Below are 72,089 nucleotides of genomic sequence, written 5' to 3' on the forward strand. Positions count from 1 at the left end.
ACCAAGTGCTGCGTAGAGTTAATCTACTAAAAAATCATCGTAATGAGGATGTGTGTGTTCTTGGATATCACTGCGTTATAAAATATTGTAACAATTATTCTTTATTTCAGCGGTATTTTGCTCTATTCCACACAGACGTCTCCATACAGATTTGAAACATTAAAAAGTGTTAACAGTGAAACCGGATTCTATCATTCTCTGTCTTTTGCTTGTGCCTTTGTACCACATCTGCACATGCTCGGTGGGGTTATTAACGGGTGAGGCGAGGTCGGTTTAAGGGATGGCCAGGTTCCCCTCCTGTCGCCATCCTGTCAGCCATCCTGTCAGCCACCCCCTCCTGTTTAACCACCCGCCTTGAGGGAATATGAATACCTCAGCTGTCTGCGTGTAGAGTTAATAATGTAAATCTGAACGGACTTTTTCGAAAAGTTTGCGAATCCTGTACCTGAGGCGGAACTTTCTAGCTCATGGGATATGGGAAGCCGTCTAAAAACCACATCCAGGCTCGCTGGCTCAGCGACCCTCTTCGGTAATCCACAGAGCGGATTCGATCTAGAGTAGCCAAAGCTACTCTTCCCGAAAGCGACACTCTAAACACACACGACTGTGTCACTTTGTGGCATTAATACAGAAAGTATAGCTAATTTCATTACTATTAGAAATCAATTATGTGATCCGCTGTACCGTACCTTCCTTGTTGCTTTCGTCATCTGTTCGTCGTCTCTGATGAGAGTTGTCTGAGTGAAACAGGTAGCGTCATTATTCGTGCTAAGTAGACCACAAATGTTGATAAGCAGTTGGTGTTTCGCATTCGCTGCAGTTGTTCTCAGGCATCAACAAGGATTTTGAAGTTCATTACAATGAAATGATCATAGCCTGCTGTTTGACTGTACGAGTATTCACATGGTGTAACAGCTGATGGACCGGTTCACTTACCCTATCCACCGGTCTCCTGTAAAGGTGGCATATAATCTCAATTGAAAGACTAATATATAGAAATATGAGGAGTAGAAAATATATCTGCGGAGAGAGGACGTGCATAGGATATGGTCAACATTTTCATACCTTTCTGAAAATTATTACATTGACAAAGGGCGAATAGACTCTGTGTCGCGAGTGTTGTGGCTAACTTCCGGTCAGTTTGCTACAGTGTGCTATAGATGCTGCAGAACGGCACACATTCAGTTGTATTGCGTCGCCACAATTTCGAGAAGGCTCTGCTATCTTACGGCTTATCGGTCACAAATTTCCTGAAAAGTTTTACTGCAGTGTGTAATCAGCAGGAAATCTCATTAAATCTGTTTACATGTTTGATGAAAGACATGTCAGGATGCAGAATTTTAGTTCAGTTGTCATGCTCAGTTTGTGATGTAACTGAAGTAACAACTTGCAATTAGGAAGAGGAGAGGTGAAAAACCAGCTTCAGTTTTCGTTTGTGAGCAAAACGGATGTGTTGAGGTTGTTATCCCATATGTCAAATATATTTGGATTCGAGGCTACAGTGTTACATAGTGGTCTCCCCAAACTCGTGCAGGCCTCTTCACTTCTGCGTCACTGCCGTACTGCAGCCTACATTCTTTTCCACCTGCTGACTATAGTGAAACTTTGGTGTGCCTCTACCACTTTTATACTCTGTACTTCCCTCCATTACTAAATCAACTATTCCATCGTGCTTGAGCATGTGTCTTATTGCCCTGTCCCTTCTTTTAGTCAAGGTACGCATTTTTAGCTTATAGCTTTAGCTTTATAGCTCTTTATATTTACCAGAATAGCAGCTCTACTTGGTAGTGGTGATTGGCGTCATCGGAGTACAGCATTCCGACACAGGCTGTGCGTTCGCTGCCTGTGGGCGGGTGGGAGAGCGGCGCCTGCTGCCATTCGTCAGCCTAGCGGCCAATGGCGGGACCCTCCGTGCTGACGTCACAGCCACCCACGCGGCTGTCCTGGCGCTGAAAGCAGATACCGATTAGAATCACCGACACGGCTTTCGCACCTGAGTAGCTCTAGTATCTAATTTTACGCCGAGACAAGGCATATCGACAACAGCCTAAGGACCAATCTCCGCCCATGTACTTGTCTACTTGTGGAAAGAAATATGGAATGAGAATTAACATTTAACGTCACCTGGATGTCATTAGAGATGGAGCACAGATAAAGGCAGAAGTGGTTTCAGATTTAAGAAAGCGTCACAGCATCGAGTCAGACTGATGTAAGGAAGACAAGAAGAAATCCCGATAGTTGGGCAGTAATTTGAGCAGCAGTACTTCCAGATATGAGGCGAGTATTTTAACCTATAGACAAACTGTCTGCTAGTGATATACAAGCACGTCAATCTAGCGCTTTGAAAATCATTTAGACTGCGGCATCTCGAGAATACACGTCGGACGAACTTCAAGTAAACTGCTTGTCTCCATATGTGTTATCCGCAATAGAAGACCTTCAGTAGTTCATCAGAATTAAATTATTTCTGCTTGAAAGTGAAGTGCAACCACCCATTCGGGAACATCTTGCAGTAGAAAAGAAAACATAAAAAAGATCCCAAATTGCAAACATTTTGATGTAATAAGCCAAAAGACACTTAACATTTCAATACAGGTCTAAGAATTTTTACTTTTATGAATGGTTCAAGCTAAAAGTTTTGAAACAGAAGGTGTTGAGGAATGTCATCTGTATTCAAATGGTGCTGGAATAAGTGAACTTATAATAAAAAATGAACATCTAGTAAGCCTTGAAAAATGTAGAAAATGGAAAAATCTATAATACAGCTATAAAATTCCAGGTACTCTTTGGAGACTTATCCGTTTTAGAGCTCGAATTAACGTAAATAGAACTAATGAAAACCGAAGACTAACCTTCTGAGAGCGAAAGGACGGAAATGTAGCTACCTCAAACTTCCTGGCAGATTAAAACTGTGTGCTGGGCCGAGACTCTAACTCGGGACTTTTGCCTTTGCCGGCCGCGGTGGTCTAGCGGTTGTAGGCGCTCAGTCCGGAACCGCGAGGCTGCTACGGTCGCAGGTTCGAATCCTGCCTCGGGCATTGATGTGTATGATGTCCCTAGGTTAGTTAGGTTTAAGTAGTTCTAAGTTCTAGGGGACTGATGACCACAGATGTTCAGTCCCATAGTGCTCAGAGCCATTTGAACCAACCTTTGCCTTTCGCGGGTAAGTGCTCTACCAACTGAGCTACCCAAGTACGACTTACGCCCCGTCCGCACATCTTTACTTCTGCCAATATCCTTTCTTTCAGGAGTGCTAGTTCTGCAAGGTTCGCAGGAGGGCTTCTGTAAAGTTTGGATGGTAGGAGACGAGGTACTGGCAGAAGTAAAGCTGTGCGGACGGGGCGTGAGTCTTGCTTGGGTGGCTCAGTTGGTAGAGCACTTGCCCGAGAAAGGCAAAGGTCCCGAGTTCGAGTCTCCGTCCGGCACACAGTTTTGATCTGCCAGGAAATTTCATATCAGCGCACACTCCGCTACAGAGTGAAAATCTCATTATGTAGCTACCTGTTAGAAAGGCTCAGTACTAGCTTTAGGTCTCTGTGTAAATGCGACGGTTGCTCAAACTTTTAGTACCAGCTCTGAAAAATAAAGTTACGTAGTTAATTTTTTGTGTATTTTCAGTTGCACGCATGCGGTCAGAGCACACGGTGAAGTCTGCGCTCCATGCTAAATGGACCTGAACGAAATGAGCCGCGTCATTGATGAAGCGCAGTATCGTGAGATAATTGATTTCTGATGTCGCCGAGAACGAGTTACTGCATCAGTGGACTAATGCTACGGCTTCTTATTTTGGCTCTTGTAGCGGCGTGCTAGGTTTCTGTGGTACGGGTACCTCAGAGTGCACAGACAGCCTATACCTGTCAGCAAACAAAAACTTTAAGAAAAAATTGAAGTATTTTAAGACGCACCTGATTACTTTCACACTGCAGGAGTATTTGAAACGTCATGTGGCTCTGATGAAGCGTATTTAGGTGAAACAAAATAATGGTAAAACGCGAACGGCTAACGCGCTTAAAACAAAAGTGTGAAATGTGCTGCAATGAATCATCAGCAGGACTGCGGATAGGCTTCCAGGTTTGAGGCTTCCCGCCAGCAAACATCGACCAGGAAGCCACCTCTGCGTGGCGAGAGTAGCACTTTTCTCTGTTTCGTTACCTATCTAGTAGCGATGGCCCATTAATAATCGCTGGAAAACTTTGACCGAATAGCCATATTTCTTCAGAATACTTGTCAAATAACATGGGCACCGGAAGATCCGGAAAAAGGTACCAAGAGAGTGGTCGAAACGACGACTGTAAAAGAAGAACGAAGAGGATTATGACACGGCCTAACAGCCTAGAAGATTTTATCTCCAATGACAACGGGCACGAAACCCCGCAGACTTACACAAAACAAAATGATTGTTAGTTGCGTGGCATTATACTTCATATGTGATAATTTAGGTCTGCGGCAGGTGCTTAGATGGATTCGGAGGATTTCCTTCCGCATCTCACGTGTCTTGTGAGGCCATTTGCGAATACGTGAAACACAAACGGTGACTATACTACATCTCGTGAAAGCTCTTTGGCCTTGTCGCAGGGTCCGCTTATTTATGTTAGACTTTTAATATCGACGCACTCTCAAGAGCACTTGTGGCACACTGTGGTTAATTATTTTAGAGTTTAACTGACAATGATCTGTCGAACAGTTCTTCAGCAGACTGATGGTCACAAAGCTGGTAGTCATTTAGTGTGGCTGTAGTTTCCTAGCTAAGACATACGGCACAACGTAATAGGCATTATGTGAACGCCACCACAAGATATCCAACTGCAATTGCTTGAAGTTGAGAGTGGATCTGGGAATCTGACTTGTTTACACGACCTCACCAACCGCAGGTTTTTTTTTTCCAGGACCTGTAGGTGGCAGATTAGCAGCTTATGAGCTTGTCTAGACGTATGAGTGTAAGCAGCACTCGCGAGAGAGAGAGAGAGAGAGAGAGAGAGAGAGACAGACAGAGTTTGATATGAAAGACTCCTGTCGGCATACAGTCCGGAATACAAGCTTCAGAGTCAAACATTTTATCAAGACGACTGCAGAGGGTTTCTGCCCCTGCACCAGCAAGTACGATAACGGTGAGCGAGTGTGTGTTGCCTGGACGCAGGGCCGTGCGTTTACGCAGCAGCAGTAATCGCTTCATCTCTTGCACACACTCTTTTTTGTCTTGCTTCTATTATCAACCGCAACGTCAGATCAGCGTCTCTCGTGCCTTTACCTTTTCTGAAGCCAAACTGATCGTTACCTAACATATCCTCAATTTTCTTTTCCATTTTTCTGTATGTTATTCTTGTCAGCGACTTGGGTGCATGAACTGCGAAGCTGATTGTCCGATAATTATCGCGCTTGACAGTTCCTGTAGTATTCGAAATTGTGTGGATTATATTTTTTCCGTGAGTCATATGGTGTACCGCCAGACTCATATTCTACACACCAACGTAAATACTCTTTTTTGTGCCACTTCCCCTAATGATTTTAGAAATTCTGATATCCTGTTATCTATGCGTTATGCTTTATCTCACCTTTAGGTCACCCAAAGCTTTTTAATCCTGATACTGGATCCCCAAGCTCTTCTAAATCGACTCCAGTTTTTTCTTCTACCACATCATCAGACAAATCTTCCCCCTCAAAAAGGCCTTCAATGTGCTCTTTCTACCTATCAGCTTTCTCCTCTGCATTTAACAGTGGACTTCCGTTGCACTCTTGATGTTACCGCCCTTGCTTTTAATTTTACCAAAAGTTATTTCGATTTTCCTATATGTTTAGTCAGTCCTCCGCCGATAATTTATTTTTCGATTTCATCACTTTTTTATTTAACCAATTCGTCTTAGCTTCCTTGCGCTTCCTGTTTATTTCATTCCTCACATACTTCTTTCTGTATTTCTGATTTTCCCTTAACATTTTTGTACTTCCTTGTTTCATCAATCAACTGAAGCATATCTTCTGTTACCTTTTGTTTCTTCGCAATTTCCTTTTTGTACCTATGCTTTTCTTTCCAACTTCTATGAATGTCCGATTAAGAAACGACGATTCCTCTTCGACTGTAATGGCTAGTGAGCTCTTTCTTACCGCAGTATCTATAGGCTTAGAGATCTTCAAGCGTATCTCTTCATTCCTTAGTGCTTCCGTATCCCACTTCTTTGCATATTGATTCTCCCTTATTAATCTCTTTAGTTTTGGTTTGGTTTTGTCTTGCTTTAGGGCGCAGAAAACCACTAGCGTCATATGCGCCCAAGACAAAACTATAGAACACGAAGACAAAGAGGAGTTGAAAAACAACTATATGTCATTTCCTATTGACATAATAGAACACAGCCAAAAACAGGCATGTTGGAAAAGGGCTAAAAAATACACCGTACTGAGACGAGGTCCAAAAATAAAAGTTAAATGGCCTTCATCATATCGCTTTGGTGGATAAAAAGTAAAACGCGGTCGACAGCCCGTGCATCAGTTGTTACAACAGCTTGTAACACAGACGGCAAACCCAAGCTACAACATAAAAAGTTTAAAAATGAACATTCCATCAGGAAATGGTTGACAGTTTAAACTTGTACGCAATGTGTACAAAGTGGTGGGGTAGCGCCACTTAGCAAATGACGATGGCTAAAAAGGCAGTGCCCAATACTCAGCCTTAAAGTGACTCCTCCCTGCGGCAGGGCCGAAAGGAGGTCATCCAAGCCACTGGGCTTAATAAGCCAGACCTTATTCCCATGAAGCGATGCCAAAGGGACATCACATCCTGACAGACGGCAACGCAGAAATAATCGGAGGGAATAAAGAAAATCGTGGGCTTTGGTATGACGACTGCAGCCTTGGCAGCAGCGCCAGCAGCCTCGTTTCCTGGCAGCCCGACGTGACCAGGAACCCACAGAAGCAACACACTGGCTCCGCCAAGAGTGAGCAAGTGACAGTTTTCCTGGACCCACTGCACTAAGGGATGGGCGGTGTACAGGGAACGTAAGATTTTGAAGAGCGCTGAGTGAGTCTGAGCAGGGGACACACTGAAAAAGCTATGTCGCCGAATGTATTCTGTGACCTGATACAGGATGAAGACCTCGGCTGTAAATACTGAGCAGTTTGCCAGAAGCCAATATAGAAAGACAAATGTGTCAATGATGAAGGCACACCTGACCCCACAGTCAGGACAAGAGCCATCAGTGTATACAAAGGTACTATCGCTAAGTTCCATACGAAGAATTTGAAACTGAAGGCGATAGACCGAGGCTCGAGTAGTGTCTTTAGGAAGCGAATCAAGGCCAAACTTAACACTGGCCACTTCATGAAGCCGAGGGAGTGAAGTGTTCACACACACTGGGTAAGTGGGTAGTGTGGAGCTAAGCAGCCGTATCAAGTGCAGTAAATAGACTCCCAGAGGTAAGAGGGTTGGGTTGTTTGGGGAAGGAGACCAGACAGCGAGGTCATCGGTCTCATCGGGTTAGGGAAGGAGGGGGAAGGAATTCGGCCGTGCCCTTTGAAAGGAAACATCCCAGCATTTGCCTGGAGCGATTTAGGGAAATCACGGAAAACCTAAATCATGATGGCCAGATACGGGATTAAACCGTCGTCCTCCCGAATGCGAGTTCAGTGTCTACCAGAGGTAAGAGAGAAGAGGGATGTGCCCCATACCGGCGATCAAAGGAATTGTCAAAGAAGGAGGCTTTGCAGACGAATGGCATGCATACCTGCTGAGGAGAAAGTCACAGCAGTACGACAGTGGTAGTTCAGCAGCTTCAGCATACAGACTCTCGACCAGACTAGTGTAAAAGGGGCCAGAGGCAAAACAGGTACCGCGATGGTGGATAGTGTAGAGACAATGTAAGAGGGATGAGGTGCAGACGCATAAACAAAGCACCCATCGTCAAGTTCCGAATCGACAAGGGCCAGTACACACTGAGGAGGGTGGTTCGACCAGCACCCCAGGACGTACCATTAAGGACATGTAGGACACTGAGGAACTGAGTCCAGTGGGCTGCCAGGTAAGACACAGGGTGAGACCAACAGAGATTCCTATCGAGCACGAGCCCCAGGAATTTCGTAGTTCCAACGAACATAAAGACAGCAAGACCCAAAAGTAAAGATGGTGGGAGAAACCATTGGCACTGCCAGAAATTCATACAGACAGTTTCATCAGTGGAAAAGCGAAAGGCACTGTCGATGCTCCAGGAGTAAAGACGATCAAGACATTGCTGAAGACGCCGCTCAGTAGGACAGGTCCATGGAGAACTACAATAGATGGCAAAATCGTCAACAAAAGGGAAGCCAGGAGACAGGTCATTATAGGGTTAATGGCGATAGCAAAGAGGATGACGCTCAGGACAGAACCTTGAGGCACACTGTTTTCCTCGATTAAGGTATCCGACAAATCAGAGCCCAAAAAGACCTTGAAAACTCGGTCTTTTAAAAATGCCTGAAGGAAACAGGGCACACGGCCATGGCAAGAGTGAGGAGGACACCAGATCTCCAGCAGGTGTTGTACGCCTTCTACAAATTGGGAAACACCGCCACAGTCTGGGATTTCTGCAGAAAGCCATTAATGACATGGGTGGACAGAGTAACGAGAACACTGCACTCAACATCCATGCTGTGCATTTGTCAGTAAATTGCTAGACTTGAGCCACCATAGCTGCTGGCATGAATCATAGGTTCCATCACCTTGCAAATGCAGCTGGTAAGAGAGATGGGGCGGTAGCTAGAAGAAAGGTTTTTGGTCCTTACTGGGCTTAGGTATGGGTATGACAGTGGTTTCACGACAGCGTCTGGCAAATGTTCCCTCTGCCCAGATGCGGTTGAATGTGTTAAACAGATAGTGCTTGCTCACAAAAGAAAGGTGCTGCAACATCTGAATGTGGATGGAATCTGGCCCTGGAGTGGAGAATCGGGGTGAACTGAGAGCATGATCTAGCTCCCTCATAGTGAAGGCGGCATTGTAGCACGATTTGGAGAAGAGAAGGATATAGCTCGAACCTCTGCCGTTCGTTTCCGATGGAGGAAGACAGGGTGATAGTGGGAAAAGCTCTAAAATTCCTCAAAATGGCCGCCCAAGGCGTTGGAGATAGCAATAGGGTCCATGACGACATAATCAGCTACTGTCAGGCCGGAAATTGGGGAATGGATGTTGGTCCCAAAGAGGCGTCGGATGCTGGCCCACACAACAGAGGAAAGGGTGGAACTGTTAATAGACCTAGAGAATGAAATCCAGCTAGCTCTTTTGCTATCCCGAAGAAAGCGACGACACTTTTCATGCATCTGTTTATAATGAATGCAGTTTGCCATCATGAATGGTGGTTAAAATGCAGAGATCACGGCTCCGCATCGTGGCACGCCTTAGACCACCAAGGGACTGTGACACCTCGTGGTGAAGATGTAATACAGGGAATGGAACATCCTGCAGAAGTAAGGATAACGTTTGTGAAATATTCCACCTGCTCATCACAACTGGGAATCTTGTTCTTCGAAGGTCGCCAGGGAGGAATACAGCTGCCAGTCCTCCTTAGGAAGCTGCCATTTGGGCGTGCTCACAGATGAGGTAGGAGTCAGCCAACAGATAGCACACGGGAAATGGTCACTCGTGTAGATGTCAGAAAGAACGGACCATTCAAGATGATGGGCAGGCTAGGCAGTGCGCAAGGATAGGTCCAAATGGAAATAGGTGTGCATGAAGTCGGTAAGGAAAGTGGGTGCTCCGGTGTTAAGGCAGAAGAGGATATGTTGGTTAAGGAGGTCAGCCAAGAGGGCAGCTCTCTGACAGGTCCTGGGAGATTATGCACATTAAAGTCACCGAGTAGCAAATGTGGGGGAAGATGCTGCCCAATAAGCTGAAGGAAGTCTGCCCTGGTGACAGCAAGTGATGGAGGGACATAAATAGTACAGAGGGAAAAAGTCAGGTGAGGAAGGTAAAGGCAAACTGCAACATCTTGAAAATTGGTAATTAGGGAGATAGGTTGACTATGAATGTCATCCCGTATGAGCAGTGCGACGCCTCCATGAGATGGAATGCTGACCTCAAGGGGAAGGTCAAAACGAATTGGTATGAAATGTGAAAGCTCAAAACTGTTGTGAGTGCGCAATTTCGTTTCCTGAAGGCAGAGTACAAGGGGATGCTGCAATGGGACTGAAAGCCACAAACATTCCATTGGACTAGAGTCATCATGACGAAGAGAAGTATCAGCTTGCTTCTGCGGTCAGTATTTGGAGTCCAACGCTGGAAAACGGTTGTTGATGTGCACTGGCGACACGGAGACCGGCCGGCTAAGGTATCATGTGGCGACACCATCAAAGGGCGTTTTCCATTTGGTGTAGGGGAAGACCATTTAACTTTGGTGGAGTTTTTCGAGCCTTGCTATAATCACGAATCACGAATCACAAAGACTCTCTCGTCAGTGAATGTACAAATTCACATGCCTAAGATCGACAGTCTCCAACAACTTGAATAGTCCGAAAACTCGTACAGAGAAAACTGAACAAAACATTTAGCTAATTTTAACGGGAAGGACCATTAAAAAATTTCCGCTTACCGTATCTGCGCTCTCCATCTCAGCCAGCAAGTTATCTCTGACTTCTTCATACTGTACCACGTGGAGAATGTAAAACCGGGCCTTAGTTACGTTCGTTACCTGCTCCCTTCGAGTAAGGACTGTCGGCTGCGGGCTGAATCAGAATTCCGAAAATTGATCGTTTCCACAGACCCATTTCCTTGCTCCCTTGGCGGCACCGACGTTCCTTTTTTGAGTCGGCTTTTCCTCCAACTGCCGTGGCTTTTGGCTACACTGATTAGACTTGTAATGGCGGCTTCTGTTGCCACTGCCATTCCCTTTGCGTGTGTGCTGCTCTGCTAGCTACTCCAGCCACTCCGATATTGGGATCTGCCGTCCGCGACTCACGCACATTCCTCTTCACGCTAAATCTCGTCTAGGCAGAGAGAATTAATCTGAATGCCTCCACATAGGTTTTGTCGAAGCCAGTGTGTGATCTTTTATGCACCGATGGCATAGAATTAACGCCTATGTCGATCACCTCAGCACCGTTATTTGGTTGATCAAGATGTTTATTTTATTTCAGAAATTCATGAAAATGGTGTGCGATTAAAACGCATTGCTGCAAGTGGTGGAGCTCTAATAATGCTATCTTCCCTTGGCGTGGACTCCGAATATTCACTCATTTCCCTACCATAGATTCAGTCTGTATCGGATCATGTCGCGCCATTTGAATGAAAATTTGCACACGGGGGGCTCGTTGTCTTTCCGTGTTCTTCCATCCGATAGGGCCGAAAGCGGCTCCATCGCTTGTGGACGCTCAGCATCTCTTTTTAAATTCTCGTTGTGCCATTTTGTAGTAGCCATCTCCTCCGTTTCGACAAATGGTGTCGGCTGAGTCGCCTCCGAAACACCTGCGTCTCGCAACCCGCTGGTCGCGATACTGATTGGCTGACAGTTAAATTCATGACGTCATATACAGTAGCGAATCAGAAGCGCAGCATTGCGACCAGCGGGTCGCAAGACTCTAGTCGAGACGCAAGTAAATAACAGGTGCCATCTTAATTTCAAGGTTTCCGAAGTTGTTGACGTATTCGATGTTTCTCGTAATGAAGCCTGCGATTTTGCGTATTACGAAAGTAATGATCCGCCGTATTAAAGATCTCTCCAAAAAGTGCCATTTTTAATTCGGTCTTTCATTTGTGTATGAGGAAGCTAGTATTATTGAGTGATTACTGATAGATAAATTGTTGGACATTCTACAAATGATTAAATTATGCAGTGCTGGCGTTAGATTCATATTCTCGTACTGGCACTTTCAGTGACCTTAAACAAAACACTTGCGAAGTGGTTTTCCGAAAGGAACTAACAAGGTTTCTAGCAACAGTATAATTCCAGTCTGACTGTATCCCTTAATAAAAGAGATCGAATATATTACAATGTAGTCGCAAATTAGCCAAGAAATTGCATTTAAAGCTGCAGTCACTTTTTGAGCACTTTATCGTACCTTCTTCACCTGGCTGAATTTTATGCACATTTCTCAAATGAGCATTCAAATGCTTCCTTACTGAATATTCTCTATCACATACATAACACGCAACAGAACCAGCCATTCCAACGAAATAACTCACTCTCACAAGGTGCAAGGATTTCCGCTCACATCAAATGTGAATATGAGAATGTATGTAGCAAAGATGTTGCATTCGCTCAGATGTCACCTATGCTTCTGATTAGCTACTGTATAAGACGTCATGAATTTAACTTTCAGCCAATCAGCATCGCGACCAGCGGGTCGCGAGACGGAAGTCTCCGAAACAGACCGTTCCCCTACATTTTTTTTTGCCAGTTCTTTATTCACATTATCGACTGTTTTTACCTTCTTCAAAAGCGTGTTACTACCTTTCTTGACTTTTCCTATTGCAGTTTCGGCCCCGAGTAGCTTAGCCATACTGTTATCTACTGTTTCTGAGACGACCTCGATTTTCCCATGAATTATCTGTAGTATAGCATACAATTCTCTACCCAGCTCAGTCATCTTGTCCCGAAACTGCCTTCTTTACCGCTTCGTCCCTTGTCTGCTTCTACTGTTGCTTCCCTTTCCTGTGCTTTAGCTCTGCCTTTTGTCTCCTTCCTTTTGCGCCTGTAACATCTGCCTAACCCATTGTGGCACGTCCTCCATACTACCAGAAAGTGGAACAGACGTCGGAACGTTTGTCTTGCATTCGCCAAGCTGACTGTTTCCACTCTGCTCGTTTCTCTGTTCTGTTCCGTGAGCATCAGACATGGTAACTCCTCGTACTACCTCCGCTCGGGAGATCTAGCAATAATTCCTTCAGCATTTACTGGACATCAGTCACGCGCAATTATTCTAGTCTCTCACGATCTGGTGCGATTTGTTCTATTCATACTCAGCAAGAAAAGGGGCGTAAACCTACTCTACGCTTCGACAAACAGATGCTAACAAGAAAATACGATCAACAAACTATGTAATCTAAACACACGTGACCTCTTGACACACATTTTCAGTATCCGCAAACGCACACGCAACAATAACCAGAAATATTCCCTCGAGAATACGAATAAAACATAAAAAATATCGCTATCAAAGCTGTCGCTACCGAAAACAAATAAAAGGAAACGGAACAGTGACAGCCGAATCGTCGCTACAACAAAATTACACTCTAAACTGCGTCACAACCAGACTAATGTGCGACGGTAGTGTATCTGAGTTGTGTCAATGTTGAAATGTGTCCTGAACTCTCAGGATTCAATGCTTTTCTATAATCGGTTCAAGACGCGCAGTCTGTTGCATTTTGAGACAGTGTGTTGTGATAATGTCTATCTCTTGTCGGTAGTCCGCTTCTGTGCTGGTGACTAGAGTTTCAGATCTCTCCCTTTGGGCACTAATGGTCTGCGATATGCTGGTCGCTTGCGTACCGCTACGTATGATGGTCATCCGGTTTAATGTATTGGTTATTAGAATCTAAATGTAATTCATCGATCGATTTCATCTATAACACTGTTAAGTGAATACTGCATGTCTCCCATAATGAAGTAATAAAATTACCTAATATATTTTGCTAATTCATGTGTAGGCCCACATGACCTGTTCTACTCGTGTATTTAAAGAGAAATTTCAGTTTGGAACTTTGTGTTTCACAGCTTCTCCGGGAAATACAGATAATCAGCATACCTTCAGGATTTTTCATTTTATCGCGACATCTTAAAAGTTGAGACTCTCTAAATGTGACAGGTAAAAAGACCACAAGAGAAGTGAAGTGGTACATACTTCCCGTCAAATGATCATATTTTACGATTCGTCTAGCGTGCAAGGGAATTATTGTTACGAATTAATAACAAGCAAATTATCCTCTATTTGTGTATGTTTAAAACAAAGTTAATCACTACTATAGTTCAATTCTTTTATCTTGGCGGTTCGCGCATGCCCGCCCAGACGCGGGAGATTGCTTCGTTGCCAGTTGTACGCGCCAAGTGAAGCAGCGCCATAGTATAGTTCGCAAACTTACGTTTAGGGGGGAGCGTTCAGTTTATGAAGTAAAGCCACCACGGCCGCATTAACCCTTTCGCTGCTACAGAGACGTGCTCCCCGCATTCCGCGATGTGCGCGATTTTGTCATCTCTGCACTGCTCACCTGTGCTGACACACGGTGTTAAGACTGCTTTGACACACTTATCATTCGTTTTCACAAAAAAATTTGATTTTTACACATCTTCATGACTGATACCTTCCCCTCATAAATGACTTAATTTTGTTTCGATGTTCAACGCAGTTATTGTGCAGCATTAGATGTAGTAAACCATTGCACGAAATTTTGAAGAGTTTGCAGAGTTAAAAGTCCATAGCGTATACTTTCCGTATGATCGATTTTAGTTGCCACTAGAAATTTCAAAAAAATACATTCAAACGAATAAAATTTATGAAGTAAGATACTTCGATACTGTTTTTAAGTAAAGAAAATATTAAGCTTCCAAACCAGGTTTGAACTCAGAACCTTTCGCTTAGCGGCCACACACATTAACCGTTACGCTAACGGAGCTCGTCATTTAATACAACTCTCGGAGGACTTTAAAATATCACGCAAAATACCAACAAACACTATTGGTATGATTATGAATTACTCACATTTCGTCGAAATACATTAGGAAATAAACAATTACCCCTGTTCTTTATTGCGAAAAAGCAGTTAGTGAGAATGATACAAACACCTTTCCATGCTATCGCCTGAATTAGGAGGCTTATTGCTTGTTTGGTTTAATTAATTCATAGAATATGAAGCAGTTGGTGTAAAGAATGCTTTTTCCAAACTTTCTATAAAGAAAGTCTGCTATCAAGACATTGCTTTTGTTCAATTACTTTATTTATGACTTAACGTTTCTAAAACTGAAGACACTCGTCCGTGCTCTGCACTGCAGTTGAGCTCTGGCAACGTCGTTCTCTGTTCATTGGCTGACTGTGTTTTGTGACGTCAGATGCGCAGGACGAACCTAAACTCGGCCGCCGTCATAAATGACACGCACTTTAGAAAGCAATGAAAAACTTTCCTTTACTAACAAAAAGCGACAGCTATCCCAAGAAGATGTATTCTTGTAAAGGAAAAAATACAACGTAAGACGTACATTCAAGCAGTGACGCTACTCAACACTGAGCAACACCACTGCACTGCTGTGGAATGTAATCTGAAGGCGTCCGTAAAGAGTGGTGCGACAACGTGTTGAACAGAAATTAACTATTCACCTAATGTTGTATCACACTTATTAGTTACGGCTCTGGTCACAGAAAGAATTTCCAGTGACATCGTTCTGTAATACGGTAGGTGACGAAAGATGATTGTCACCATTAGCGGAGGAGACTGCGTCAGCCCGTCGTTATCCCTTAAATCTCTGACGCGAACCACAGGTATGCGGCTGGCCGGCGCCTCCTCTTTGATCCCGCCAGATGATAAGGGAGACGTGAGTCCGCCAGAGGTGAGGACGGGCTCAACGGCCAGAGTAATGAGGGGGACTGCGATCCGGTTCCTGTGACAAATCAGAAAGTCGCTTCAAGGTCGGCTACTGTCTGACTGATGACGTTATGTTACATCGATGGAGGTAATGATACCCGGTACTAACACAGGGCAAAAAGCAAAACAAGCTGAATGTTTGAGTTGAAAAACTGGTGCTATGCATATGTGGAATCTGGTTTGCTATTATTTCTTGCAAATGTAGTGCATTTGTTTACAGAAGTTGCGACGGACCACCCACATGATAGTAAACTGGTGGTTTTCTCAAGAATCTGGCAGACGCGTCTCTTAAGGGGCTCCGGAAAGGCTCAGAATCATGAAAACTTCAATTTTTACTTTTTTGCGTTTTCTGAATCTGCAGACTATTGCCTTTTAATAGACATATAATTTATTCAATTCCGAAGACTACAACTATTTTTAAATTTTTTTTGAAATGTGTTCTACATGGGCGTGACCCACTGTGGCGCTGTTAAACTGCTGTCAAATGGTGGTATTATTAACGTCCGTATTCATCAGGTACATTTTAGTGATGTGAGATAAGGTACGTGTTGTGGATAACCTGTGATGGTTCAATATATATCGCTGTTGAAAAAGTGTATTCACGGAAAAACTCAAAACCCCAATGAAAGTGTAAGTAGTGTTATATGGTCGAGAATCCCCAAGACTGTATTTGTTGGAATAGAAACACTTCACTTTGGTGTGTATGATGCTGTTGCGACTTTCAACGATGGCAACATTGTAAGGTGCAAGGTATTTAGAAATATGGGAATGAAGATAGGTTCTAACATGGTACGAGCGATGCTTGCTTTAGACAAGGAACGCCTTCGAGCTGCAGACAGGGCTGTAAAGAGTCTAGAAATACAAGCAAGAGTAAACAGGAGGAGGAACAAGAGGAAGCTGGAGGAGGAGTTTGCAGAGGATGAAGATATCCATCCTATGGACCTGGAATGCACTAAAAAGTTAATCCAATCTTTGTCGCTCAATTCCCATAACTTTTATTTTCTCATACTAATTACATGTTTTCTAAGGACCTTCCAAACACATTTGTTTCAAACTTTCAGTAAATATTACACAGTACCTTCTGCATAATTTAACACAGCCTTTTTTCAAAAAGGCTGTATATTTTTGAATATATAAATAAAAAATTGCAAAAAATGTTGTGAATTTTCATTACAATTGAAAAAAAATCATCTTTAATAACTGAACTAAAATTTTGTAAAATCCCTGTGTTAAGTTGTAGCCCATATTCCAATAAATAATCTGTAAAAAGTTCAACTTCCTACCTCAAATACTTTGTGAGGAAAGATGTAATTTATAAGCGTTATTTTAACATTGCAAGTATAGGGCGTTCCGGAGCCCCTTAAGAAAAGCCACTATAAACTTTTGAGATGAGACGCTTGTCCAAGGGAGGATAGCAAGAGAAAATCAGTAGTTGGCCAGTGAAACTAAACTTCGGAAATTGCATAGATATCACATCATCGATCATTTTTCTGCCGAAACTATTAAAACATGAAGAGAGAGAATTCAAGTTAACGAATTAAGCAGTAGGCAGCGAACCTCTTTTGGAGTAGTGCGGTGTAGCTGACACGTAATGAAGATACTAGAGAAATAGTTAAACATTATATGTTGTTACATTAGACAGACGTGTCTCACGCTATCGTAAGGAATGAAATAAAATATATCAAATATAACTGGAGACAAAACAGCTGATGTACGAGGTGCATTCAAGTTCTAAGGCCTCCGATTTTTTTTTTCTAATTAACTACTCACCCGAAATCGATGAAACTGGCCTTACTTCTCGGCGTAATCGCCCTGCAGACGTACACGTTTTTCACAACGCTGACGCCATGATTCCATGGCAGCGGCGAAGGCTTCTTTAGGAGTCTGTTTTGACCACTGGAAAATCGCTGAGGCAATAGCAGCACGGCTGGTGAATGTGCGGCCACGGAGAGTGTCTTTCATTGTTGGAAAAAGCCAAAAGTCACTAGGAGCCAGCCCAGGTCAGTAGGGCCAAGAGGAATCACTTCAAAGTTGTTATCACGAATAGCTCGATGTGCGGGTGCGATGTCATGGTGAAACAGCACACGCGCAGCTCTTCCCAGACGTTTCTGTTGCAGTGCAGGAAGGAATTTGTTCTTCAAAACATTTTCGTAGGATGCACCTGTTACCGTAGTGCCCTTTGGAACGCAATGGGTAAGGATTACGCCCTCGCTGTCCCAGAACATGGACACCATTTTTTTAGCACTGGCGGTTACCCGAAATTTTTTTGGTGGCGGTGAATCTGTGTGCTTCCATTGAGCTGACTGGCGCTTTGTTTCTGGATTGAAAAATGGCATCCACGTCTCATCCATTGTCACAACCGACGAAAAGAAAGTCCCATTCATGCTGTCGTTGCGCGTCAACATTGCTTGGCAACATGCCACACGGGCAGCCATGTGGTCGTCCGTCAGCATTCGTGGCACCCACCTGGATGACACTTTTCGCATTTTCAGGTCGTCATGCAGGATTGTGTGCACAGAACCCACAGAAATGCCAACTCTGGAGGCGATCTGTTCAACAGTCATTCGGTGATCCCCCAAAACAATTCTCTCCACTTTCTCGATCATGTCATCAGACCGGCTTGTGGGAGCCCGAGGTTGTTTCGGTTTGTTGTCATACGATGTTCTGCCTTCATTAAACTGTCGCACCCACAAACGCACTTTCGACACATCCATAACTCCATCACCACATGTCTGCTTCAACTGTCGATGAATTTCAATTGGTTTCACACCACGCAAATTCAGGAAACGAATGATTGCACGCTGTTCAAGTAAGGAAAACGTCGCCATTTTAAGTATTTAAAACAGTTCTCATTCTCGCCGCTGGCAGTAAAATTCCATCTGCCATACGGTGCTGCCATCTCTGGGACCTATTGACAATGAATGCGGCCTCATTTTAAAACAATGCGCATGTTTCTATCTCTTTCCAGTCCGGAGAAAAAAAATCGGAGGCCTAAGAACTTGAATGCACCTCGTAAATGTGTCAAAACAGCACGCACTCCGCTGCTCGACTCGCTGCGGCTCACTTCGTTACCGTCGCTCGCGCACGCCAACGCCACTAGCCCAACGCCATGGCTGGACGGAAAGGGAAGCAGATTGCAGCCGCTCTGGAAATTCTCATCCATGCGATGGGGAACAACAACGGCAGCCAAAGCGCAAGCGCACTCAGCAGCAGAGCAAGATTCAGCAGTGCTACAAGTGCCAGCAGCTGGGGCACACTGCGCGTGATTGCAAGGACGCCGTCGCGTGCTTGCAGTGCGCGGCGGCACACGACACCCGCAGTTGCACGAACCCTCGCGGGGTGGCCAGCAGCTGCGCGAACTGCGGCGGGCCACACGCCGCCAACTCGCGTAGCTGCAGCCACCTCGGGGAGTCACGTCGCCAGCCCGCCGCACCACGCGCTGCGGCGGTGTCAAGCGCCACGACGGCCGCCCTGCCCCCCCGCTCCGAGAAGAACTTGTCGCAGTTCATCGTCAGCTCCAGCAGCTGCGTGAGGAGCTGCGAGTTCTGAACAAGAAGATGGTTTCCATCCCCGCGACCGCCACCACCCCTGCGGTGCGCCCGGTTGGGGTGGACGCCGTCACGCAGACGGACCTACCGTCGCGGAAGGGCGTGGCCACTCAGACGGACGTCGCCCCGGAACCTGTAGCAATACAGGAGACCGGGGAGGCGCCCACGGACGTGGCACCGTTCTCCCCTTCCCCAATTCCAGGCGGGAAGGCAACACAGAAGGGGAAGAAAGAAGAGGATGGCAAACTTCGCACGGACACCATACCCTTCCCGGACAGCACGAACATGCCAAACGTGCTGAAGAAGATTAGCCACCATGCTACGGGAAGGGCGCTACAACGCCCAAACGAACCCGTACCTCTTCGCCCAGGTGGAAGGGGAACGGAAGCCGTCGCTCCCACACAGGCCGTGCCTCGGGCAATTCTGCTCGAGTTCGTCACCAAGAAACATCCCACCACCATCAACGCGAACCCGGTCTTTACGCCGCGCGGCTGGGAATACATCCTAGAGGACGCAGTCGTGCGGCTGAGGAACGAGGTTCGCGACGGCGCGAGGAAGCTGTCTGCAGACCTGCAGAAAGCGCTGCAGAACGTCTCTCGCGAGACAAAGAAGACCTAAAACATCAAAGTCTACTAGTATGCCTGCATGCTAGTAGCCAGGACAGTCACCGGACAACAAGAGGACACACCATACAGTGAGGCCACATCACCATCGCATCATCAGGAACAGGAGGAAAGACTGTAATAAGTCAAAACTCCTACACCTCGGGCCAAGGCCAAGTCCCGTCTGTAGAGCGTCAGCGTGTCGAAACAGTAGAGACGTGTTTCGTCCTTTGACAACTTTTGCTTTCCTCTCACGGTACAGTCACAGATTTCCTTTCAAAGTTTTCCTCCGCCCATTCTCTCAATGAATAAATTCCTGAGGACAACTTTTAACGCTCTTACCTTTTCCTCCACTTGCTAAATATTGTTGTTGTTGTTGTTGTTGTCTTCAGTCCTGAGACTGGTTTGATGCAGCTCTCCATGCTACTCTATCCTGTGCAAGCTTCTTCATCTCCCAGTACCTACTGCAACCTACATCCTTCTGAATCTTACTGTATTCATCTCTTGGTCTCCCCCTACGATTTTTACCCTCCACACTGCCCTATAATACTAAATTGGTGATCCCTTGATGCCTCAGAAGATGTCCTACCAACCGATCCCTTCTTCTGGTCAAGTTGTGCCACAAACTTCTCTTCTCCCCAATCCTATTCAATACCTCCTCATTAGTTATGTGATCTATCCATCTAATCTTCAGCATTCTTCTGTAGCACCACATTTCGAAAGCTTCTATTCTCTTCTTGTCCAAACTATTTACCGAGCATGTTTCACTTCCATACATGGCTACACTCCATACAAATACTTTCAGAAATGACTTCCTGACACTTAAATCTATACTCGATGTTAACAAATTTCTCTTCTATTACCGCTTTTATTTAAGGAGTTACTGTAAGTAATCCACAGATGTTCCCCATGTTTCTTCAGGTTGCTTGGTGGTCCTACAGTTTGATCTTTCGTGACTGAAAGGTATCACAGACACTAGCTGCAAGCAGTCACTGATGGAATCAGTGGGGAAAGTTGAAAATTTGTGACCGACCGGGATTCGAATCCGAGTTTCCTTCTTACTTGGTAGCTTTCGAGCCTGGTGTAGGTCTGTATTGAAGTGATCATTTTCCGTCTTGCCTTCATTATATACATAATTGTGTGTGTGTGTGTGTGTGTGTGTGTGTGTGTGTGTGTCATTGTCCCTGATGATGCTAACAATAGTACATTGAGCAACCTAGCGAACCATCACGCGGGATTTTCGTTCCAGAACGATGTTGGCTTTATAGAAGTGGTGTTGACTGCGACCTCTGCTGTCGTTACGTTGGTGATTTGTGATGATCAGCTCAGAAAACGCAAAGCACTGAAGCAATCCATTGCGTTTCGCAGGGCTGCCTTTACCTCACTTAAACACGCTGATGTCACCAAAGTGTTGGTTTTTCTACATTGCTTCATTGCTGATGCTACAAGTAGCTTTCACATTCACTTAAGCAAAAGCATTACCTGTTACATTTCATTTGTCAGCGATAAAGTTCCTTGTGACGTCTCTGTGTAAAGGAAGGAGAAAGACCAAACCTCACTATGTACCACTTTCCGTCTTGTCCCTGTGAAAGTCTGGTGCATCTAATTCAACGGCGAATGTAAACACCTGGAAACAGTTCTGAAGCACCTGCAGCCCTTCAAAGCAACAGACAAAAACATAACTGCGACGTGTCTCCACTTGCACTAGTACAGGACAAAACCCCGAAACGAACAAAATCTTTTATTAAGTTTCTAATCACATCAGCTACCTCAATATTTGATAATTTACCCTCCTCAACATTGGATACATTGCTTGAAAATTTTAATGAACTACACAAACAAGAGAAATAATTTAAGACTAGAAAACAAAAGTGTTGCCAACCTTCTAATCTAGTACGTTTCCGAGTAATGCCTTCTAGTATAGAGCTGTAGCTTTACCCTCTGGTATTAACAGTACTGAGCTAAAGGGAAAATGATGTAACAACAACTGGAATTACGAAGTGTTTTTACAAACATCATTTAGGATTTTACAGACGGGCACATCCTCTGGAGAGTATGATGTTGCCGTCTTAAGTTACAACCGAGAAACTGAAAAAGGAACTGTTGTCGCTGCATTATTACACGTGGCTTGCGATCGTGTAAGCTTCCGATATTACGACAATGACTCAGCTCGTTATGTCTTCGGAGGCCGTCATTCGTGGGATATGCCCGTACAACATAAACAGCGACTCATTTTTACAGACCAGAATTAACAGTAAGAAGTAACTATCTTGAGCATGGCACTGCTGCAAGATGGCACTCAAGTCCATTATCATACACCACTTACATAAGGGACTTAAGAATGTTAGTATCCCCCAACGTTTACACTCCAATTTGAGGTCGACGTTTCTTTTTATGATGGGGGACGAATAGCTTTAGTAACTGAAGAACCACTGACTTGAGCTTGTGTCGATGTTAGATGTCTCTTTTTAAATTGTCCTGCCTGTACTCACAACCAAATAAATCTACAACTGTTGTATATGACAAATGCAAGTAAGCACTCATGTCGCACCGCCACAGATGCTATACAGTACGGATGTCTAAATTTCTACAAGAGTGTTCCAGACAGACAGAGTGACTAGTCTGGAATGTAAAGGGCAAAGTAACTTAGTAATCGCTGTCTTTATAGCTAGATATCAATTTAAGGACGTGCTATTAAGAATGTTTGCTTTTATGTATAGCCTACACCAGTTTACCACAAACAGCTTCATGTTTAGAAGAAAAAATACCATGGTGTACGAGTATTCAAGCAAATTCTTCTTATATCGAAAAAACAACACTAAAACGTATAGCACTGGATCCTATCCGTCCAACAACAAAATTAGTGTTTGGACCCTTTGTGTTCATCTGATGCATTACATTACTGTAGACCAGTACGTAACTCACAGTACAAGTAACTCAGATCCGTAAACGGACAAAAATGTACATGCCTGGAATCGGTGAGAAGGTTAATGTTGTAAGAAATTGTTAGGATTTGGTGACGGGAGCGATTTCATTTTCTTTCCTTTCCTTTTTGTTTCACTTTTCGCACAGCATATCTGATACAGCTTATGCTAATTGAGTGCCAGCCATCATGTAACAAAAATTTTACGTTCTTGTTTCCAAAAACCAGTAAAAGTTGTGTTAAAAGTTGCCTTACGCAAATGGGATAATTATCTCACAGTGAGATGTTGCGGAACAAAGTAAGATAATGACCAGTCAGTGCGAAGCGTACTTAACGGTACAGGTACTGTGGCGAGGTGGGGGAGGGGCGGAGAGAGAGAGTGAGGTGGGGAACTTCGTGCCCCGTATCTACGGTAGGGGTCTGTGACGTCCATGAATATTACAGAAAGATGAAAAAGTCGGGTTTACGTTGTGATCTTGAAAGAACAAAAATATTTCAGCCTTAATGTCTATTGCAACTCTCGGTGAATTAGCCATATATTAACCTAAATGGAATGTTTGTTAGAGTTTAAGACAGTGTGACAGGTCGGGACTCGTATAAAGAACCCCACGTCTCTCCAGCAGCTCTCTTCCAGCTCTGCTGTCCGATCATATCTCACTTATCGACTTCAACTTGCCACTGATTCTCTCTCCACCATCCCTAACTTTACAATTTTAGCCTGTTACCAGTTTTAACTGAAGAATAGCACTTCGAAAAGAATAATAACTATAATACAAATGCAAACTTCACTTAGTAATAAACGAGTACATTTCATCAAACGTTCATTTCTGAACAAAAAGTACCCTTATTAGCCAGAACATTGACGCCACGGACATAATATTGATATAAATCCCACCTGGCGAGGAATGACTGTTAGTGAGACACACGTACGATGCATTTAGTGTCAGTGAGCTTTCTGTTGGTATGTAGAATGAGGAAGCTACGCAATCAGTCTGAGTTTGACCGAAGACAGATGATGACAGCCCGGAGGCTCGGCACGATCATTTCGGCAACAGTACGGCTTGTTGGCAGTTGCATGATCTGATGATTCCCGATACCACCTGCATCAAGCTGATGTGAGCGCGCAAATCCTTCGTCTTCCAGGGGAACAGCCGCTTAACACATGTACTACGGGACGGTGACAAGCTGAAATGCGGGTCCATTATGCTTTGGAGAACATTCACTTGGCCATTCATATTTCCAGGGAGCTCGTGCAAGGCACCATGACAGCCAAGGAGTATCGTATATTGATTGCAAACCGCGTACACTCCTTGATGACGGTCATATTTCCGAGCAGCAGTGGCGTTTTTCAAACAATTTAATGCGCCATGTTACAAGGCCAAGAGTGTGATCTAGTGGTTCGAGGAACACAATGGTAAGTTCCAATTGATGTGCTGGCTCCCCAAATCGCCAGATCTGAAGACGATCGAACACATCTGGGATGTGATTAAAATGGCGTCATAGCTCGTCGCCCCCTTCTTGAGATTTACGGGAATTATGGGACTTGTGTGAGCGGTGACCTACCAAGGCCTCACTGCTTTGATGCCGCATCGCGCCGCCTCTGCTATCCATGCCAAAGGTGGACATATCGGCTATTAGGTAGGTGTCATAATGTTCTAACTAACCAGGGTATGACTGTATGAGAAGGAAACTAAAAATCGAGCATCAGGTGTCTAAAACAATGCCGTCAATCGAAAGATTTCTTTTTAGGCTGTCTTGTTCAATTCATTCGTTCAGCCGCATAGTGCGACACATTTGGTTAGTTCACATAATTTATTTAGTGGCACTAACTCAGTGAATGGTAGTATACAGCTTACCATGTAGTGGATAAGGAGGAGAGGTGTGGTTGTTTATGTACCGCTGTGGAAGACAAGAGAGATTACTCTCCTGGACTGTGGGTGACCAGGACACTGGCGACTCACTGGACCCTCTTGGTAAACACAAGGCGAGCCTGCACCACGTCTCAAACGACCGCCATTTGGGTTCCCCATCTTTCTATCCCTTGCCTGAGTGTGTGTTTTCTTTCCTTTTTTACATATACGCCGTTTTATGTGAGCGTGATAGTGACATATATCCGACAGTCACTGGACGTCGGAGATGTCAAAGTTCTGAACTGAGGGTCGCGTTTTCTGACTCTCCGAGAATTGCTTAATTGCCACGGAACTGCTGATGATTTGCTGTATCGGACAGGTAGGAAGACTCTGTGACACTTGTGCGGAGTGACGCTTTTACGGAGATGGAATGTGCTGACATTTCTACGAGCCCAGCATACTTCAGGAGGTGGACCTCAGTGCAGGGTCATCCAGAAGGCCGGCCGGTGTGGCCGTGCTGTTCTAGGCGCTTCAGTCTGGAACCGCATGACCGCTGCGGTCGCAGGTTTGAAACCTGCCTCGGGCATGGATGTGTGTGATGTCCTTAGGTTAGTTAGGTTTAAGTAGTTCTAAGTTCTAGGGGACTCATGACCACAGATGTTAAGTCCCATAGTGCTCAGAGCCGTTTGTTCCAGAAGTAGGACACACCAGGCTGCCCGCCGCAGCCTGCGATGTACCGCTGTGGAGGTAACTTTCTGCTCTGAGAACTCTCTCTGTTTACTACTTCGCCGACAGAAAACTGTGGCGCGTGGCTTCCCCGCATAGGATTTTAATAGTTTTCACAACAAAACTCCGACTCTAAATATGGCAGAAGACCCAAATACATTCTCTGGTATGTTAAGTGCACCAGCGGTAAGGTGCAATTAGTACCGTAACTGACGATGATGTTACAGAGTTACTAAACACGGTTTTCCAAAATTCGTTCACCAAAGAAGACGAAGTAAAGATTCCTGAACTGGGGTCAAGAAAAGCTGCCAGCATATGTAACTCAGACTTTGATATCCCCGGCGTAGCGAAAGACAAGGCCTCCAGTCCAGTTTGTATACTGGTTCCTTTCAGAGTAAGCTCACAGAAGAACTCCATACTAGGCAGTCGTATAGAACCGATCGATAGTTCAAAAATCCGAACCCAAAGACAAATGTGGCATAGGTCAAACGAATTCTCGAGAAAGGAAATAGGAGTAATGACAGACCCATATCAATTACATCAATTTGCAGTAGGATTTCGGAAAATATACTGTGTTCGAACAGAACGAATTATCTCGAAGAAAGCTATTTATTGACAAATATCGTTGTCGTGAAACACAATTAGCTCTTCATTCTCACGATGTAATGAGTGCTACCGACAGCGGATGTCAAATTGATTCCATGTTTTTTAGGTTTCCAGAAGTCTTGACACCGTTCTTCACAAGCGATTTCTAAAGTGTTTGTCTACGGAGTTGAACGACTGGATTCCTCATTTCCTGTCGGAAACGTCGCAATTCTTAGTAACACGAAAAATCAAGTTAAACAGGACTAATATTTGGCGTTCCCCAAGAAAGTATTATAGACCCTCCGCTGTCCCTGATTTATATAAATGATTTAGGAGACAATCTGAACAGCCCTCTTACATTGTCTGCAGATAATGCTGATCCTCATTTACCATCTTGTGAAGTCATCACATCATCAAAACTAGTTGCGAAATTATTTACACAACTTATCTGGATGATTCGAAAACTGAGTCCACATGACTACTAAAAGGAATCTGCTAAACGTCGGTTACGCGCTAAATAAAAGAAGCCCAAGGACTGTCAATTCAACTAGGTACTTAGGCATAACGATTACGAGTAACTAAAATTGGAACTATCACATAGATAATGCTGTAGGGAGCACGAACGTGATTTCTTTCGCAGAACATTTAGATGATGCAATATCATAACAAAATACGAGAAATCGTACCTCGCACAGAAGGTTTTGTGTGTTCGTTTTCCCGCATTGTGTTCGAGAGTAAAACGCTAGAGAAATAGTTTGAGGGTGGTTTGATGAAACTTCTGCCAGACACTTAATTGTGAATTAGAGAGTAATGATGTAGATGTAGATGTAGATACAGAGTTCAGCATTGCAGATAATCTCTGACTGGCAAGTAGTGTTATGAATTCTGTGTGTTGTAGACGTGGTGTTCAGCGAAGGGAAGTCTTTATTGATTTACGTCGGGCGCTAGTATTTATTGGAATTTATCACGGAAGAAAATGTAAGTTAGTGGCGTTGTGTAAACGATATGAAGAATAAATGCCTAAAAAAGACTTCTCTAAAAATGACACAGTTTTAGCTTGAGGTTGCGGTCTTTGTATTCAAAATGAAGCTAAAAATGATGTTCTAAAACCATTTGTAAGTGCAAAAGATCATGAAAAATGAGAAGAAACTAAAATTTTATCAATTTACATTAAAGAAGGTCTTCAGTCTACGCTATAACTTAGCAACATCACTACCATCACATACACGTGCGGAACAGTACCTGGATGGCATTAGGAGAAAATACACGGGACCTACTCAAGATCCGGCCAATTCTGCAGATATATTCTTCAAAAAAATATTTTACTGTTTAATGATGGCAGCAAATTTTTATATGTAGAGGGAAATAGGGTACCGAACAGAGAATATTGGTGTCTGAGGACAAAAACGTAAAATCTTTGTTATCAAGTTGTTTCTTCTGTTTCCACTCTGAGTGGAACGTTCAAAAGTTCGATCAAATAGTTTTGACAGTTGTTTATACTTAACGTCGATCTTACAAATTCTTGAGAGGAAAGAAACCTAATTCAGCTGTCTACATTTCGCTAGCGAACAAAAAGCGAGTAACATACGAGTTTTTATTTAACTATTAAAACCAACGTGGTTGGAGAGAACCTTGCCTCTGTCATGATTCGAAATTGCTACCGTCCAATCACCTACAAGTTTCTTTCCTGAAACAGATGCTATGGCTTGCAGCTTTCATTTTAATCTATGTTTGTGGATAGAATTTTAGTGTTGCGGTCTTGTTCCTGTCTATGAGAAAAACGGAGAAGACAAATTATCGAGCAGTAAACAATCCCCTCCGCTCTCTAACATGTAAAACAATTGCAAAATGTCTTGAGCACCATATGTGCATGGTGTGAAAAGTGGAAATTTTACCTGAATGAGGGAAAGTAAGAGGTCATCTACATGAGTACGAAAATGAATATAATAATAATAATAATAATAATAATAATAATAATAATAATAATAATAATAATAATAATCCGTTAAATTTCGGTTACACGATAAATCACACAAATTTAAAGACTACCAATTCAGCTAAATAATTCGAAATTGCAGTTACGAAAGCTTAAACAGGAACGATCGCACAGAGAGTGTTCTGGGAAAGGCAAACCAAAGACTATTTTACTGGTACAACACTTCCAGGTTGCGACAGGTCTACTGAAGAGGCTGCCTACACTACGCTTGTCCGTCCCCTGCTACAGTACTGCTATGCGGTGTGGGATGCTTACATGAGTGGACTCACGGAGGACACTGAAAAAATTCAAAGGGCAGCTCGTTTTGTAATATTGCGAAATAGGATAGATACTGTCACGAATACGGTAAGCGGCCTGGGGTAGCAATCATTAAAACAAAGGGGTTTTTAGTAGAGGCGAGACGTTACGAAATTTCTTTCATCAAATTTCAACTTTTAATGGGTAATATTTTACTGTCGTCCATCTACATGCGGAGAACCGATCATCGCAATAAAATAAGAAAAATCAGAGCTCGTACCGAAAGATTTATGAATTACTTTTTCCCTTGCTCTTTTAGGGAATGGGACGGTAGAGGAAGTGTGAAGGTGGTTCGACGAACCGTCTGGAAGGCACTTAAGTCCAAATAATAAGAGTCGTGACGCAGATGTGGCTGTAGGTGAGCAGATACACAGATAGGCTCTTTTCCGCCTTTGGTGTTTGAGGTTCGGTGTTTTGTGCTTAACACTCCGTCTTGTGTCGTTTAAGGGCAAAGTTACTGGTATCAGGGAGAACAATTATTTCCCTTTCAGTAGGAGACGAAAGACTGGACATAAGACTGCTTCCAAGATCAGAAAATCTCACGTAATTGTCACGGACTTGACTATCGAACTTAAATTTCTTCTTTTGTCATTTGTTATTCGACTTCGAACATCCTCTAAAGTCTTGGAATGCCTGAGACGGTATCTTGCCAATGTCAGTGCCGATAACAGGCAAAGATCACCAGATCCTCTATTCCATGGATATCTGCATATACATAGGTAAGATTTGACGGTACCCTTAGCGTTTATTCCCTCTCGCACATGGTCAAGTTATAGAAAGCTCTAAAATAACGTAACGAAAAATTCACAGATCTTGAAAAGATTTTTCGACCTTCAAACGGGCACTGTATATGGTTTTATTTATCATTTAATATACCTTCAATAAGCTACCGTTTTAATAACAATCTGCATTTTCCAAGTAAGGGAGTTTGCGAGATAATTAATAAATCATTTTATGACACCTCCACTGAGCTTATCCGATGTTGCAAAAATATCGCTGGTTTTCACTCGGGGAATTTCATAACATGATCCGTTTCCTCTTCGTCCATACGCTTTCCTTTGAGCTCAGGGGTGGTACAGAATGAGGCCACTCCTGCATCACCGTTGATGTGTTTCTTGTAGACTGGTCCTGCTGATCCACGTCTGAGAGCTTTGAATTTTTCTCCCGGAGAAATGGCGCGGCGATTGTAGCGGCTGCTTATCGACCTAGACGTAATTTTTTCTGCTTTACTTTCCACTTAGATGATAAAAACATTTTATGAAACTGAATATCGACACTATTTCGTGCAATAATTTTTTAAAAAATTGGAAACTTGTAGTAAGTTCATATGGGACCAAACTGCTAAGGTGATCGGTACCTAGGCTTACACACTGCTTAATCTAACTTAACACACACACACACGAGGAAGGACTCGAATCTCCGACGGGGGGGGGGGGGGGGGGGAGCCGCGCGAAATGTTGCAAGGCCTTTTAGACCGCACGGCTAACCCGTGAGGCAATAATTAGAAGATACAGTGATTATACAGGTAAGAATGAAATAATATGCGATTATAGATATTCAAAACGCATAACTTTTTTATTATTATTCAGGCATTCTCTCACCTTTCACTAATTACGGGCATGTTGCTTTTTATGAATATGGTCGAATGTAATTCAGGTTTCTTTTCCAGCGATTATTACACAAAATGTGTTTTATTAAATGTGCAGGGTGCAGAAGATTGTGTGTTATGTATGCCTTATAAATTTTGAATGACGTTTAACACTCGACGGATTCTTGGGAATAGAATATCTGAACGACAGAATGAAACGATATGCATTACATTGTCTACTTGCTTTTACTGGGGCCTTGTGACGCGAACCTTGTTACAACGGTAGTCTTTGAATTCTCCCCAATATCGTATTTTAAAGCGCAGAGAAATCTTCGGATCGTCCGGTGTAGCCTCCCTTGCAGTACTCGTATAATCGTAAGAAAATGTATGTGTTGGCGCTACTGCTGTTTTATGGACTGAATAATATCCGCCATGCTGCTAATCTGTGGTGAAATTAATTCATTACTACTAAACTGCTATTATTACTTTTGTCGCAGAATTGAGAACCATCCCAATACAGGACACCCAACAGCAAACGTTGCCGCCAGTTTAGTCATACTCGTTGGTTGGTAAATATCGCCACCAGCCACACATACTTTTCAAATGCTTAATTTCAATATCATTACCAGTTTCGGGCTACCACACCACTCTTCGGATGGCTAAAATTTCCCATTGCACTGCTGCGACTCGTTTCTATCTTCAGGTGGCTAACATTTTCAATTACACTGATGGGCATGGTAGTCCGTATCTGGTAGTAGTACTGAAATTAAGCATTTTAACTATTAGTGACTGGCTTCGTTCTTCATCAAAATCATTAAAAGCCGCGAAGTTCACAACATCCAATATGGATAAAATGACGTTAACTATAGTTGCCACGTCAAGTGAGCCTCGTTGATACGTAGTTCAAAACTAATCGCTGTGGAGCACTTACCACGCATTAAGAAAAGCTAAAGAAGGAAAACGGCTGTTTCAACTCGATACACAATCGAAACCTCTCATGTCGCGCCTCTCTTTCACCAGTAAAAACTACCGTTTTCAGGGACGATGTGGTGTATCTATCGATAATAACAGCACATTTTATTTGCAGGAAGGCTTTCCTGTCTTCTCGAAATACGTCTATAAAACAGGCAGGACCACATTTACGCAGTACTTCAAGTAATTAATTCTCTCCAGCGTGTCCCCATTGTAGTCCGGCTTTATTCGTGTTAGTGGTGTACCGTACTTCCGCAGCTGTGAAGTGTAAAGGACGTGAGACTTGAAATAATACTGACAACCGGTTCACGTATCCCACATTCTGGGATGAATCGCAAACTCCAGAATGAAACTGCTTCCTATGTCATTCGAGTTATTAAGAATTACTGTGTAGATCTTAAATGGTTTCAGTGGGTAAGACTAATCTTACACTTTCTGGAAGATTAGAACTGTTTGCCGGACCGTGCAAATGCCTTTCCCGGACAAGTGCTTAATCGACCTGTCTTTTTTTTCTATCTGTGTTTCTGTTTTTTCGTCAGTTTTCATCATCAGCAGTTGTGTGGGGATGTAGCAAAATACTTCCATCGGCGAGAACGCCACCCAAGCGCGACTCACGGCCCACCCTCGTGGTTCTGCTTATGCCAGTACTTCCTCTCCTGCCTTGCAAACTTCACAGATAGTCTCCTGAATACTGCGGGGGACTAACACTCCAGGAAGAAACGAAGACCGAAAATCCATTCCGGAAGTAATAATACGATTTATTTGAAGTCGCTATTTTAAAATCATATCAGCTGCTTTATATTTTTCAAGAGAATTTTCTCATTTGCTTGGGCTTCATCACATCATATTTTCTTTCGTTCGCGTGATCAGAAGTTAGCTTCAAAGGTGAACATGAACTATTATATGTGTAAGACCCAAGAGAAGAAAATAATATGGTTGATAACATCATTTACAATGATGAGAACGACTCGCAAAAACTATCTTTGGTGTGCAACGATACTATTGTGTAAGACAAATTTTTCACTGCAGGAGAATTCTGAAATCCAGTTATGATTTAAATTTATTCTCCGTATTTAATAATTGTAAAATACTGTGACCTGGTCGTCGGGCGTCTTTTGAAGAAATGGAATCATTTTTCATTTACTTGAAGTTCACACAAACGAGAACTGCATTACACCATTAATGACTCAACTGAAGTAATCTGTCAGCAAAATACGAAACTTATCTAGTAATGAAATTCTTCTCTACAACAACTAGCACGTCTTCCTCCCTAGCTATGCGGGAACAGCGTGGTGTTACTGCCGATACTTTTACAGTAATTATCTTCTTTTGGTAGTTTAGTGTTAGCAAATGTGAGTAGTTTGCAGGATTTATTGGTGGTTGGAATTTTGCATCGCAGATAATAAAATTCTTGCTAATAACCAGACACTGGCATAATACGAGCAGGAATACAATACGTGGTATTAGACTTGTTTCACTAAATTCCTACTCTAAAGTCAGTATCTCTTTTATAAGCATCATGCCGTTCAACAGAAAAAAAAGACCGGAGTGAAATGTATACTTGGAATGGTTCTAATACAGTCTTTAGTGTAAAAAAAAATAAATAACTGAATAATTTAATGATTCTGTTGAAGTTTGTGTGTCAAGAAATTACATGACGTATGTGTGTATTGCCTTTAATTCTATTTAGCGTTACTACGTCCCACAAAGCAACTGTCGCTTGTGGAATTTGACTAAAAGTGAATGAGTTTTCTAGGCGTCCACGAAGCGATTTGATTATTTGAATCAAAATTCTGCTTTCTGTCTTGTAATGTTCCGACGCCGTACATTGTATCTCATAATGGAGGACTAGTTCCCAAATACTTCCATTTTCGAGTCTTTCTTGTTCGTTATGAAGGATTAGTGTACAGTTCATGAATACATTCACGAAATTTGCAATGTTTTTACGTGTGCAACCTCACGTCGAATGAAACAATTGCAACGAGATATTAGATGCTATTTGCGCCATCGACTCATAATTCCGTATCTGATAAAAAGAACGTTGCCCAAGTCTTTGTGAGAGACACATCACGAAGGTAGACGGGACATGTCATAAGTAACTTCAGAGCATTCATTGGTGTGCGAGATTGTTGCAGGAATGCGGGAACCTTTATCGCTTCATATCTGAGGTTAGTACGTAGAAGGGAGTGGTAGGAACTACAGAAGTGGGGGAGGGGTTGGGTTTTTTTTTTTGTGGTTTTTAGGGCGCAAAACTTCTACGGTCATTAGCGCCCAGCCCGTGACTTAAGACAGTAAAAAACCGAAATTGAAAACCAGCAGCAATGGGAACAAACTCATAAAATTGGAGAAACTAAAAGTAGAAAGAATGCTTAAAAATCCACTACAGACAGGGGGTGAGTGTCCCCCCAAAAAAACTTCAAATGACTGACGTCATTTCACTGTCACTAATAAACTGCAGAACGCGGTCGGCTGAGCGCGTGTCATCTGCTAAAATCGACGATAGATCAGGCGATAGCTGTAGACGGGAGCGTAACTGATTAAAATAGGGGCATTCAATTAAAAGGTGTCTGACCGTCCACGGCTGAGAGCAGTGGGGACAGAGTGGAGGAGGATCACCGCTTAAAAGATGTCTATGGCTAAAAAGACAGTGCCCTATCCGGAGTCTAGCTAAAATTACCTCCTCCCGACGACGCGTTCGGGAGGAAGAGGTCCAAGCGCAAGGAAGGGCTTTCACTTCCCGCAATTTATTACGGGGAAGTGTTGACCAATGCGCATGCCATAAATGAGCAACTTGGCGACATAAACCGCTCCGTAGATCGGTGAAGGGAAGCGACTGGATAGCTGGCCGAGGAAGAGAGACTGCAGCCTTGGCCGCTATATCGGCCGCCTCATTCCCACAGATACCAGCGTGTCCCGGGAGCCAGAGGAACGCCACCGAGACGCCCCCCAGGTGGAGCAAGCGCAGACAGTCCTGAATCCGGTGGACCAGAGGGTGCACAGGGTAAAGAGCTTGGAGACTGAGGAGAGAGCTGAGAGAATCGGAGCAGATAACGTACTGTATCCGCTGATGGCGGCGGATGTAGTGGACAGCCTGGAGAACAGCGTAAAGCTCCGCAGTATAAACCGAACACTGGTCGGGAAGTCGAAAGCGATTTGGGGTGTCGCCAACAATATAGGCACTCCCTACACCTAACGATGTTTTCGAGCCGTCGGTGTAAATAAATGTGGCGTCCGTCATTTGAGCACATAGAGCAGCAAATGCCCGACGATAAACAAGTGTAGGGGTACCATCCTTGGGAAATTGACAAAGGTCACGGAGCAGGCAGATCCGGGGACGGAGCCAAGGCGGTGCTGTACCCCAAGTTGTCAAGAAGGTTTTCGGAAAGCGGCAGGAAAGAGAATGGAGCAATTGACGGAAGCGGACTCCCGGGGGTAGTAGGGAGGAGGAGCGGCCTGCATACCCTACATCGAAGGAGGCGTCGAAAAAAAGGTCATGGGCTGGATTAGCAGGCATGGAAAACAGATGGCTAGCATAACGACTCAGGAGGACTGCTCGCCGATTGGACAGCGGAGGTTCAGCAGTCTCAGCATAAAGGCTTTCCACAGGGCTAGTGTAAAAAGCTCCAGACACTAAACGTAATCCACGGTGGTGGATAGAGTCGAGACGCCGAAGAATAGACGGCCGAGCAGAGGAGTAGACTATGCTTCCGTAATCCAATTTTGAGCGCACTAAGGCGCGATAGAGGCGGAGAAGGACCACTCGGTCCGCTCCCCAGGAGGTACCATTCAGGACACGGAGGGTGTTAAGCGATCGCAGACAGCGAGCCGAAAGATAGGAAACGTGGGAGGACCAGCACAGTTTTCTGTCAAACATAAGACCCAAGAATTTAGCGACGTCTGAAAACGGAAGGTTGACAGGACCTAGATGTAAGGAGGGCGGAAGAAACTCCTTCCGTCGCCAAAAATTGACACAAACGGTCTTACTGGGTGAGAAACGGAAGCCGGTTTCGATGCTCCACGAGTGGAGGCGATCAAGACATACTTGAAGACGTCGTTCAAGAAGGCTGGTCCGTTGAGAGCTGTAGTAGATCGCAAAATCGTCCACAAAGAGGGAGCCCGAGACATCAGGAAGGAGACAATCCATAATTGGATTTATGGCGATGGCAAACAGTACAACACTCAGCACGGATCCCTGGGGTACTCCGTTTTCTTGGGAGAAAGTACGGGAGAGAGTAGTGTTCACCCGCACCCTAAAAGTGCGCTCTGCCATAAATTCGCGAAGAAAAAGGGGCAGCCGGCCTCGAAAGCCCCAAGAGAACAGTGTGCGAAGGATGCCTGTCCTCCAACAGGTATCGTATGCTCTCTCCAGATCAAAAAATATTGCTACCGTTTGGCGTTTCCGGAGAAAATTGTTCATGATATAAGTGGAGAGAGCAACAAGATGGTCAACTGCAGAACGATGCTTCCGAAATCCGCATTGGGCTGGTGTTAAAAGACTGCGGGATTCCAGCCACCAAGCTAAACGGTAATTCACCATACGCTCCAAAACCTTACAGACACTACTCGTGAGAGAAATGGGGCGATAGCTAGAGGGGAGATGTTTGTCCTTTCCAGGTTTCGGAACGGGAACGACAATAGCTTCCCGCCACCGTTTAGGAAAGGTACTGTCGGTCCAAATTCGATTATAAAGGCGAAGGAGGTAACGCAGACTAGGGGTTGGTAAATGCAGCAACATTTGGACATGGATACCATCCGGTCCTGGGGCGGAGGAGCGAGAAGATGAGAGGGCATGTTGGAGTTCCCGCATGGAGAAAACAGTATTGTAGCTTTCGTGATTTTGGGAGGAGAAAGCAAGAGGTCGCACTTCCGCTGCACGTTTCTTCGGGAGAAACGCTGGCGGGTAATTTGAAGAGCTCGAAATCTCAGCAAAGTGCTGACCCAACGAGTTAGAAATTGCGACGGGGTCCACTAAGGTATCATGCGCGACAGTGAGCCCAGAAACCGGGGAGAAACTAGGCGCGCCTGAGAACCGTCGAAGCCGACTCCAAACTTCCGAGGAGGGAGTGAAGGTGTTAAATGAGCTAATAAAGAATTTCCAGCTTGCCTTCTTGCTATCGCGGATGACGCGACGGCATCGCGCACGGAGCTGCTTATAGCGGATACAGTTGGCCAAAGTAGGATGGTGACGGAAAATGCGAAGAGCACGTCGCCGCTCACGTATTGCGTCACGGCATGCCTCGTTCCACCAAGGAACTGGGGGGCGCTGGGGCAATTCGGAGGTGCGTGGTATTGAACGGTCCGCAGCTGTAAGGATAACGTCGGTAATGTGTGTGACCTCATCGTCGACGCTGGGAAAGCGACGGTCATCGAATGTCGCGAGAGATGAAAAAAGTGTCCAATCGGCTTGGGCAAACTTCCAGCGTCGCGGGCGCATATATGGCAGTTGAGGCTGCAGTCTGAGGACACATGGAAAGTGGTCACTCGAATGTGTATCATCAAGGGCGAACCATTCGAAGCGCCGAGCTAGCGGAACAGTACCGACCGCAAGGTCCAAATGAGATAAGGTTGTCGTGGAGGCAGACAAAAATGTGGGGACCCCAGTGTTGAGGCAAACTAGATCCGCTTGGTGGAAGACGTCTAGCAATACGGAGCCACGTGGACAAGGGTGTGGAGATCCCCAAAGCGGGTGGTGGGCATTGAAGTCCCCAACCAGCAAATAGGGGGGTGGAAGCTGACCAAGAAGATGAAGGAGATCAGCTCGTGCCATTGGTGTGGACGATGGAATGTATACAGTACAAAGAGAGAACGTGTATCCGGAAAGTGAAAGACGGACGGCGACAGCTTGGAAGGAAGTGTTTAAGGGGATTGGGTGATAATGGAGAGTATCACGGAGAAGAATCATGAGTCCTCCATGGGCTGGAGAGCCTTCAACAGAGGGGAGATCATATCGGACAGACTGAAAATGAGGGAGAACAAAGCGGTCACGGGGACGCAGCTTTGTTTCCTGAAGACAGAAGATGACCGGCGAGGAGGAGCGTAAGAGGACCGACAATTCATCCCGATTGGCTCGAATGCCGCGGATATTCCAGTGGATAATGGACATGGGGTGAAAGGAGAATGGAGGAATGTGACCAAAGTTGCTGTCAACTCAAAGACTGCTCGGAGCTAGCAACCGACAGCATGGAATGGCATTCAGCCGAAGGCAGAAGATCCTGATCCATAGGTTGGTCAGGAGCAGTCCCTGCCACCAGCGATCGGCCGGTTGACCGGCCACCAGCAGTGCGCCTCGGCGACACAGAAGATGGCCGAGGGCGATTTCCGCCAGGTGGTGCTGTAGAGGGGGCACGCCTTGGCGGAGAAGGAGAGGAACTGGGTTTCTTTGTAGCCTTCTGGGAAGAATGTTGTTTAGATGAAGGAGGAACCGATGGTTGTGAAGCTGCGGTACGTAAAAACTCTTCACGAGTATGCTCTTTTTTCGAAGACTTGGCGTCCGACTTTTGGGCTCGAGATGTAGCAGAACCCGACGAAGGGTGAGCCATAGAGTGGGCAGGCGAAAGTGGTGAGGTTGAACGAGCGATCTTTGCGCTGGCCGATCTGACGACCGTGGTACTAAAGGTGAGGTCGCAAGTCTGCGTGGCCGCCTCCTTTGTTGGCCGAGGAGAAGCAAGGACAGTGCTGTATTTTCCTGTCTGAGGCACGGTGGGCTTGCGACTGGCGAATAATTTTCGAGCAGCAAAGGTCGACACCTTTTCCTTCACCCTTATTTCCTGGATGAGCTTCTCGTCCTTAAAAACGGGGCAATCTCGAGAGGAAGCAGCGTGGTCACCCATACAGTTGATGCAGCGAGGGGATGGAGGTGGACAAGCACCCTCATGGGCATCCTTGCCACACGTAACACATTTGGCTGGATTGGAACAGGACTGGCTGGTGTGATTGAACCGCTGACATCGATAGCAACGCGTAGGGTTTGGGACGTAAGGGCGAACGGAAATTATCTCATAGCCTGCTTTGATTTTCGATGGGAGTTGAACTGTGTCAAATGTCAAGAAGACAGTGCGGGTTGGAATGATGTTCGTGTCAACCCGTTTCATTACTCTATGAACTGCCGTTACGCCCTGGTCAGACAGATAGTGCTGAATTTCTTCGTCAGACAATCCATCGAGGGAGCGTGAATAAACGACTCCACGCGAGGAATTCAAGGTACGGTGCGGTTCCACCCGGACAGGGAAGGTGTGGAGCAGAGAAGTACGCAGCAATTTTTGTGCCTGGAGGGCACTGTGTGTTTCTAACAACAGGGTGCCATTCCGTAATCTGGAACAAGACTTTACAGGACCTGCTATTGCGTCGACTCCTTTCTGAATAATGAAAGGGTTGACCGTGGAGAAGTCGTGACCTTCATCAGACCGAGAAACAACAAGGAACTGTGGCAACGATGGAAGAATCGTCTGTGGCTGAGACTCAGTATACTTACGTTTGTGAGCAGACTTAGTGGAAGGTGAGGAAACCATTGCGGAAGAATCCCCCATGATCACCGGCGTCTCCGATGGCGCGCTCCTCCCTTGTGGGGGCCCTCTCTGAGGGCACTCCCGCCTTAGGTGATTGTTCACACCTCAGGTCACACCTCCCGACAAACGGACGGAGGGACCAATCGGCATTTTCGGAAGGTATCAGCTCGGGTAATCACCCCTCCCTGGGCCTGGCCGTTACCAGGGGGTACGTACGTGTCCTACCTGTCTACCCGGGGCGGGGAATTACGCGTTACCCCGTCACCGGCTACGCACGAAGGGCGTGGGTCGGCCTTCAGACACGCACAGGGAGGAAGAAAGAGAAAGGGAAATGAAGGAAGAGAGGTCTCAAACGCCGCAGCGGAGAAAAGAGAAAGAGAAGAGGTAAGGAAAAGAGAAGGACAAAGGAAGGAAGAAGACAGAGAAGGACAAAGGAAGGAAGAAGACATAAAAGCAAGGAAGGCAAGGAATGCAGTACATGTACGAGCGTCCGTCTCCGGACGTAGGCACAAACCATACTCCCAGATGGGGAGAAAGAGAAGGAAAGAGCCAGAGATGAGGGGAGGAGGGGCGAAGATGGGGATGGGGAAGGATGCGGAATGGGGAAGGATGCGGAATGGGAAGGTATGCAGCCTGGAAAGGAAGGAAGGCCACATTAGCTCGGGGTCCCGTGCTCGCTACGCACATATCCACAAAAGAGTTGTGGACCCCCTGGGGGGGGGGGGGGGGGGGGGTTGGGGGTGGCGGCTACATGGTCCTGCCGACAGTCAGAGTGCTCCAGGTTTCCAGCAACTCCACTGCCGCCGCTGCAGGTAAGACTACAGGAGAGCGGACAGTGCCAGATGCAGCAGGTCTGGTCTTGCATCCCCTCTGTGGTTGTGCCATTTAACATCCTTCGCGATTCTCTAGGGATCTCTAAGTCTTTGTAGAAAAGTACACCGTTTCTGGGAGGCTATTATTATTTGCGGACGTTTGCCCCGATTTATTATAATTTAAGTAGAGGGAGATCGGTTTTTAGCATTGGAGTTTATATTTTAAGTGAATCTTAATTCTTGCTGACGATCAGCGTTTCTCCTATTATCCATTTTTGTCGAATATACCGTGAGGAACGAAATTTTATAGGAGCAGAAGACCTTGAGAATGTTAGGCACTATAATGGCCATACTTATTCTGCTACCTGCTTATATTTTTGATTTGGTTCGATATCCCCAGAAAGCATTCCGTTGAGAATGAGAAGGTTCTGATGACCAGAATCTGCAGCGTGCTCTGTAGTAATACTTGTGTAGGAGTCCTGGTTTGCGATAGGTAAAGTTTTTGGATTCTGGATAAAGAACCTGTTTAAATCTTAAAACAGAAAATTCTTTTACGTTTTCTCCTTAAGTTTCTGATCGAATATAACTATTTTGTAATGCAATGCCCAGTGGGACAGAAGCTTAAGTTAACTCGTTGTAGTAGAACAGCATAGACGAAGTAACTGTTGATTGTGCGCTTAGTTTCGAAGTAGTTTCATCTCTATTATTTTTATCAGGATTCAGTTTAGTGTTGCTTGCTGGAAAAATAGGGCTATTTTATATAAAAAGTAACAGTATCTCGCCATCGAAACTATTTACCTTTGGTGCAAAATATCTAACTTCAACAAACAGCACATAAAGAAAGCGAGTAACGTTCGAATTTTCTTACAAATACAACCGAAAGTCAAGTGAGACATTGACATCGATGAATAATTATTTGGTGAACGAAGAATTATATCCAACTCTCTAATCGACACGTATTATCAAAGACCATATTTGTTAATGGGACACTTGAGGAGTGACCTTGTTGGATTCGCTAGTAGTGGTCCCGGTCACAGGAAAGCAGGAAGCGCTGTCACCACGTCACAGAGATGTAGAGGGTGGTAGTTGTGGTGGGGGAGGGTGGTAGTGACGTCACACACAGGCCGACGGCGGCAATCAGTCTGTTGGAGGAGCTCGCGCCAGCATCATCTCTAGCTGAAGGTTTCCAGCATCGCTGCTGCACACACCGGGGAACCAGCGACGCGACATGAAACAGGTGAGGAATTCAGGCCACGCTATGCAAGGCGCTTAGGTGTTAGTGTCACTCCAGAGAGATGATTCGTTTTGTAGCTTCCACGGCTGCCTACGAAAATACTTTCTTATTAACATTTTCTGTTATCCTCTCTTTCTGTCTGGAATTATCGTTAGTTTGTCGTGGCAGCAGTGAACCACAATTACTGCTTCTAGGGTTAACCAGTGCTTCTGTTATCCGTTCTCGTGAAATGTAAACCCGAACACAATGTACTGCCTCGGCGAAATTTTTTGTGAGTATGGCACCTTGTATTTGTTGGGATGTGTACGTAATGTTATTTTCTACTGCCGTGTATTTTTACTTTATCTTATGGAATCTAACCGCGTTGAGATCCTTGAAAACGAATTCCAGTATAGCAAAAACGTTCCGCTGATAACACTGTTACGGAATCTTCAGATTCAGCAATGCAAAAAATATCAATGTTTCATTACGATACTAGTCGTTGTGAAACGGTTGAACCAAACGGTCCAAAATTATAGGAGGAATTATCTTGTATAGTTGCTTCCTTTGAGAAGTTTGATTTTCCATTCATATTAACTATAGTCTCTGTATCAATCAGTGTTGAGCTACCATGTAAATAGAAGCACAAACTGACAATTGTGTGGCACCTAAAGACTGTATACGAAATGATCATTTCGTTAATTGTCGTCTTTCGACATCAGTTTTGTACAAAACTTCATAGTCTTCAACTAGCTATCAAACATTAGTGATATTTAATTGGTAACATTCTGAGAGATACGTTTAAAAAATAATGCCTTTCTGATCGATTCAAGCTCTTCATATTTCGTAGCCTGGTGTGCCGTACCACTTACTGCTGGTCGGCTGTGTAGTATTAGAGACCAAATAGTTATAGTTTTCGTTAGTTTCAAATCGGTCTTACCTCCGTTACTCAGAAACACCAAATACTTGTCTTACCTTATTTGCAGCTCATGATATGCTGGTATCAATCACACGGATAAGCTACTTAATTCCCCCAATTTATAGCAACCGTATCTGAGTGAAAAGAAAACCTCTTTGCATTTAAGAATGTTGACACCAGTGTTCTGCAATTGTTTAAGTTTTGTGTGATACAGTGTGTCCTTGTTTTTGGTGAATTAATTACAGAAGGTGACGTTGAGAATGCTTCTAGACGCCAAGTTGTTGGCAAACCGTTTCTTAACATTATTCAGCACTATTCTTCCAGATCGTTGCCAACAGAATTCTTGTAATCATTAGTTAGAGAACAATTTTAAGAATGTATCTATGTCTTTGCACAAAGCATTGACGGATCAATGAATTGATTTAATTCGTTGTTATTGCGCGTTCATTTTCAACGGTTAATACTATATGAACTGATCTGAAACTAAGCGTAATAGGTGAAGCAGAAAAGTTTGTGATGTTACCTGCATTGTTACACGCTGTAATTGCTTAATACTTCAGTTGCTACAGTCCATCGCAGTATTGGCCCTGTCTTGATTTAGTAGACTAGTCTGTGATTTATACATATAAATTCATAAATACTTCCACTGCACAATACTACGACTCCTCTTTATGCAAACAACGACCACACTCTTCGCTGAATGATTTTAAAAGCTGTCGTCGTTTATAGTTAATATACTATCGGTGTAGAGAAAGTAAAAACAAAAAACAAAAATAAGCGTATAGTTAATACAGTCAGAACAATATTACATTTTACTTGGTTCTGTATTTCCAATTTAACTTGTTAAGAGAGTCAGAACTCAACCGCTGATGACAAGAATGAGATTTATATAGCTGTCATATGAACATTACGGTTATGAACAGGACTTTTTCTGCACTTATCAAAAAATAGGAGATGGACTATTCATCACGCTGTACCACAGTTTTAAACAATAGATGGATATCCAACAGTCTATTAGTAGTTACATTATCGCTTGCAGAATTACCGTGTTTCCATCAAAAGAAGGCAACTTGACACACTAAGAAAATTGTCCGGCTCTGGAACCAAGAGAGCCCGTAGTATCAAGTCTCTACATGCTTAGCTTTTACATACAGTAAATCCCACTCACGGTTCACTGACTGAGAAGACGAGAGATGCTCTCAGCTTAAGTCTCGAGCTGCTCCAGGGTGAGCTATCTGGACGAATTCATCACGAGACCGACGCAGAACCGCAGCTCATCCTATCCCTACAGTTATGCTGTGCTCTTAAGCAACGATGAAGCTTTTAAATTGAGGAGCGTTTTCATTGCAGCTCATATTTCGCCAAATTAACTCGACTTGGAGACTTCACAGCTCACTAATATTTGAGGTGTTTGCTGAATCTGTGCACTCACCGTTTTGTATATCTCATTCTTCTCGCGGATTATTTAGCACGGCTACCAGAAGCGTCACTGCACGCTTTTATGAACATCCTGTCTCCCTTTGATGCTATCAGCTGTACGTCCTCTGCGTTCTTACCCTGTGTCTCTTAGATTTACATTTTTTACGTGGAATACTCTCTTTGTCTTTAGTTAGCGGTCGTTTTCTGCGAGTTTCATATGAGCCAATCTATTGAAGATAGAATCGTCATAAATCTCACCCTTTTACCGTTAGGAATTGTTTTGAAACTTATTCTTTATTATCCTTAAAACAAGCTGTCGTCATTTAGCGGTATTTTGAAACTCGTGTTTTATTGATATTCTGTTTTTATCCTATATGTTCATTTTTCAATATACTCCTAAGAAATAGTCACATATTAAAAGTACAAACATCACTTGTGAGTTTCCGATATACATTCTTAATTTTTGATTTTACCTTCCCTATGGAAGCTCTAATTTCGATATCGGATTGTGAAGTACTCGTTGCATTTGCATATTTCTTCTTATTTCGTATCAAGAGTGTTTGATTAGTATGATGCGGCACGTACGAGTTTCTCTTGATCTCACAGCAACATTTAATTCTAATTTCTCAGTTATTTTTTGGATATATTCCACCCTTTGTCTTCATCTACATTTTTAACCCCTTAGAGCTCACTCTAGTGTCGTGGGAGCTAATCTCTGACGCCTTATCACATGTTCTATCATCATGTCGCTTCTTCTTGTCAACGTTTTTCGCATTTTCGTTGCCTCGCTGATACCGTGGAGAACCACCTCCTTCCTTACTTTATCAGCCTACGCGAATTTACAGCATTCTTCGAAACCTGCACATCTATAACGCTTCCAATTTCTTCATTTGCTGTTTTGCCACAGTTAGTAATTCACTAACATACAACGCTGCGCTCTAAATGTGCATTCTCAGAATTTTCTCCTTCGGATTAAAGCCAAGTTTTAAATTAGTCTACCTTTTATGGCCAGGAATGTCCTCGTCCGCCGTTGTGTCATACGTCGTGCCTTTTTCTTCCCTGGTAGCATGATTCCTTGACTTCCTGATCTTTGTTCGTCCGTAATTTGGATGTTATATTTAGTAGAAATATTTTTATAGCTACCCCTCCCAAGTCAAAACCTTCGCTTTTTTTCTGTTTACTCTCAATCCAACATGTTTTATCGTTAGTATGTTCATTCACTTTAACACGTAACACAATTACACTCTTTAGAGAAGCTCATTCTATTACCTAGGCTTTTTTCTTATCCAAAATTAAAAATTCCACTTAAATCTATAGGCCTATTAGTCTGACCAAAAATGCTTATCTTCTCTCTGTCTCACTTCCTTCATCCCAAACTACATCTAGAATAAACCTTTAGACATTCTATTGGTTCCCTACAACATTCAGACTTTCAATTTTCCTCGCAATATTCGGTTGTTGGTTTTCAATATTTTCCTGGTTTTCTTAGAATTTCCTGTGGTACATCTTATTCGACTTCTTGAAATTATTCTACTACTTATAATTTCTGAATTGAGATTCCCAAAACAAGTAAAAACTAAATAACAATGGGCGTTTATTTCTAACTTCTGTAAGATTGTGTCTAGCTTACTCATACCTCCTGGCTTTAGTTTTGGGAATTTCTCTGTTGAAAATTTGAGAACATTATAAAGTCTCTGTACAAATCTTTGAAAATATCCCTTTCTTTCAGACATTGCTATGCAGTCATTCAGATGTAACTTTTCTATTCACCATTGACTGCTCCATATAAATAAGGAATAGCTTATATATTACTCTGTAACATAGTGTTCAATATTGTGTTCGGTTTGTGTGTGCTACAGGGTTCTGAACGTTGTCAGTTTGATATAATGTTTTATTATGAATTAGTAGGGAATTATAAGTTTCTAATATAATACATTACAAATACAGTGGCACAGTCAGAAGCTTTTGAAGATCTATTGATCAGTTTAGTTAGTTTATTTCTGTACTAGTTGTTTCACTGGATCTATGATAACTATGCATGATTGACTCTCATGAAAACTGCAACTACCCCAGCAGTTTCCTGCCACTTTACAAATCACAGCTCCCTTGCTGTTTTAGATGAAGAGGTCCAGTGCAGTGCTGACACCGGAGCAGCTCCGCCAGCGCAGTGCAGAGATGCAGGAGCGGCGGCAGGAGCTGCTGAGGAGAGCCACCACCAACAGCCACCGGCTCTGGCTGCAGAAGGTGGCGGACCTACCAGAGGTGGACCAGCTATTTGAGGACTGGACTAAGGAACTGGAGGGGTTCAAGGACTTCGTCCAGAGGCACATCACCGAGGACTCCGATTCTGATTCTGATGAAGACTTCCTGGATGAAGTGCCTCCAGCTGTGGCAGAACAACAGCATAGTGACCATCAGGAGGTTCCTGCCAGGGGGGGATGTGGGGAAGGGGGGCGGCTGTCTTCCCCCAGGACACAAACCATCAGGAAGAGGCTGGGCAAGCGGTGTCGTCGCCTGGTGGCTCTCCTGAGGAGGACGTTGGCAGCATTCACACAGAATAAGTGCCACTAGTGGTTTCTGCAAGAGCCACAGAATGTAAAGAATGACATGTGCACTATGTGTACTATTATTATCTTACTGTTGTGTGTTTCGTCAAGTGGTTAATTTAGCAATTCCTGTTTGTATTTTTCTTAGAGAATAAATCTTTTTCTTTGTAAAAATAGTGATATATTTTCGTTATTTTCTTCGCACAGCACTTCCCTTTCCTAATGCTGACAACTTGCTAAACTATTGTTTTATGTTTGAAACCAAAGTATTGTTACACCAGCTAGTAGTACCATAATTACTGCCACTTTCAAATCTTTGCCTCCCATCACTTGAAATTCCAACTATCTTACGCTCTTCTTCTCCTTGATGTGCTGACAGTAAAAAGATTCAAAGTTAATTCATTGGTTATGAAGAAAATGAAAATTATTACTTCTTTAGTGGTTATAGGATGAACTCTGCTGGATGAATAAATCGACACTCTTTCTGTTCTTATCTGTCTTCAGGGTGATGTCAATGTGTGATATCAGGGTAACAGTGCTGGAACTGTATCTACAGAAACCTTGGTAACAAATGGTAATTTACTTCGTGGAATGTCTCTGCTGCCAGACAAAGTTTTTGAGAGTATACTTCCATGACTTACTTTCTGCATTTACAATGTTGCTGTCTGCAACTGATACCTCTGAACATTCTATGTAGATGAGTTACTAAAATTTTATTGGGTCTTGCAGTATTGTGATTGAAACAATAAGGTAGCATAAGTATGTCATACATATCTCAAAACTATTTTGACACCAAATTCATGTTTTTAATACTTATTAGTAGTAAGCAGATGAAACCAAAATTTAGCTCGACAAAGATTAAAATAGACAAAACAGAATGTTTACATCGTATCTAGGAAGAAACTGAGATGAAAATGCATCGAACAATTTGAAAGACTTCTGCAGCTAGCAAGTGAAAAAAAGCATGCGCGCACACACACACACACACACACACACACACACACACACACACACACACTCTCTCTCTCTCTCTCTCTCTCTCTTACCTATTCAATCTCACTTGTTCACTCTTATGTTCTGTTTATCTTCTCTGAAATGTAAAGGAAACTACTCCATGGTTACAACTGTTGAATGTCACAATAAAGATAAGGCATAGCCATGGTCCCCTCCTGGCTATAAGTGACTCACAGTCACATAAAATCTGAGAGTGGGACAAGTATCACTGCTAGCTGGTGAGTGTTACTGCAGTTCTGGCATGTTCTCAGGCTTACTGTCACGTCTGTTCAAGAGACCACACAGCAAGTCTGTAGCTTCCAAAAAAATAACGGCAACTCATTCCACTCAAACGTATATGACAATATATTATAATTACTCTGTAATTCCATAACCTTGGGCAACAGTGTTCCAGCTGAGTCACATTAGGGTCAATGCTGAAATGGGATTGTTTGGTGATGGAGAACCAATGGATCCTGGGGTTGGTACAAGAATATTTCAAGTGTAACAAATTTCATGTAGTAGCAGACAGCAGTTTGGTAATTGGGACTAGAAGTTTTCAAGTAAGAGCAGCAGTAATATGCTGCCAAAGTACAGAATGATTTAAGGTAATATTTATTTGTGTGTTATGTGACATAGTTCTATCAAATGAGACGTGACAAAGTAGTATCTCAAATAATCTGTTCTCTGACTGTACCAACACCATTTTCGGCATCAAACTTCTTATTGATCATTAACTTGCAACACACTGCCACAACTTTCCCAGAATGTTGAGGATATGATTTGACACTTCATATATTCTCCATGGGAAGTTGAAAGTCACTTTTCAGACTTTACAACAGCTAACAACACTGATGCCAAACAAACAATATAAGAAAATAGGTCAGGAATTAATAATTTACACTAAGGACTGGAACTGTAAGACTTCTCTGGCCAACTACAAATGGCTTTCAATATATCAAAGTTTTTTCTGTTTGCAAGATCTCCAATGGCCTAGTGAGTAACGTAACATCTAAACTACTTGAGGTAAGAGGAATGGCCTTACATGTAACTAAAAAAAAATCTTGCTGAACTTGCAGATTTAAATAGTTAGATTAAAGATGCAAAGGTCATAATTCTATTGCAAATGTTAAACATGTATAAAGAATTTAAAATTACCAGGAAATTAGTTTAATCATTTATGTGACAATCAGTGTAGAAGCATTTGGGGTGGGCACTATTCAGAATTGTGATACAGCCCTTTTGAGTAGTAAAAACTCTTTACTTTTTGATTGTACCTGAATGCAGTGCTGAAAGGAAGTCACCACAGAATATTTATCTTTCACAAAAGACGATGTAATCAGAGAAGTAGCAAATGATGGTGAGTAAGGTCTTGTACCAAGTTCTGATATGTGTAGTGCAGCCAATAGTTGACAGTGTTATCAATATTCAGTCTCAGGAACTGAGTATCGACTACTCTTAATATGTCTTTATCTTTCCGTATTATCCTCTCAGAATCTTGTAATTTTTGTTTTGTGTGAAAGTGAGTCATTTTTACAGAGGGAGACAGACCACTTGATTCAAACTATTCCACAACCTCTCCAAACCGAGTGATATGGGTGCCATGTAATTTAACTTCTTCAGATCCACGCTGGAGCTCATTTCATTGACACACAGTGTCAGAGAATACAAATGCTTTATAAATATTTCATCAGACACACAATTTAGTAACTATTTCCCAACTGCCTTGGAGTATGAGGTTGGAGGTATGGGGAAACATCTTCAAATGGGATGCTGTATTTACAGTGCATTCCACTCATATTATGACTTATGATTGTCCCCACAACATACTTGCATGACTATGCTATTAGATGAGTATAAATAAATCTTATTCACAACAATTTGTAACATATGTACTACAGAACTGTTGCATCACTGCTACCTATACACATGATGTGATTTCACTATTACACCTCCTGATTAAATCTCAGAATACCAAGATTGGGGGGGGGGGTTGAGGATTCCTTATAACCACTTCTTGAAAATATTTTAATCTGGACAGTTATGTCATGTTTTATATTTCAGAGAAAATATTATTTTAATGATTTTCTCTAACAATTTCCATATATGTTTTAAATTCTTCAGTTAAACTTAATCTAAAAATTTAACTCTCAGTAACAGGTATTAGTTTACCCATTGAATGTCATTCAATATTTCCAGGTTCATGCACATATGTTTAGAGTAATAGTCAACAACAGGGAATAATATCTGCATTTTCTATATTTTTTGTGGTGTTTTGAAGTCAGTGGTAAATGCTAGTGAACATGTCTTGATATTGCTGAGAGTGAGGTAAGATGTATTTTCAAGTTCAGGACCCTACTCCCACATTAATAACTCTTTTAAAAAGTATCTTGTTAATATAATTCCAGATCAACTTATGAATTTTGTTTTTTAAATTTTTTAGGTGTGCATATACTACTCCCCCCCCCCTTGATAATGCTTCTTGAAAATACCTCATTATTGTTAGAATTAAGATGATGAGTTGGAGTGTGACATAAACCTGCCACCTTGCGATACACGAGCATTGTTGTTTCCAACTGAGCTATCCCAATATGACCTATGAATTCCATGCACAGCTTCAATTTGATAAATACATTCTCCCGTTTTCCAACCTGTAAGTAGTGCTGGATGTCTCAGCTGATAACAGCATTTTCCACATAAAGTACGGTTCTGGTTTCAAATAGAGTTGTGGCACACCATTTTAATTTTTCAGGAAGTCTCTGACTAATGCACACTGTGCTACGGAGTGAATGATGTATCATGGTTTGCAGCTATAGCCTGTAACAGAAGCAATATAGGTTGCAGAAGAGCCCATCTCATCTGTCACAGACTCCTACTTCAAATCAAACCCTGCAGATTAAAAATTTATAGTTTCAACTCATTTTATTTGCTTTTGATTTATTACTTGATTATGTACAACCAGTATGATTAATTGAAGCTCCATTTTCGGCTAAGGGGAACCACTTTTTAAAATATTCACCAAAGACAGTTTCCAGCAATGATTAGAAAAGGGCAGTCCCTCCCACCAGTAAAACTGAGACATCTGCAAAATGGACTCACTTCCTGCCCTGTCACAGAGACAATTGCACCATTTTAAATAAATCTATTATACGGAAACGATACAGATATATTTGCTATGGAACCTTAAAACTACTTCACCATTCACCAGTATTATGCTTTCAACTATTACTACCACATGGTTCTGGGTTATAAAAGGTTACAGCAGTGTTATACCTTCAATTCTGTATATTTCCTTCGGTTTTAGTAAATGTTGAAAGAAACAAATAATGTCAACTAAGAAAACTTTTGTATGTGTCCAAATGCGTGAAAGTCAAATAATTTTTATGAATTTCTTATATACTGCACACTTTCACATAAGTACACTACAGATACTAGATAACTGTTATTAAGTGGTAATTTTACTATGTTGTGTTGTTTTTCAGTAGTCTGGAATTAAGTTTGAGAGAAACTGAGCCGATTTCTTCCAGCCCTCATCTTTCTGTAAACAGTAATGTGAGCTCCTCATAATCCCATCTGCTGCCCCTTCTTATGATGTCTTTGATCTTGGGTACACTGTTGTCACACACTGTGATACAGTGTGCAGCAGTTCTCATCCAATGTGGTGGTACTGATACTCCGACAGGCAGAAAGTGAGGATGATCAACTTTTATGCAACAATGATAAAAATAATAAAGCAGTAGCAGCTTTAAACATTAATTACACACCACTCAGTCGGGCAGAAATGGGAAGAACTATATAACTGACTTCAAGATAGTATTTTGGCTTAAAGAAGAGCTGCTAAAGAAATCCATGAATGATATGTTAATACTGACTTGAAGTAGGTTTACAACATCTATGTAACACCCAGGAGCCTGATTTTTCAAAGGTATACAAACAAGGTCAGGTCATCTCAGAAAGAAACTATCACACTTGTATTCTGAAAGAGTAAGGGAAGAGAGAGAGCTGCAGGAAGCATGTGGATCAAACGGGAGCCATATTACACTTCACACCTGGATGTAAATCTCTTAGAACCCACGGGATACTTGACAAAAAATGAAGGTGTCACCAAAATAATTCATCAGAAGTTAGGACAGCAGTCAGTTAATGAAAGATCTCCCTTTACACTACAGATACGATTCTCTCACTGTCACACAAATGGACAAATTCAAAATTTCCTGGAATTGTGCTATAAAAACCATTAAAAACCTATTTAATTCAATCTGATATAACAGATCAACACACCTAGGTTCCTTTCCTCATAGGTAACACTACAAGCAACTCCCATAATCTGCAAACCAATGTGAAGATAGCTAACTACAAGGATCTGGTAGCTAAGGAAACACATTGTGACTGTGTTAGTACTGAACACTGGTGTTATATAAAGGGAACCATAAGAGCCGACCGGAACTTAAGCTGTATCCTTCACTCTGTTTAGAGCTATGGAAGAAAGCTGTACTGAATGCCTTAGATGGTTTAACAATAACACATTGCCAAGTGAAATAGTTCATTGGTCAGCAGACTGGCTTTGTACTCTAGAGGCTGGTGGTGAAGTATACATCCAGTAATCCAGTTTTGGTTTTCTGGAATTTTCCTAAATTGCTCCACATAAATGCTGAAATTTTTTCCTGCAATTGGCATAACCAATTTCCTTCATGATCCAATCCTGTCCTGAGATTTGAGCCGTATCTCTACATGACCTGCAGTTGGCTTTAAATCCCTGAACAGAATAGAATAGAATAAGAGAATCTTCATGGAGTCCCTTAGCACTCTACTCCAACTGACTGCAATGACTGCAACTGTCAACATTATTACAGTCAATTATTTTAGTTATTATTAGTTTAGTCAAATATCTTTCAGAAAATGAATCTGATGATTTATGTAGGGTACTGTGTGGTCACAGGAGACACTGTGGTCTGTTCTGTGCGTGACTGCCCTTTGTTAAGCCCACTACCCTCACCCCCTTGGAAATAGGAGATGTACGAGGGACTGCAGTACCGATCAGCTAACGCTGAGTGAGAGTAAGGGACAGTCGAATGAGAACCTGTCAGATGAACAATAGGTAAGTAAACTGTTTATTATTTCCCACAACTGTTAATACGATTATCGCACTGCGAAAAAACACAATGAACGCTTTCATGGAAAAATGATTGTGGTTGCCGAAGGAACCATGATATATCCAGGCATGCAGCTCTTCATCCGAACCAAATGGACTGCCACGAATGTCATTCACCAAGGCTCCAGCAATATGGGAATCACATGGGGAGATATCGGGAATATATGGAGAATGTGTAAGGGATTCCCAGCGAAACATCTGCACTGCAGTCAAAAGAGCCTTGTCTTCATGTGGGCTGGATTTGCCCTGCGACAGAATAATCCCTTCTGGCAACATTCCTTGATGGCGCACTTCAATTTTTGCAAAGTGTACACACACCACTGTGCGTTAGTTGTGATGCCTGCTGCAGCAACGGAAGACCATATTGTATCTGAGAGAGTTTTGTTTTGCTTTGTCTTAAGGTGCAAAAACAGCTAGGGTCATACGACCCATGGCAAAACTAGAGAACACAAACACACAGTGGAGTTAAATGACAATGCTTCAGTCCCAATGGACAGAATAGGAGACAGCTAAAAACAGGCACTGCAAAAATGTTTAAAAAAATCATACAGTAATGGACGTCCAAAACTAAAAATTTTAATGGACATCGCCATATTGCTGTGGCAGATAAAAAGTAGAATGCAGATGACAGCCAGCATGTCAAGTGGTAAAATGGCTGATAAATCAGGCAGTAAACCCAAACCGGAGCATAAATGGTTAAAAAATGGGAATTCCAGCAGGAAGTGGCAGACAGTTAAAATTTGTGTGCAATATGGACAAAGTGGTGGGATTGCACCACTGAGCAAATGATAGCTAAAAGGCAGTGACCAATACACAGACAAAATAAAATAATCTCTTCCCGGTGGGTGACCTGAGAAGAGGTTGTCCATGGCACTGGGAGAGGCTTAATAAGGGAAACTTATTCCTGCAAAGGGAGGACAATTGGCGATGCCAAAGGGACACGACCTCCTGACAGACAGCAATGCAGAGATCATTAGAGGGACTATAGGTACTTGTTTCCTGGCAGACTGACATGACCAGAGACTCACAGAAACACAACATTGGCTCCACCAACAGTGAGCAAGTGAAAGTTTTCCAGGCCCACTGCACTGAGCGATGGGCAGTGTACAGCACACACATACTTCCAACTGCACTGCTTGAGTCTGAGCAGAGGACACAATTGGAAAGGCTGTGTCGCTCTATGTACTCTGTGATCTGATACAAGGCAAAGAGCTCAGGTGTAAATACTGAGGACTGTGCCAGAAGCCAATATAGAAAGACACGGGTGCCAATGACGAAAGCACACCCAAACCCACGGTCATTTCGAGAGCCACCAGTGTACACAAAGTACTTTCTTGAAGTCCTATGTGAAGGTTATAAAATTGGAGGCATTAGACCGAGGCTGGAAGCAAATGAAGGTCAAACTTAGCATAGGCTGCTTCTCGAAGCCAAGGTGGTGAGGGTTCACACCCACTGGGAAAGCTGCAGGTAATGTAAAGATATATCACCGTAGTAATTGGCGAAAGCAGACTCCAGGAGATAACACGAAAGAGGGATGAGCACCATACTGATGACCAAAGGAATCATCAAAGAAGGAGGCATAGGTTAGGTGCCCATGCATCGCAGACAAACAGCATGCATACCTGCTGAGGAGAAACTCACGGCAGTAGGACAGTGGTACTTCTGCAGCTTCAGCATACAGACTCAACCAGTCTGGTGTAAAAGCAGCCCAAGGCCAAACAAATGCCATGATGGTGGGTAGTGTTGTTATGGCGTAGGAGGGATGGGCATGCAAATGCGTAAATAAAGAACCCATAGTCGAGTTTAGAACAACCAAGCACATGGTGCAACCAGAGGGGGGTGGTTCGTTCAGCACCCTGGGAAGTACCAGGGAGCACACGTAGGAGATTGAGGGACCACATACAGCAGGCTGCCAGGTAAGACACATGGACCAAGATAGTTTCCTATCGAGCATGAGCCCCAGAAAAGTCACAGTTTCAATGAGCAGAAGGGTAACAGGTCCAAGATTTAGAGATGGCGGCAGAAACCATTTGCTCCGCTAGCAATTCATACTGACGGTTATATCAGTGGAAAAGAGGAAACCACAGTCGATGCTCCAGGAGTAAAGATGATCAAGACACCACTGAAGACCCTGCTCAGTGAGACAGGTATGGAGAAGCGCAATAGATGGTAAAATCATCAACAAAAAGAGAGCCGAGATGCCCGGTGGGAGACCACAGCTGTCATTGGCCAGGGTCAATGGCGATAACAAAGAGGACGATGCTCAGGATGGAATCCTGAGGCACACCATTTTCCTGGATGTCTATGTCCGACAAGGCAGAACCCACACGCACTCTGAAAACTCGGTCTTGTAAAAATGCCCAAAGAATACAGGGCAGGCGCCCATGGAACCCCATGTGTAAGTAGTACAGAGGATACCAGTTCCACAGTAGGTGTTTTAGGCCTTTTTCAAATCCAAACACACGCCCACAGTCAGGGATTTCCGTTAAAAACCATTCATGATAGGGTGGACAAAGTAACAAGATGGTCAATTGCTGAATGTGGTGCAAGAAATCCACACTATGCATTCATGGGTAAATGGCGAGACATGGGCCACCACACCAGCTGGGCATGATTTATATGCACCATCACCTTGTAAACACAGCTGTTAAAGGAGACAGGCTGGTAGCTAGAAGGAAGGTTTTTGTCCTTACCGGACTAAGGTATGGGTATGACAGCGGCTTCACGCCAGAATCCAGGAAATGTGCCTTCTGCCCAGGTGCAGCTGTATGTGTTAAGCAGAAAGTGCTTGCCTGCAAGAGAAAGGTGCTGCAACATCTGAACGTGGATGGTGTCTGGCCCTCAGGTGGAGGATTAGGATGACCTGAGAGCATGATCTAGCTCCTTCATAGCAAATAAGGTATTGCAGCACTCACAATGCTGAGAAGAGAAGGGTATCCCCCGAACCTCCTCCGCTTGTTTGTGATGGAGGAATGCTGAGAGATAGTGGGAAGAGCTCGAAACTTCGGCAAAATGGCGGTCCAAGGTGTTGGAGAAAGCGAGAGAGTCCACAATGACATTATCAATGACTGTCAGGCCAGTAATTGCGAAATAGATCTTGGTGACTGAGGGCCATCAGAGGTTGGCTTACACGACAAAGGGAGGTGTGGAACTGTTAAAAGAACTAGTGAAGGAAATCCAGCTAGCTCTTTAGCTATCCCAAAGAATGCGATGCGACTTTGCACACATCTGTCTACAATGAACGCAGTTCACATGTGTAGGGTGCCTGTTAAAAATGCGGAGACCTTGTCAATGTGCACAAATTGCATCATGGCATGCCTTAGTCCACCAAGGGACTGGGATATGACATGCTAAAGAGGATGTGTGAGGAATGGAACGTTCGACAGCCATAAGGATAACTTAGGTGAGATAGTCCACCTGATCATCACAACTGGAGAAATCTTATTCTTCTAATGTCGCCAGGGATGGGTAAAGTGGCCAGTCTGCCTTAGCAAGCTGCCATTTGGGCATGCACTCAGGTGGGTTAGGAGTCAACAAATTTATGGCACAGGCAGGGGAAATGGTCGCTGAAGTAGGGGTCAGAAAGAAAGAACCACTCAAGACGGTGGGCAAAGTGGGCAGTGCAAAAGGATGGGTCCAAATGGGAATAGATGTACGAGGAGTGGGAAAGGATAGTAGGTGCTCCAGTGTTAAGGCAGAAGAGGTTAAGTTGGTTAACAAGGTCAACCAAGAGGGTACCTCTAACAGGTCATGGGAGAACGCCAAAGGGAATTATGCGCATTAAAGTCACTAATTAGAAAAAATGGGGGAGGTATCTGCCCAGTAAGCTAAAGGAAGTTGGTCCTGGTGACACTGAATGATGGAAGTACATAAATGGTACAGAGGGAAAAAAGGCTGGGAATATAAAGGTGAACTGCAACACCTAGAAGACAGGTAGTCAGGGAAATGGGTTGACTATGAAAGTCATCCCGTATTAGTAGTGTGATGCCCCCATGAGATGCAATGCTGACCTCAGGGGAAGGGCAAAATGAATTGGTAAGTAATAAGAAAGTTCAAAGTTGTCATGAGGGCTCAACTTCATTTCCTGAAGACAGACTACAAGGGGATGCTGCAATGCTAAAAGCAGCTGTAAATCCTGTTTGCGGGACCAAGGCCATAAACGCTCCATTGGAGGACAGTCATGAGGAGGAATAAATGGAGGGTTGTCAACTCAGTGGCCACCAACTGACAGCCTGTGTGGTATCGCTACTACAGGGCACAGAGGCAGGAGGATCCTGCTCTGAGGTCCACAGAAGCATTGGTTTGCTTGTGCAGTCGGTTCATGGAGGCCAACACTGACAAACGGATGGTGGTGCACACCGGCGAGACAGAGCCCAGCTGGGCTAAGGTACCATCTGGTGACATCGTCGAACAGGATCTTCGAGTTGGTGAAGGAGAAGACTATTTACCTTTAGCAGACTTCTTCAAGCCTTTCCATTTAGAGAAAGACTCAGGTCGTGTTTGGCTGGAAGGATGGAGGAAGTATTTATGGGAGTACTCTTTCTGTCCTTTCCTGCCTACTCGTTGTGTAGATGGCGGCTTTGCCCCTTGAGGCAAGAGTTTGACGGTTTGTTGCACAGCGCGATGGGGGGATGGCGACGCTACACCAGGCAAATTCACAGCCTCAGAGCTGAATTTCAGGTTGCACGTATGCGTGGCAATCACCTGCATAGAGCGAGGGTAACAAGAACAGAACTATAGGTGGCAGACGGGAGAACACAGGGTTTGTGACTAGCCAGTAGCTTGCGAGTGACTGCGTAAGGCACTCTTTCCTTTACCTGGATTTCTTGGACAGCCCACTCATCAAGATGCATGGCACTGTACCGAGAGAAGGAGGCATGGCTGCCATTGCATTTGATACAGCAGGGAGAATAAGACAGACAATCGCCTTTGTGGGCATCCATACCACGTGTTATACATTTCGCTGGGTGTCCTCAAGATGTTCTAGCGTGGTAGAAACGATGACATTGGTAGCAGTGCATATGGTTGGGATTGTATGGCTGGAACAGGGTAGCCTTGAAGAAGCGAGGCAGCAAGCAATTGTTGCTTTTGAGTTCCAAAAGCAAAGTGCCATTCTGTAAATGAGAGCAGGATGTCACAGGGCCAGCAACTGCATCAACCCCTTTGTGAATAATAAACGGATTGACCCTTGTGAAGGGCTGAAATTCGTCAGTATGTGAGACCACAAGGAATCATGGTGCAGTGGGAAGAGTCTTTGAGTGAATAGCCTCATTACGTTTACATTTGGTAGACGTTGCATTGAGAGATGATTTGACTTATCATGAGAAAATCCCCATGATGCCCATGATCTCCCATGGCGCACTCCTTCCAACTGGGCTCCCTTTACAATGGGGGCACACCCACCTTAGGATATGGTGCACACCTCAGGTTACACCTCCAGAAAACCTGACATAGGGACCAATCTGCAATTTGGGATGGTTGCAGCTCAAGAAATCACCTCTTTCTGGTCCTGGCTTGTACCAGAGGTACGTGTGAGCCCTACCTGTCGACCCAGGGCTGGTAATTACCCGTTACCCAGTCACCTCTTATGTGTCAGACACGTGGGCTGGCCTTCAGGAGCGCACATTGAGGATGAAGGAGGATCCTCAAATGCTGAAGCGGAGGAACAAGAGGAGAAGTGAAACAAATAAACGAAAAGGGAGCTGAATACAAGGGTGAGACATTATACGTCAGAAACAGAATGCAGAACATTCCAAAGAATTCCCCAGACATGTTCACCAAGGGAGGGGAAAAAGAATAGCAAGAGGATAGACATGCAGCATGGAACAGAAAATTGCTGCAAGGGCTGGGGCCTCGCGGTAGCCAAGCACAAACTCGCCAAAGAATGGCGAGTTCCCTGGGAGGATCTGAGAGAGTATCTCCAGTCATCCACAAGACTACTAAATCATCTCCCATCAAACGTAGACCTGCAGCACACAGCCAGGATTTTAAGTGGCAACCCATGACAAAAAACCACCCATGGCAAAAACCCACGGATATAGTATCAGCTCAGTGCTTGGCTCAAAGTAAATACATTTCAGAGTTCAAACTTAAATTTGAAATTTGATTCTGTTTCATCAGAATGTGCAGCCACTAACAAGAAAACAAGATGATATTCAGGTTCTACTAGAAAATAAATTAAAAACTACATCATTGTTACGTCAAACAGAACATTGCTTTGATGAGGAAGAACTTGAGATAATGGATTTTCCAAATTATGCACTATTTTTTGTAGAATAACGAATATGGTGGTAGTTGTGTACATGTAATAAAAAGTACACACTTTGAAACAATACATATTCCTGAAGTAATAGTTGAAGGTAAAGATGAAGAGATATCAAAAGTTCAAGTACTAAATGCAGGAATAGCTGTTATTTGTTCACACAGAGCGCTAACTATTGAACAACATTTTAGAACGTTTAGAATCGCTGCTCACCAAACTAATGCATGCTTAGCCTTCTTTCAACCTTCAACTTACAAGCTACCATCGAAATACCATTGTGTGCCACAAAAACATCAGCCTCGACAATTGACCAGGTATTCATTAATGTGCAAATGAATACTCTAACAGAAACACTGGGGAGCACATAGCCAAAAACTTACTCTTCACTTACAAAAATCAACTTAACTCAAGAAACACAAGTAGGTTCTGTGGTGATGAGAATATAAATTACTTTCACCACTGCTTGAACGACGAAAACTGGAAAGAAATATATACCGTAACTGTTGAAATACGGATGACAAATGTAATAGTTTCTTTAATAACTTTACAAATTACTCTTATCGCTGCCCCCCTTCCCCCATAAAAAAAGAAAATATAAAAACAAACTGTAAAAAATAATTTGACCACCAGCTGAATACAATTATTTACAAAAGAAAGAAGTTTATTACACAAAATGTCCAAGCAGAACACATCTCCATAGTTAATATGTATTTCAAGTCCTACAACAAAATCCTCAGCTGGGACATAAAACAGGCAAAAACAATGGCAAATAACAGACAAATTTAGGAAAATCTGAAAACGGAAGCCATGTGAAAAACTGTAGGAAGGAAAAAGCAGTAGAACATCCAGAAGCTAAAACTATTAACTTCTCAGCAAGTTCAGCTGTATTATGAGACCCCAGAAAAATTGCAAATCAATTTAATTCAGACTTCACACTGGTAGCAGAAATCCTGATACAGCAAGACTCACAATGTGCCGTAATGAATCCAGTTCAGATATAGGTCTAGTAAGACTCTCTCTCTACACCCAACTAGTGAGAAGCAAATGCTGGACACTATCAAGGAACTACGATCAAGGAACTCAGATCAAGACACTCCCTTGATATTGGCCGTATAAATTACTTTATTATATAAAAAAATGGCCCCTTCACAGTGAAGCCTCCAGTTGACTTCGGCAACTGCTCGGTCTCTGAGGGAGCATTAAAAAAGAGCCATAGAAAAACCTCTCTACAAACAGGGGATAAAAAAATGCATCCAACTACAGTCCCTGTCACTCGTCTGGGTTTGCGACAAAAACAGAAAATTCTACTTTAAGAGATTAGAAAACTTGGTATAAATAATAACTGTTTCTCAGACTCTTCGCATGGCTTTCATAAAAACAACTCTACTGAGAGTGCTTCTTTGCATTCCTTAGTAAAACTTTAAATTCAATTGGCAAAGAGCTCTCGAAGGCATTTGGTCTCACTAGCCACAACTTCTAGTTAATGAAACTGGAGGGTGTACGTATTAGGGCACCAGCTCATGACTGGTAATATACCTACAAAGCAGAGAGCAAGCAGTTGAACTTGGGAGTCCAAAAAGGGAATAGCATGAAGACCTGTCACTCAAAAAAACTATGTAGTAAGTGCGATGTATTGTAAGATTTCACAGTAGGGACTATTTTGTTTTTGATCTGCCAAATGACCTCGAACCAACTAGCCCTCATCGTAGGTATATTAAATTTGATGAAGTCACGAATGTGTTAGGTAATGGAAAAACTAAACAAGAGTTGCGGAATAAGATCAAAATATGCACCTCAGACACTGAATACTGCTTCTCTTGAAAACAATAAAAATGATAAATACAAAAAAATAACAGTTACTATGAATCTACACACAGTAAAGAGTAAGAATCCATTAGCCCCACCTATAGAGTTTTTCACCAGAAACTGGGAAAACGTAAATGCTACGAAGTTTCTTGGCATATGAATCCAGGAGAATCTGATATGTATCCAAGATGGGTAAGAAACTGAACATTGTTACTACTCAAAAATTCTTGCAAGCTGCACATCAAAGCAAACCAAAAATGTGTACTCGGCCGTAGCAGAGAACTCTACCACGATAGGCGTAAATTTCGGTGGGGAAACTCGAGTGACAGATAAGTTCTCTATTAGTGAACCAGAATTGAAAACCCGTTTATGTACATTTTATTGTAGTAAATAGTGATAACGAAAAATATGCATAGATTGTGTTAAGTGTGAAACAGGAAAACAGACTGCAAAATTCAAGGATCTGTGGACAATATCTCCTCGGAAAATGACTGTACAGTATAGATAAATATTTGTCAGCATAAAGAAGTATGTCATCACACAACACATTTTCATCATGTTATCATATAAAATGTAAGTATCTCCCAACCAGGAAGCTGAAGTTCTAAACTATAGTCAAAAAACACTATGCAAAATGTATTAACTTTTTTAACTTCATTAATTGCTGTAAATGAGCAGGGTATGACGATGTGGCGTAGGATGGTGTGTTTTGTGCAAAAAGAGATGATGTAAACTGATCACACAATGGGGGCTAAGAATGGTGAACATACTATTTATGTTTTGTGTCCTTATTAAGAGTATCCATGAATGTGCCCTTTTTAGGTTCAATTACAGTTTGAGTTTAAGAAGACTAAGTGTAATAGCTTGTATTAACAATTTTCTTACAGCTGTTTGTACGTTTTTTAGTAGATGAACAGTTTACAACAATCAAATTAATCATGTTCTCTCGTCTTATTTTTTCATAATACTGACTTTTCCGATATCAGTTTGTATCTATGCAGAAAAGTTATGAATAGAATCAATAAAACAATACAATTCTGTACAAAACAATGACCAGCTGACCTTTTCAGTTAAAGAGGGGGATGGTCATGGCTTTCCCGGAACTAGGGGTTCCTGTTGTTTCGGTTATGCTGCAGAAGTTTCTCTGGGATGCCATTTCACGTGATCCACACAATCCCAGCGTCTGTCTATAAGCTTTCTATGTTTTCATAGCGCTAAATAAAGACATCCGGACCGTAAATCTGCTTCGGAAGAAAAGGTGCCAGGTGCTTTACCGGCTGTTTTGTAGTCAACGAGTCACTCGTTTACAATCATTCTCCTGAAATGTGAAGCTATTCCCGTCCCTAGCTATAGATGCGTTTTTTTTTTTTTTGGTATGTTTAAATGCGCAACAGCAGAAATTTTTCAGTGAAGGCATTGACCGTCTTATTACACAGTGGGATAAATGAGTTTAGAATGAAATAATGAGCTTACTTGTATGTAACTCTCTCGTTTTCGTATTTATCCCCCGTCTTTCTGCAGTCGACAACTAAGTGAACAAAAATGCAGAGTAGAATTAGTAGAAAAGTGTTATAGTTACAAGAATTAAACAAACCCCTCCTGTCCGTATTATATGCGTAATAGATACACACATCTTCTCAGTAGTGACGGCTAGTGTTTCAGTTTTAATACGTTATTTGGTGCAGTTGGGTTTCACACTGTGGAAGCAAAAGATACGCACACAGTTCCGTCCAAACACGAAAAGATGCAGCTATTTTGCAACCACGTATCAATGACGTTTGAAATTTTTTATATTCCCATTCAGTTTCGTTATCAGTATCTAGTTGCTATGTTTCTACTCTAATAACATGTGAGTTATGTGGCAGTCAGGAACTGTTAGTGAAATCAGAAATTTTGAAATTGCGGAGATCACGGGGTAAGGTTCGCAGATATTACATTACCAAATTATTTCGCTGAAAATTCACTGTGAAAAAAATCTTCGACAAGCAAAATAATAGTATTGTCCATGCAACAAACCGTAGGTCAGTCAAAAAAAAGACATCTTTCACATCTATGTATCGGGCAAAAGTGGAATCGCAGGGAAAACCGCTACCGCTGTGGTAGGGCAGATAAGGTTGCAGCTGTGGAGTGGGGGCGAAGGGGTGAGGAGGAGAGGGTGGGAGGGGGTGAGTTGACGGGGTGACGACGCGCAGCCTCCAGCCTTCAGTCTGCTGCTGAATCTCACGCTGGCAACACCTCCACTATTCTTGTTGTTGTTGTTGTTGTTGTTGTTGTTGCTGCTGCTGCTGAGGAAGACGCAACAGGTGAGGAGCTCTCTTGTGCTGGCGCCTTGTCCTCTGATCTGTACGTGTATGTGAGTGCTTTACCGGCTATTTTGTAGTCAACAAGTCACTCGTAGTTTAGTCATTCTCCCTACCTGTAAATGCGATTTTATATATGGTTCCTTCCAGTTTCTTTTTGCGTAATCGATACCGTGACTGCCACTCCCATCTCAAAATTAATCTTGCAATGTACACTATAAAAGCCAATCTTGCAATTATAGTCACATGTCTGCGATCCAATCGTTATGTACGATGGAAAGCAAAAAATGTTAAGCTTTTACGTGTGAATGTCAACTTTCCTAGCGTGGCAGTGTTAAAATACTGTGACGTTTCGAAGAGTGCCGTGCTGATCTTCTGGCAAATTCACTTCGCCAGAAGATAAGTACTACACTTTTCAGAACGTCGAGATTTTATCACTACCACCCGACTGGAAACCCGAAAGCTTTTCATCAATATTACGTTTCTGTTTTCTTTTCGTTAATACGTTGATCGCCGCAAACAAAGTGATGGATGTTTCATCGGCAAACCACGGCGTCAGCCGTAGTGATCTGCTCTTGCAGACGCCAGTCAATGACTTAAAAATGCGATACATGTCTTTGTGGTTAGGGTGTTATTTTAGGCCTGCAAATATAGTGAGCTAAATGCTGTAGTGACGTGCCACTGAAATCTTGAATTTATCAGTGTGGCGTTCTCTAGCACAATCCATGACGCGACGGAGAGTACTCTGAAAAATAACGAGAAATAATCATTTTCGCCATGTTGTCTTTCCTTGATATGTTTTGTTCGGTGGGTCTCTCAAAACCCTCTTACTCTTGTATTCGAATCTTGAAAAGAATTTTATATGTTATGTTTTGTTTCATTTCGTTTAGCTCCATTTCTTCTGTGTTACGCGTTATAAATTTACTAGCAATGTTTTTTCGTATATAGGCAAGTGTCTCAGCGTTTACTACTTTTGCAAACAGAATGGTTAAGTTTCATCACAAAATCGCTCTCTTACTTTTTTTTTCTTATCACCAGCCTATCCTAGTTAAACTACTGTTTTCTGCAATTAGAAAATTATCTTACTTTTAGTACAATTTATTTCAGTTGTTCTGCTTATGCTGATTTCTTTATTATTAATGTTGCTGCGATTTGTTTAGTATAACATGTATTGTGATTTGGTTTTCTGCATCTCAGCTACATGCATGAACGGTATGGTATTTTAATTTTTTTCTTCTAATGGCCTTCCCGAGCCATTACTTAACATACAACTTTTTACAACAAATTCGGCTCGTCATCATGTAAGTTATTCTAACACATTGCTTGGAAAGGATTACAGTTATTGTGTGCTCGGTGTAAGTCAGATACTATTCCTCATCTCCAGTTTGCCGTCCGTTTTTCCTTGCACGTTTGTAGATATTTGTTTTATTTATTTATCGTCAGTTTTCTCCCTGTAATGTCCAGGCGCGTTTGTCTTTCACATTAAGGCATCTTCAGTCGATTTCATATCGACTACTAACGTTTCACTTTTATAAGCGATACTCATCGATTAAATGACAGTAAACATCGTAATTTTCGCACAGCTATATTATTACTGTTTTTATTTTTCCGACCGAAATAAACGTTTCCTCTCATCTGGTCATAGGTTACAGGTCACACTATCATTTTACTCATACAACATCGAGACATTTTCACGTCACTAACTTTCTGTTTTGCAAAAAAAAAAAAAAAAAACTCTGAGCACTATGGGACTCAACTGCTGTGGTCATAAGTCCCCTAGAACTTAGAACTACTTAAACCTAACTAACCTAAGGACAGCACACAACACCCAGCCATCACGAGGCAGAGAAAATCCCTGACCCCGCCGGGAATCGAACCCGGGCGTGGGAAGCGAGAAAGCTACCGCACGACCACGAGATGCGGGCTCTGTTTTGCAGTTTTCTTACAATTCATAGAATAATTGTTGTGGAACGCCACTAAAGGTCTCCCACTAACTGCAGATCTTTCTTACTAGATCTGTGAGTGGTATCAGTCGCAACTTCGTGTTCACTTAGTGTTTTAGAAACTTTAGAACGTTTCTTATTAGCCATTCAGAATGTTTTGATGCCACTAGCTTTGTCAACATGTACGAATCAGCTGTTACAAACAGTATATCAGCTTTATATATAAAGACATTTAGAGTAAATTAAAGCGCATAATAGATTACGGTGCCAGTTGCTAATACACTTGTTAACACGTAGATACATAATTATCGGAATACTTATTTATATAAATAAATCTGGAAGTACATTGCTTACTACTTACTTGTATGCACATAATTACATACATTCACAGTGTACCATCACTTATGGCTAGTTGAAGCAAGTCTTACGTAAGTCTAATTGTATAAGCGTAACATCCAATTTTATTGACACAAACAGCTACAGTTCATGAACATCACTCTCCATAAATTCTCGCTCTCTCAGCAAAGTTCCTAAAACTTCCTTCAAATTGTGTAAGGGAGTCAAATGAGCTGTTTTGTTAGATTTTTTTTTAAGAATTTAAGGTTCATGTTTTTATGGGTTGTGTGTGTGTGTGTGTGTGTGTGTGTGTGTGTGTGTGTGTGTGTGTGTGTGTAGTACAGTAAGTCTACCATTTGGCTATTTTTTGCACTGGGTATATGAGCATTATTTCTTAGGCTTGGCTATTTTTTGCACTGGGTATATGAGCATTATTTCTTAGACTAATTTTGTTTACGTTTTCTTTAGCATAAATTAGACATGTAGATGTAAACGCTGGGGAATACCAACATGTTAAGTGTTCTGATCTAACTTCTGCAGGTCTCTCTGGGAGGCAGAGCTAGAATACATTTAATGGCTTTCATCTGCCAGTCACGGATGTAATCTGACTCTGGTGCATTTTCCCACAACACTATTCTGTATTGAAAGTGCGAGTGGAAGAGTGCATACTACGCTTTATTGACATTTAGTCTTTATTTATGTAACGAAAATAAACCCCATTCTAGTTTGCTGGTTAAGTAATATTTTTGTGTCTATTCCAAAACTACCTTATCGATCAGAAGTCGGAGTAATTTCGCGTTCATAATTTTTTACATTAGCGGTGCCAACCTAACGAAGTACATAAGGCAAATATTGTATTGTTCATTTCTTTTCTCTCCCGACCGGAATTTAGCACGAATTGCGGAACTCATACTGGGTAAAAGGTTTCAGGTACGGTATTTGGATGACTATATTTTTGATTTAGAAGTTACTTCGGGTGCGGGGGGAGGGGGGGGGGGGGTCATGGAAAAGAAGACGAAAGGTGTTATGTGACATTCTCCTGATCATACGTTTGAACAGTATTTTACTATTTTGTCTATAAGTAAAATACAATTTGTTTGTGATGTACACTTGATCGGTCAAGTGGGATTTTCTTTTTGTTTCAGTTTTTTCTGTGTGTTAATTTTCTTGCAAGGATAGGTGTCTTATGGGTTATTCTGACTTCTCTAGATGTTGGCTTGTGATTATACTTTCTGGGATGCTCCTTGCGTGGGACATTGTTTCATACATTCAGGCTCCCTTGTGGTCCTTGTATCTGACATGTAACGTTCTAGGTCGACTTGTCTGCACAACGTACCTGCCATTACCTAAGTTCTATTGTAGTTAGTATAGATATGCTTTCATGTTTGAACTTGTGGATCTTGTCAGTTTTGGAATGTATTTTTTGATGGAATTATACACTGCGTATGCTTTGTTTATACCTTGCGTTTTGGTAATTTTGTGTGCGAGTTTGTGTTTCTAAAATATTGTGTACCTTCTGGGTCTTCTCTTATATTTTACTAATTGTTCAGTGTTATGTTGTTCAGTGTGTGTGGGAGAGGGGGGGGAGTAATTGTTTTGTTTAATGTTACTGTTATTTTTATTTTGTTGTTGAGTTTCGTGGCTGTTACTATTCCATACATTGTTGTAGGCTCTCCCCTTTATAATGTATAGTACGTTTTTGTAATTTTCTTTGTTGACTGGCCCTAAGATGAATCTATGGATCATGTGTCAAAGTGTTGCTTGGTTTAGGTAGTTGGAGGAGTGGTGCATGATTTTATCAATTGCTGTGGATTTATAGTAAATTTAGAATAAGCACCTGTTTTTTTAGTATTATATCTTGAAAGTTAATTTGACTATCATGTTATTTTTCAATTATAAATTTATCTTTTTGTACTTCCTAAATGGCAGCAAGTAGTTTTACAATTTTGGTCTGTGGTTCGTCACTTAGGAAGAGGATAGTGTTCTATATATCTGATATAGTACAATATGGTTCATTATTTTGCGACTACTTTTATGAAAATGACCTGTCAAACATTACTTATGAAAGGTATTTATTGACTGTCTTGAATCTGTTGATCCCATTGGTAACCTATCCCATTTTAAATAAAGTTCACTGTTCAACTGAAAGTTTTATTGTGTAAAAGTCACTACTGAAATGAGTATTTTATTAATCTGGCCACCATGGAGTTGGCTGTGTTTTCAGGATTTTGTTTGTGGTCAACTCTCTGGTAACCAGATTAATGACGTAACTTCAGTAATGTTTATTACAGAACAATACTGCTTCAAGTTGAACATTGAATTTTATTTATATGAGGGTAGCTTACCAAGAACACCCCATTCCAGGAGCTTTAGTAAATATTTTTTGTGAAGCATGTCAAGTAGACAATTTTCACAGAAATAGTTGCAAAGTAGTACAATATATTGTACTTGTTCAGATATATGGATGACATCCTAAGCTTAAGAAATGAATCACAAACAAAAATTGAGAAGCCTCTTACTGACATTTAACAACGTACATAAAGAGAGAAAATTTGCAATTGAAACAGAATATAATAATCATAATTTCCTAGATACATCAAAAAACAAGAACATATTCGAAGTTTACTGTAAATCCACAATAACTAACATTGTCATTAACAAGTCATCGAACCATCCACAGAAACAAGCAGCACTTCCACATTTGTTCTATAGACTCGGCAAATAGTACCTCAACACAGAAAACTACCAAACGGTACTAGACGTCATAAAGCAGATGGCCACAAACAATGCCTGCAGTATTACAACGTCCACACAGTATGCACCAGTATCCCAGCTGCAGCGCACACCCGTGGAAAAAGACAAGGTTTCGTTTGTGTGTCAGTTAAATTCCCACTTATGAATTTTAGAATGTTAGTGAAACTAAGATACGTAATAACAGTCGATTACCGCAATTATATGGCAATGAGAAGAAAGAATTTGAAAAGACAATTTAAAACTGCAAACCAGACAGATTGTGCTGTAAACAGATGCTGAGCTGCGAGAAATGGGAGAGGAGTGTGCATCTCAGCACTGGAGGTTATTATTAAGGTAGATTATGAAAAACCGAACTGATGATTGGATGAGAACTTGGCCGAGTTTTAAAGATATGGACAAATATCTACTCTTATATTACTTTTGAGAAAACGGAAATCCATTGCGAAATTATGTTGGAAAAGGTCCGTTGCAGTTACTTTCGTGCAAGACCCTTAAATGCAAGGGCCTCATTAACTTTCTACCGCTCAGTGCTACCACTGAATGACCACACGTTTTCTTATCTGAGTGTTGTGGAGGTACCTCTCGTCTTCCTCCACCCCCCCCGCCCCCTCCCCCGTGACCACCATCATCTAAGTGCGGCCACAAAGCTCTTTCGTTGGTCTGACATGCTGCCAGGCCGATTCTTATAGGTGAGAGAGTGTTTACTTTCTACCCCACAGGAACAGTATATTTTTGCTTATGCTACTCAGCATGCCGTGCAAGGAAAGCACGCCAGTGGAGCGTGAACTCACGTCTTTGTGCGTGCAGAGACAGAGGAATTGGGACTCCAAGAATAGGCAGGGAGTTGACAGACATGAGTAATTGGAATGAGACTGCAGGGGAAATGCATCTCCACCTAATTTGTTTTTTGATCTTTTACTTCCTTCAGCTGATCGTTTGATATACTGTTGCTTTTGTTCATACTCGTTCGAATCCGCCTCAGTGTTTCTCTCAGAACCCATGTGAGTCGTAATAGGATGCTTGTAGGCTATGTGATGTCAACACTCTAGGTTCCGATATCCTGATTAACTACATGAGTTCGTAATTTACAGACTGTATTTATTCGAAGTAATGTGATGTCGTGGAGTCTTTACCGTTCTCCTTGATCTTGTCAGCTATCTCGTAATACGAATTTTCCCATGCATGTAGAGTGCCATGTTGTGTTTTTGTTTGTTGGCCTTTTTAGTACTTGTTACTCCATCATTTCGTTCCTGCGTCTATGTACTCTCTCCCGTTTCTTTGACTTACTGTGCCCGCCATCTCTTGCAAATGTAGCGTTCGTGTTCTTTCTTTTGTAACTCTGAAATTTCCGTTATAATTGTGTATGTATAACATTTATTGCATTGTTCAGTATTTAGCGACATTCGTCTTTGCTGTGCTTCAGTACACGCTATAGAACCAAGGCTCGTTTTGTGTCTCTCAGTTGCGAGGTACAATTTGCATTGCCTCTACGAACTGTCAGCTTATTTACGCTTGATAAAGGTAGTTTATACGTCTATCCTCGCGAATGGAAATATTCTGTATATTTTCAGTTCGTGCCACTATGCAACCCTTATATCCTTTGGTACTGAATTGTTTTCATTTGGTAGTTTCTTGGAATTCCACACGCACTTCATTCCATATCGCACTGTTTTTCAGTTTTGTTAGGTAGTTCACGTACAGGAACGGTACTTACAATTTAATAGAAGTCATCATTACAATCATTTTTATCTTTGTAGGGTGTTACACTGCATGGAGCTTGAATGAGCGTGTATAAATTTATGGTCGCTAGCTGCTTCCTGGTCCGTTATTCTCAATACAGCAAACTTACAGCCTTCTCCGTCCTCGTGAAATCGAACTTTTCCTGTATCCGTCCTTCCTTTAGGTATACGTGATCTGTTATTTATGTGACTATTCTTGCTGCCCTTTCTCTTTCACTAAGCTTCTCCCGTGTTCTCAGCGAGAATTCTATTCTTTCATCCATGCAGAATATATTTAATTCGTTCTCCATTTCAGAATTATTTGATATTTCAGAGCACATCCTTTTACTTTCCTTAAATACTTCATTTTAGCCGACTTCGTCCTTGTTTGGTCTTCATTAGTTACTGTGCAGGTCTCATTTCTGCATAGGTGCTACCGTTAGTTTGAAGGAATCTGTCTGTGTCTTGGCTGATGTTCTAAGTTTAGTGCCACTGCTTGTTAGACATGGTAGAAAGTGATATTTCTCTTAACTGTAAGCGAATTTCTTTTTCAAATGTTATTGAAGCTCGGCAAACACATGCAGAAAATTCATTTATTTTGTAGAATGTGCGGTCTGTGAGGGTTGTGTGGTGTCACCGCCAGACACCACACTTGCTAGGTGGTAGCCTTTAAATCGGCCGCGGTCCGTTAGTATACATCGAACCCGCGTGTCGCCACTATCAGTGATTGCAGACCGAGCGCCGCCACACGGCAGGTCTAGAGACACTTCCTAGCACTCGCCCCAATTGTACAGCCGACTTTGCTAGCGATGGTTCACTGACAAATTACGCTCTCATTTGCCGAGACGATAGTTAGCATAGCCTTCAGCTACGTCATTTGCTACGACCTAGCAAGGCGCCATTACCTGTTACTATTGATGCTGTGAAACATGTACCGGCAAGACCGACGTTCTTCATTAACGGATTAAAGTTAAGTATTCCAGAAGCTACGTATTACTTTTGCTAGTCTCATTTCTCTGACCTGTTCCAGACCTCACGCCAGCCTGCGTGAGCTTAAACGCGTGCCTTTCGGCCTCCTATCATAGTGGTTTGGCTGTCTTGCCAAGCCACTACAGGTTGTTTTCAAATTTTTTGGACAAATGCAGTGGCAGTACTGGGGTACACCGCTATTGGAGCCAAAATAGAATGGCGTTGTGAATCTGCAGTTTAAAACTGAACTGCGCTGTTCTGTTTTTGTTCCTGGAGTGGCTTGCTGCTGTACTCTGGCGCTGGAATTCGCATGTGTACCTGCAAACAGAGGCTGAGATACTTTGTTAAGGTAGAATGTATCACCGTAAGCCACAATGACAAGTCTCTTCTGACTCATCATTAAGTTAACTTCAACTACAGTGATGGGCAATTTCGTGCATTCTGTGTCAGCAAGGAAGAATAATTATTGTGCGCATTAAAGTACACGTGTCAGTGTAGAGTTAAATAAGTTTTACTATTAGTGGAATTTACTCGATGCCTTACTGTTGTGATAGGTATATGTAACTGCTACTTTTGGTTGATAATGTTAAAATGATCTCGTTTTTCATTCGACAGAAAGCAATGGGCCCGCGACCAGACAAAACTTCCACTTGCAACACCTTCGACAGGAAGGCGTCGAAGCGGCAACGCACTGCAGAGGCCTCGGAAGGCGAAGAGCCAAGGAGGAAGGTCGCTCGGAGGGCGGAGAAGCGGTGTCGCTCTACCGAGTCGCCGAGTGCCGGGGGGGAGGCGGAGGCGGTAGTGGTGCGGCAGGACAGCAGCAGTGCCTACGACCCGCGGCGCCAAGAGGTGGACCAGTACGTGCCGGAGGTCGTGCCCGAGTGGCGGCGCCCCGAGTTTCGCGCCTACTGGGCCGACGCCGACCAGAGCTGTGGGGAGGAGCAGCCGTGGGGGCACCTGGCCAGGGACTGCCCCAGCGACGACTGCCCTTTCGTCGAGGTCTGCCTGCCCGACGACGACGACGACGACGACGACGAGTCCGTCGCGTCGCTCGTCAGCAGGTGGCGCAAGTGGGGCCACCTGGCTAGTGAGTGCCCGGGCGGCGACTGCGGCTGCGTACCCGTGATGCTGCCTGACGAGGACGCGGCCATCGAGTCTGCTGCGGGGGCTCGCCTGCCAGAGGAAGGGTGGTGGTAGCTGGGAGCGGAGCCCGCACTGACTGTACCAGGGCGCCAGGTGAGGCTCTCGCTGCATTTGGCTCTCTGCTGCTAGCATAGCACTGTGTCCGTTCCCACACGTACTGTTATTTGCCTGTGGCTGCACTGTCATGATCTTTCATTTGATGCACCCAATGTTTTTATAATCTCACGGTTTCACCAATCAATTTTTCTTCTGACTTTGTCCCACGTCAACGCAGTTTCGCCATTGTTATGAACACAACTGCGATGGTCAATTTTAACAGGTAGCAAATGCCCATCCTGTCGCCTCTTACCATCCATTTTTAATGGACCACATGAAAGAAAACTAATCCGTGTGACATATGTGCTAATCCATTAACTGAGACGACGTTTCTTTTGCCACTTGCATGGTACAAATTAATGTGAGATGGCAGCGTCCACTTATGAGCCCTACTAAGCTAAATCCACATTTTTGTGCAGTCAGGCTATTTATCCTATAAACTGGGCTCAGCCTGAACTCCAAATACTGATAGCAACTATCTCAGTTGTTGCTAAGTAGAGACGTTTCTTCGTGTTGTGCTTGTTTCTGATATTCTAATGACAGGCCGTTCACGAAACGCGACAGCGAATTTTTTGCAAGAGGAGAAGTCTCGTTACTGAGGCGCTGTTGAGGACGGGTTAATGGTATAACGGTCTGTTTACATTTGACGCAACGGAACGTCGAAACATTCCAAGTACAAATTTAAGCCAGTGGCGTTCACTCACCAAGTCCGTCGACAAAATGGGACGTCAAACGCAGGGTTTCTCAGGAATAAAGTTTTGACATACTTAGTGGGGCGGAGGGGAGCGGGGGAGTGTCTGTGGTGTAGTCTGCGAACACATTAGAACCGATTCCCAGTGCGCTCACTCAGTCTCCAGTAGATGATATTGCCTTTGGGTTCCTACTCCTTGTCTTCTTTGCTTAGACGATTTTAGAGGACTTTGGTATTTCTGCTACGGATCCTTTTCTGTGAAGGCGTAAAATATGCGAAATTCAAAACGATTTACAATACCTGGAGAAGACTCCTCTACCGATTAATAAGACTGTAACTTACTGAAACATTTTTCTTCAAATTAAAAACTTATAAAGACCTTCATGCCTACAGCGCTTTTACGTAAGATAGTTAAATGACTACCTAGTTTCAGTGTCTAGAAACAACCCTATTCAGATCATGCACGTACTAAATGCCGATTGAGTATAAACTTTGTGTACCTGTAGTAATCATAATGCTGTGGCATGCGTTCGTGTAGAAAGCAGCTAGACTAAAAAAAATTTTGGAAGCGCTAGTTACAACCACACTTAGCCAAGCTGTACATCATGCTCTCACGAGGCCCAGATTTAACAAACCGGCTGTATCAGAAAAAACCGCAGCAATCATTAGCGTAATTATGTTTTGAGTTCGAATGCAGTTTAGTGAGGTCAGATTGGCAGTACATACCTGCATTTTATTTCGTCGCAGACGAGTTACATGACGAAACTGTGATCGTTTTCTATGTTATAACTTCTGCTACATTATCAGCCAGGATGCTGGGTCTTTCACAATTTTTGTGCCGTTAAAGTCTAAGCTTTTTGCGCTAAATTTGTGTTTCATATAATTGCAAGTTAATGACTGAT

The sequence above is a fragment of the Schistocerca cancellata genome, chromosome 1 (genome assembly GCF_023864275.1).
Source record: "Schistocerca cancellata isolate TAMUIC-IGC-003103 chromosome 1, iqSchCanc2.1, whole genome shotgun sequence".
NCBI classification, from domain to species: Eukaryota; Metazoa; Arthropoda; class Insecta; order Orthoptera; family Acrididae; genus Schistocerca; species Schistocerca cancellata.